The sequence below is a fragment of the Panthera uncia genome, chromosome C2 (genome assembly GCF_023721935.1).
Source record: "Panthera uncia isolate 11264 chromosome C2, Puncia_PCG_1.0, whole genome shotgun sequence".
NCBI lineage: Eukaryota > Metazoa > Chordata > Mammalia > Carnivora > Felidae > Panthera > Panthera uncia.
The window spans coordinates 85847389-85919477 of NC_064810.1; the positions used below are offsets into that span (position 1 = coordinate 85847389).

At 38.6% G+C, this 72089-nt stretch overlaps 1 protein-coding gene across 1 annotated transcript; it reads left to right on the forward strand.

Moving 5' to 3' along the window:
- The first annotated feature begins 9003 nt into the window (after positions 1-9003).
- Positions 9004-37584, forward strand: ZMAT3 (zinc finger matrin-type 3). The gene is made up of 6 exons (XM_049629580.1): positions 9004-9217; positions 12710-13036; positions 27711-27830; positions 30415-30581; positions 30701-30801; positions 34388-37584. Exons 2-6 carry the CDS (start codon positions 12767-12769, stop codon positions 34594-34596), a joined length of 867 nt encoding a protein of 288 aa, XP_049485537.1. The 5' UTR covers positions 9004-9217; positions 12710-12766; the 3' UTR covers positions 34597-37584.
- The last annotated feature ends 34505 nt before the right edge of the window (positions 37585-72089 follow it).

Sequence of the window (72089 nt, forward strand, 5' to 3'; positions counted from 1 at the left end):
AGTTGCTTTTTTTAAAGCTACGTTTTCTTCATAGAACTATGGCTCTTTGGTATTATTTTATCCATGAGTTTACTAGGCATTTATTATTTATCTTCTTAATTAGCATATAAACACCAAGAACTGAGTGATCTTGTTTGCCTTTTTCTCTGCTGTGTCCCCGACACCTAGAACAGTGTCTGAAACATAGCTGACTTTGATTGATATTTGCTAAATAAATACATGAATGAGGTGATATAATCCTCTAAAGTAATAGCAACCTTCTTGGAAGCTAGTCAACAGGGTCTTTTTTTTTTTTTTATTTTTAAATTTTATTTAAATCCAAGTCAGTTAACATTTAGGGGAGTAATGATTTCAGAAATAGAATTTAGTGATTCATCACTTGCATATAGCACCCAGTGCCCATCACAACAAGTGCCCTCCTTCTTGCCCATCACCCTTTTAGCCCAACCCCCCATCCAACACTCCTCCAGCAACCCAAGTTTGTTCTCTGTATTTAAGAGTCTCTTATGGGTTTGTCTCCCTCTCTCTTTTTATCTTATTTTTCCTTCCCTTCCATGTTCATCTATAGCAGGGTCTTTTCTATTCATACTATGGATATGTTTTCATTACCTGTGGTGATTGTTTTCCAGACCCCTGCTTGTTAAGCAAAGGGAGGGTGACGTCCTCCTTGAAAATAAGAACTAATTTGATAGTGAAGACCAGGGACAGGTTATAGCAAACCATAAATAGTTCCATCAACTTTGAGTGCCCTTTCCTTTCAAATGCAACTTGTGAGGCACACTGACTGATGTTAAAGAACACTAGCACTGGAACGGTTCATTGGGACCTCGTCAGGTGTGCCTACCATTCTTTAATAGCTTGAAACATACTAATGGAAGATGGTGCTATTTGATAGATTAAAAAAAAAAAAAAACTAACGGTTAGGGGCACCTGGGTGGCTCAGTTGGTTGAACCTCTGACTCTTGATTTTGGCTTCAAGGTCATGATCCTGGGGTCATGGGATTTAGCTCCGCTTTGAGCTCCACTCTGAGTGTGGAGCCTGCTTAGGATTCATTCTCTCTCTCTCTCTCTCTCTCTCTCTCTCCCTCCCTCTGTCTTCCTGCCCCTCTCCTCTGCTCTTGCTCTTTCTCTTAAAAAAAAAAGGTAACAGTTAAACTGAAAGGAATTCTACATTTTTATCACATATATGTATAGGCTTATAAAATTTTATATTTGGATATGCGTTCAGACATCTAATCCAAAGCATTTATTACGCATATAAGGAAGATGATACTCAAAGCTATTAAGTGATTTACCCACAGTCACTTAGAAAAAGGGTGTCACAACTGAGACAATTACCTAGGTTTCTTCCAGTTCTTTCCTTTGGCGCTAATGTCTTTCACTGTAGTCATCACCAATTGACAGTTGAAGTAGCTAGTACTTCCAGCAATATCCCCTCTTTCTGGCCAGAGATGTTGGATTCAGGGTGGACATTTGACCCACTCCAGTCCAAGTAAACTCTGTTTCAAGAGTTTGTTTGTTTGTTTATTTATTTACAAGTTTTATTTAAATCCAAGTTCGTTAACATATAGCGTAATAAGGATTCAGGAGTAGAATTTAGTCATCCCAACTAGTGCCTTCCTTAATGCTGTTTTCAAGGGTTTTAAAATTTGGAACAAAAACAAAAAGGCCTGAGATTCAGTCTTCTCTCATGGTGGAAGTCTTAAGCTGTAATGTTTTGGAGCTATTAGCATCCAGGCCTTCTACCTGTGAGAAACAAAACTGCAGTGAAACAGCCTGAATCCCATTAGCCTTAGGGGAGAAACAGATCCTAGAGAGAGATTCCTGGCAGCATCTGAGTCCTTGTTTCTAGGAGCCCAGCTGCCTTTCCCATAGTTGTACTACTACGAAATCTGAGATCCTTCCATTCCTTCTCAGTTTTAGTTGTTTTCTGTCATTGCCACCAAGAAGTACATGTATTAAACAGCTATAATTTTTATAGCAATATTCTAAGTTCCCAAGAAGAGGCAAATTAAGGAGAGGCCTCTGCTATGTGTCAGATATTAGACATACGTTATTATTATTTTTTTATCCTAACAATCCTGTGAAGCTGGTCTGATTTTCTCCACATTTCATATGAGGGAACTGAGGTTCAGAAAGAATCTATGTTAGGTTAGAAGGCTAGTGAGTAACTGCATTAGAATTTGAATTCAGATGATCAAATTCCAAAGCCTGTGCTCCTTCCAATGAGTCAGATCATCTTAAATTCTGTGCTTTCAGTTTTGCTAATCAAAGTGTGGTATTGAGACTACTAGTATTGAGACTACTAGACTACAGTGAGAGACTGTGTTGGCATCACCAGTGAGCTTGTTAGAAATGCCGAATCTCAGTCCTTACCTCAGATATACTGAGACATTATCTGCATTTTAGCAAGATCTTCAGGTGACTTATGTACATATGAGTTTGAGAAGCTCTGAATGGAAACCAAGACTTTGGGGGCCAAGAGACCTAAGCGAAACAACTTTAAACTATAATCCAAAATTTCAGAATCATTTCTCTCATCTACAAAATGGATAAATTAATACCTACCTCAATGGAGTTATTGTAAGGATCATAAAGCCACCAGTACAGTGTCTGATATGGTAGAATCTTATTTCACATTAGTGTCCTTCCTTTCCAACATTAAATAATTGTATGATTCTTGCCATTATTGGATGTCACTGATAAGCACATACACAAAATGGTACAGAAAAGAATATGTGGATGCATAATGGTTTCTCCCAGAGTAGTGACTGCAAGGGTGAAGGGTCAAGAAAAAGTATGGTTTGGCTTTCTTTTTCATAATGGATACACAAAATTGAGTTCACATTAGTAGTATCAATGACAGAGAAACAGAGGGAAACTAACTGGTCTGAATAAGAAACACATATTTTTTGAATAAGAATTAACTCTAGTATTTTTTAGAATTGGCAGAGAAGTTATGATTGTGAAGGGAGCAAGGTATACGGCCAGGGAAGAAATATGGAGTTTTTAGGAAAATAGCCAATTATTTCTGCTGCCTGTAGATCTTAAGACCAAAACTGGATAATCTGAAATCTCACAGGATAGAGAAAAGAAATATGATTGCCATTATATTAAAAGTACTCATTTTTGTCTCTTGTATGTTGATAGATTTGCTCACAAGGCAGAGTATATGATTCTAGCGATAATATAAGAAGATAATAAAGTTACTTAAATCCTTGAGCATAATACAAGGCTTTGGTAATTTTTCTATATGTCAGCAATAATTACTTAAAAGAAAGTAGATTTCATTCAGTAAAACAAAATGTATATTTTACTTATTTGAATAATTATAATAATATGTCGAATATTGTACCTATGATGAAAAAAATCACAAAATCTTAGTGAAGGACATATAAGTCTTGAATCATTACAGAATGGTTAGGAAGATAATGCTATAAAATTTTAACTTCTCCCCCAAATTAATAATTAATTAATTAATTAATGCAATTTGGATTAAAATCCCAATGAGGTTTTTCTTGGGCAATTTGACAATGTGATTATAACATTAACCAGGAAGTACAAACAGCAAAGAATAGGCAAGAAAACAAGAACAAAAAAGAGTAGTGAGATATATATTTTTATTTTTATTGAAGTAATATATATATACAGTTTAAATTTTTTTTAATGGGGATGCTTATATTAGTTATCTTTGCTTAACACATTAACCAATTTTAGCAGCTTAAAATAGCATTCATTATCTTACATAATGTGATTATTTATTTATTTGAAATAATTTTTTTTAACACTTATTCATTTTTTGAGAGATGGAGACAGACACAGATATGAGCAGGGGAGGGACAGAGAGAGAGGGAGACACAGAATCTGAAGCAGGCTCCAGGCTCTGAGCTGTCAGCACAGAGCCGACACGGGAGCTCAGGCCCACAAACCACAAGATCATGACCTGAGCCGAAGTCAGACGCTCAACTGATTGAGCCACCCAGGCGCCCCTGTGATTGTTTATTTTATGTGTCAACTTGACTGGATCATGAGATCTCTACGTATCTGGTAGACATTATTTCAGGGTGTTTCTGAGGGTGTTTCTGGAAGAGATTAGCATTGGAATCAGTAGACTGAGTAAAGTGAATTGCCTTCCCCAATGTGGGTGGGCATTACGCACTGTATTGAGGACTGAATAGAAGAGAAAGATGGAGGAAGAAGAATTTACTCTCTCTCTTCCTGACCGCTTGAGCTGGAGTGTCAGTCTTCTCTTGACCTTTGATGCTCCTAGTTCTATAGAGATGTCTTCCTCCCAGAGGGAGATGTTAATCTGCAGGTTAAAGACTTTTAACTGACCCCCCTCCCCACACCCCCCCAAGTCTCTTTCCCTGTCCCTGTTTTGCTGCGTAATTTAAACTTGAAGAAATCAGGTAATTTGTTCTATGTCTAGATTTTATTGAATGCATCCCCATAGTGCAGTTTAACATGTTTCTCTGCCCTGTTATGTCTTGCTAGCTGGCAGTTGAATCTACAAGTTCGATCAGGAGCTGGAGGATGGTGATTTAAGATACCTTTTCAGTGTCCGACTTCAGAGCTCACTCTTCCCTTCTCCTCATGTAGTATCACCAGGCTGCTGGCTTACTTTCTGAGATCTCCTGGCTCTTTTCCCTCTTCAAGTCTGGATCTCCTCTCTCCTATTTCTGTCACCTGCAGCGTTTGGATTCTATTCCCAGCACTTTCTCCTCAGTTGGGGAAATGGAGTTAGGGTTAGTTAGCTCTGAGAGTTTATGGGCCCTGATGTGCTCCAGTCCCTTCTGAACTCATCACGTACCCATTGCATGCACCTGCTTCTGGACTATGCATGGCTCTTCTCCATTTCAGCTGCTGTCCTCAAATTGGCCCACTGAGCTTTCCGGTGCATCCCTGTCAGCTTGATTGGTATTCTCAGTCTGTCTCATGTCCCTGCTGTTTTTCTCTGCTTTCTCTTGCTAATACCACACAGCTCTGTAGCTATTGGTGGTTTGTCTCTGTTGTTACTTATATTTTGAGGTGGTGGGGATACTTTGTGGTAGTAGTTGTCCAAAGACTTTTGGGCTTGCTACTTACTTTGTCTACTTTTTTAATCGGGGGAATTTAGGGAGGTTAAAAACTCATGCCAGTGATGTTGCCATTTTCCCACTATTTCTTCACACTTTATTTTTAAGTAAAAAATGTTAAAATGTTATTAAAATTCCTGAGAGATTATGTTGCTTGATTTGAGTTTTGTTGTACTGCTTTGATTATAAAGGATGGATTGTGTTGAAAAGCAGAGGTTAGTGTCAGAGACAAATAATTTTGGAGGCTTTCTCTGATAATTTAAAGAAGGAAGTAGGTCTGGAAGACATAATGTGTTATGGCCTGGGCATGAGAGTAAAGGATGTGGTCTCAAAAGATGATGGAAATTTATATTCCAAAGGGGGTCTGAACTGACAAATTGCATCAGTCCATGGAGAGGAATGAGTGTTTCTCCTTTTTTTGATTTTGAGTATAACATGAAGACTTCTGGCTTAGATTCCCCATAGGCTCACACCATGACACCAAAAGTGTGTTAGAGCCGTCTTCTTGGTAAATAAACTAATGAAAAGTGTAGATTTTATCATATGGGATCTAACAGAATGAAAAATCATTATCCTTATTTTAATATGGAAGTTTCCTCTTGATAAATTGAGAGTTTCCCACATAATAGTTATACCAAAGAGACAACATTCCTATGAAGTATAATTGTCAAGCACTATAATCCCCATTACAGAGGAAGGAAACAGAAATACCTCATTCATTAGTTTATTCATTCATCCATTTATCCAATTGAGCATGGTGATACAAACATACTAGTTATGTTAAATCAAGTAATAAAACTCAAGAGTGCAAAAAAATTTAAAAGAAAATTGTCTCAACGTTGAGATCTCGCTCTTCCTAAGGCCAGAAAACTTCACTTGGTCAATTCCACCTGCACTTCTGTTACTCACAAATCTCTTCTGTCCCCACATAATTTCTGGCTAAAATGTAATCACTTTAGAATGATCTGATTCCCCTTGTTCTTCTCAGGGTAGCAACTAAACTCTTTGGGATGGAGTGCATAGGGAGGGGGTAAGAAGAGATATCTGATTTCAGATGTGAACATCCTTGCCTTTGACCTCAGAAGCTGATGTCCACGTTTCCATTGCTTTTGGATCACTGATCTATGCACTCAGCTGTGTCCTTAATTTTGACCCCTAGGCCGTTCAACCCTTTGTAGTCCTCCCAGCCTCTTTGAAGGGTCTTTATTGCCATAGATACTAAAGAACAGGTTTGAGGGCTTTCCTCTGGCTCTTCATACACAAATGCTTCATGCCAACATGCTGCTGTCTGTTGGCTTATTAAAGAAAACCCCCAGGACCTTGGTTGTTTTCCTGATCGCTATGCTAGTAATAGAACTCAGATATTTTCTGTCTTCAGATCTTAGGAACATATCTCGGGGTTCTGTTATTTTTAACTCCATAGTTTCTTTTAGGCTAATCTTGACTGTGAAGACGAGGCACAAGTCCCTTCTTGGGAGATACACACTAATACCTCTAGGATGAGAAAATTGGTTCCTCTTTGCGGCAGACTGCATTACTGTTTATAATTAAACCACCACCCATCACTGCCCTGTAAGATTGTATTCCATGCCTATTGACATGTGATTTGCCTCTGGAAGCTGTCAACTTCTCCAGTGACTTGGGGTTTGGATCTATGAAAGGTTTTGGCCAATAGGATTTGAGTGGACATGTCATGATACATTGGAGAAGCAGCTTTAAGAGGTCTCATGTGTTTCCACCAGCCCTCTGGCTCTTCCCATATGCTGTGAGAATTGCCAAGTCCCAAATAGGGGCTGCTTCTTCAGCCTGGGACCTGGAACAAGAAGACCCAGGGAGCTGATCCACAGCATGTTATTAATACAAACAAGAAACCTTGTGGCAATTCGCCATCGGGATTTGGGCGTTATTTGCTTTTACAGCAAAACTAATACATTATGGTCTAATGTCTGTCTTTCTTTCAGCTCTTTAGAAGCTGAAACTCATGAAGTACAGCTACTGCAAAACCAAACCTTTGACTTATGAGACTATTGTCACACCATGAGCTTGAAATCTATTAAACAAACATCTGAGAGTTGCTTCTTCTTTCTTCCTGAGGCAGGGAAGGAAGTGCTCTGGCTGTTTGGGAAGAGTCTGAGACCAGAGGTAGAGGACATGGAAATGTAGGTGTATGTGTACAGAGCTGGGGGATGACACGCCTCAGTTAATATTTCATATTTTTGTCCTGACATACAAAACTGCACAAAAGAATGAAATATACCACTTGAAAACTCCAAGATAGCTATCCTTTCTATGCTTAAGGGATTTATAGGGCAGATTAGTCATTTCTTTAAGCAACTGTAACACGAGGCAATAAATATTAAGCGTGTCAGCGAGGTGTGCAGAGAAAGTGCTATGGAGCTCATTGAAGAAGAGGCCTTTAAGGATAGGTGGGATTTAGAAATGCAGGGATAGGCGAGAAAAAGCACTTTGCACTCAAGATGCAGATAGAGCTAAATTACAGAGGAGGGTGAGTGCCATGGATGGGGCCCATCCATGAGTAAACAAGTAAATGTGAGTGACTTTATTTTGTTCATTATTTAGGAGACTGGTGCGAGGGTCAGGTCAGAAAGGTTAGCAGAGGTCCAGTTGCAGTCCTAGCTAAAGAGTGTAGACTGTGACATGGCTAAAGAGCATGCAGAAAAAGGACTGGAAAGTGGATTTCAGCAGCATTTATTATTTTAAAAACAATGTGTCCATGTAAAATTTTGACACATAAAGTATGTATACATAAACAGTTGGAGAATCAATTCAGAAAAATTCTGTTATCTATTTAACCCTGATAGATTACTCTCCCCAAATGGCTTGGGTATACTAGCTGTGTGTGTATGATTGCTAAACAGTCACTGTATTTATGAAGTCATTTCTGGAAAACAGTCAATCTGGTTTGTTGTTAGTGGTACTGGATGGTATGTTTCAGTCAAAGAAACAGCCTTAATTGCCTGCAGTAGTTGCTTGCTATGAGGGCACATCTTGCTATACTTAGATCTCCTTGACATTTTAATTAATGATTAAAAAATAAGCACATGAATGTGTGAATGTACCTAATGGCACTGAAGTGTACACTTAAATGGTGAAAATAATAAATTTATGTATATTTTGCCACCCTCGCCCCCCCCCCCATCTTCTTATGGAATAGTTTACAAATTAATAGAAGTTTGGAGCTGGAAATTCCTCAGCTCATCTAAGTCAACTCTACAGGTGTTGAAGTTGCCCACGTGATGATGTGACATTCTAGCATTAGATAACCTCTTCCTGGTCTTTCCTACTCTGCAGATAGGGATCCAGGGGTCAGGAGAAAGCCTTCTCTTTCTCTTGCCCACTGTAGCATAGGAGAGAGGGTGTGTGTGTGTGTCTGTGTGCCCTGGCGCGCACACGCGCTCTTGTCTGATTGGAGACCTCTGAACCGTCAGCCACGCTCTTCTTCCATCCTGGGGAGAGGTGTAGTTTAAAGGTTCTGTCACAGCACTTTAAAGGATCCTGGACAATTTGGCAGGAGCTTAGGAGGCAACCATCGGACTGAAGGCGCGGCTGGAGTGAAAAGGTTTGGATCTCAACGACAGGAGATGAAAGTTGGCAAAAGCTCTGCCCAAGCTTTTGCTCTGGATCAACTTTCCAGCGTGTTTGTGATGAACAGCACTTAGGACCTGTCCGCTGGGTGGTGCACCCTCCTTCCGCCCTGTGCTTGTTTCCCATTCCCGCCCCAGGGGCCCTGCTATCGCAGTGCCCGCAATTGTCCCGCGCGCACCCGGCCTGTCAGGGATGCTGGAGACACGCGTGCAGCCGCTGCCGCGGCCGCCGCCGCGGCCGGGCTGCCCCGCCTGGCACATGCGCAGTGGAGACGCCGGGCCGGCGCCTTCAGTCTCCTCCTCCGCCGCCTCCCGGTTCCGCAGTCACTTCCTGCAGCTGTTTCCCAGTGGGTACGGCTGGACTGACTTTTGACAGTCAGCCTTCAGCTGCGGAGGGGGCTTGGCGGGGGCCAGCCGGGAAAGTTGCGTCGAGAGAGGCGGAGTTGAGCCGGGCCGAGCCGGGTGCGCGGGGCAGACGGTGGCGGGCGCCCGGCGTGGACGCGGCGCCCAGACTCCCCGCGCGTCCCGAGGGTTCCGGTAAGTGCCGGCGATCGCGAGCCGCGGGGCATTTAGGACGAGCCCCGGAGCGACGGCGGCTAGCGGTTCTTTCGGGTGCGGGCTTTCCACCTGCCCTCCACGTGACAGGCTTGCGCTGCTATTTGTGTTTGTTTTTGAGCATTTCACGTGCACCTTTTGGATGGTCTAGGCGTGCTGCTGCCTTGGCCCTCACGCTTGCCCCCGCCCGGTGGGAGACCGGGGATTCCATCTTTCGTGATGGCATCCTTATGGGATCGAGGTGCGTGAGTGTGTGCGCGCTCGTGTTTATGCAAGCACATATTAGGAATGTAAGGTATACGTGGGCGATACTGAAGTGTATGTAGCTTAGATTCAAACGTGTAAATGGTTCCCTTGGGTTCGGAACCGTCTTAGCTGAGACTGGAAAACATTCGCCAATTCACCAAGGCCTCTTCTCCCCCAGATCCCTGCATTCTTCTGAATCTTCCTTATATGATAGACCTTGCCTCAGCTGATTATTTTTCTATTTTTCTCTCTTTCATTACTTCTCGCTGCGTTCTGATGACCTCTGAGTAATGCTCACCATTTCCCCCTCATTTCCTGAATTCCCAATTACTGTAGACTTCCCTAGTTTGCTGTGGTACCAATAACCTGTTCCTTTACACTGTATTCTTTCCTCTGTAGGTTTCTCCAACTGAGAAAGTGATTGTCTTTAATACAGTATGTGAAAAGTAGGCCCCAGTCTGGTCATGAAAACTATGCCATGATCATTCCTTTTCTTCAAACAGGGTACACCATGAAAGCTTGACTTTCTTTATTGTTCCCTCAACCCCTTCCAAACCAGGACGTTAACCACCATTAAGTCCTTCGTTTATGCCACTTAAAGCATCAGATTGAATGGTTTTTAAGGTCTGAGGAATATATTATTTACATTAGCCATCAAGTTAGTTTCTTTTACTCTAATGCAGTAGTTGAACGGATCCGAGTCGCATACGCTTTGGGTTTCTCTATATTCTATCACTAAAGACTTTCACTAAAGACTAGGTTTTATTTCTTTCAGATTTAATTTTTATGTTAGGTTCCCCGCCCCCCGCCCCCAGCATGGTAATACTTGATGTAGTTGTCATGCACATATCCTTTTTGGGAGTTGACATTATCATTTTGCTTGTTAAATATCACAAGAAATAATTTTGGAATATCTGGCCATTCTTTAAAAATTATAAAGATAAAATGTGATAATGGGTAGTTCGTACTTGGCAAGAATTTTTTCCGTAATGCACAGGATTTTATCACCTCTGGAAGGGCCCTCTTGGACCTTTGTGCTTTGAGACTGGACTTTATTTTGATGGAAACCTGTAGGCAACACTGGGGGGATGCGTGCTGGAATTTCCTCAAGTGGGAGTGAGCTTTCATAAAACAAGTCCAGACATGTCTAGGCAATCAGTAGTGTTTGATTTTGTTTGTATTGTCGATTTCCTTTATCCAGATGTTTCAACACTCTCCTCCATTTTCTGAACTGGCAGCTTGTTTGTGGCAGTTTGGTAGCAGTATGTCTCTGTACAGGTGGCATGTGTAGTCTTTTAATATTACGAATTATTATAATTAGATAGCTAACTTTTTGAAAAAGTGGCTTTGTCTCCTTAGTTTCCCTTTTTCAAATATCCATGCCTGTCTTGTTTCATTTAATCGAGAAGAATAATATGATTATAGAGAATCTGACTTTTTAAAGGTTCTAAATCTGTATTGCTTTTCTTTATGTTCTTAGAGATATGGACAGTATACTTCTGCTTAAGAATAAAATAATATTGTTCTTTTAAATATTATGATGAATGAGAAGTATTGTTGAATATCATGACTAATAATTTTTGTATTTTGCTCTTAACTCCGTTATTTTGCCATTGCCCTGATATCCTCTGCTGCCCCCAGACCCTGAATTTAGTATAAAAGTTACTACTTGATTGCAGTTTCCACAGGTATACTTATAATTGTGCTAAAAGAGATGTTTAACTTTTTAAAATTTTGGTTAATTTTAGTAAATCTATTATCGTCAGAAAATGTACACATTTCTATTGCAGCTGGAAAATTTCAGCAGTTTAAAATAGCCATATTTTATTGACCAAGAAAAGAGGTTTTAGTAGTGTTGAGAGAGTGGAAGGAATTGTGTGTTTTGGAGTAAGGATTTTAATTTGGGTTAATTAGAATCATGGGAACTCAGAGCGTGTACTGTGGTTCATTTTGAGATACTCAGGGTTAGAAGATGCCAGCTGGGTGGGAGGCTGGAGAAACCATGTATAAAATTGAAGAGGTATTGGAACGTATTGGATCTTTTCCAGAATTGAGATTATCAGTTACTTAATAAAAAGGAGAAAGGAAATTGCTGAAAGACCGATGAGGAACTAGAATTAAATTGGGCTAATGGTAGTGTGATCCATTACCTCATAGGACATTTAGTTGATACATTATTTTATGCAGGTAATTTATGGCTAGAAGAAGAGAAAATATTCTGATTTTTTAGGCAACTCATGAATGTAAGGCCATACAAAGTGGGGTCCTATGCTTAAGGGCCTACAGGGAGCAGGCAAGTAGCATAGATACAGACAGCAGGCCAAGTGGGGAAGAAGGTGGCCCCAAGAAGGCAAGCCTGGCTACTGGCCTCTCAGCCTCTCAGCACTGACTAGCTACTTGTCCATATAGGACCAGGTGCCAAGTGTTGCCAGATCATCCTTTTGTCAAGAGAAGCCAGGAATTTCTTGATTTTTAAATGTTGATGACTAATTCAATTTAAAAAGTGAAAGCAAAACAAAACACTGTATATTCCAAACAGAGGACATCTGAAGTTGCATGTGGCCCACACGCTGTCTACAGCCTCTGCTGGGAGGAATCATTGGCTTACCTATTTAACTATTACTGGTTGATGGGAAGGAACTCTTTTATTTATTTTTGTTACACTGTAACTGAGTTATTCCTAAACTTCCTTGATATTTTAGCTAGCTCTCAGAGTGTTTTCAGGGTTCCAAGACATGACAGTCTTTATTTTGCTCTTTTTGACATCATCTGGATGGAAAGACTAGTTTGGATGGAAAGGAGACATTTGCTAAGGTTCTTAGCCTGTAGTGTTTTTGTCTATGCATAATTATCATCAAGAGTATTTAAGTGTAAGTGTGCCTGAGGGAAGGGGTCTGGACTAGGTGACCTTTGATGTCCATTTCAGCCATGTGACTTTTAGATTTAATTAGCCATGGATGCAATGCTATTAATGTTCATGGGCCAGAGGGACCGCAGTTGGAGCTGTGCCAAGCAAAATAAAGCGAAATCTATAAAGCTGTTCTCAGTGGAAGAGCATAGTGTCAGTGTGGATTAACAGACAGGGGAGGTCTGCTAGAGGAGGCAAAAAGAAATCCCAAAGGTGGCTTGGAGAAGTAGAGGAAGGGGTCAGGTGGTGTGGTCATTTACATGTCATATTGCTGAGGTCACATTTTTAAGTGAGCATTTTTTTTTCCCCTCTTGATTCAGATTTGAAGACCTGACTTCTCATCGCCCATTGGATTATGCCCAAGGCTTTCCTACCCAATGATCCTCTTGCAACACGCCGGGCTTCCTCTGCCTAAGCGGCCCTCATCCTCTCCTCCTATGTCAGTGGCCGCCAGGTCTACAGGAACCTTGCAGCTTCCGCCACAGAAGCCTTTTGGGCAGGAGGCTTCCTTGCCTCTGGCAGGGGAAGAGGAGTTACCTAAGGGAGGAGAGCAAGACTCTGCCCTGGAGGAGCTATGTAAGCCCCTGTACTGCAAACTCTGCAATGTCACCTTGAACTCAGCGCAGCAAGCCCAGGCTCATTATCAGGTAAGGAAAGAAAAGAAAACCAGGAATTTAGTGAGAGAATGTTTTAGGGCTTTGCTCATTTCAGAGTCATGTCTCCAGATATGACCAATTGTGCCTGGAATAATCAAGATGGCTTAGTGAAGAACTAGATATTAGTTTGTCTGATTAAAAAGCATAAGGTTCCTACATTAAAAGAGAGCATCACGTTTCACAGAATGGACTCTCAACGTAACTGTGTGGCATTTGATAGCTTACTACTTGTTGTAGGCAAATGTGCATCATCTGTGCTTGTGGACCAGGGTGCAATCCTCAGGTGAATAGGTATTTGAAACATAATGTACCAAACTCAGTTCAAATGGTTTATAAGAATTAGCCTTATAAATATTATCTTGTAGCTAATACAGTTTATCTCAGTGCAAGGTAATCTCTATGAATCTTACACTTTGTCTCTTTGACCTCTGACTCTTCTTATATAACCTGTCACTCCTAAGGAAAACATGTATTTTTCTGTCGTTAGAATAAAATGACGTTGGAATATTGAGCCTTACCCTTCATAGGAAGCATACTGTGGTTTCTTTTAGCCCGTTAGTGTGAACTGATAATCATTTCTAAGGTTTAAAGCTTTCACCTCCATGTAGAATGGCTAGCAGAAAGGAAAATTTTAAAGGGTGTTATTACCTAAGAACAAATAGAAAGCTAACTTTTGGCTCGAAAGAGAGGGTACGGTATTTCTTTTTATTGTAGATTGCTATCCGTATACAATTATGTAATTTCCTTTTTTGGAAAAAGGCGACCTGAGAAGCAACTGGGGCCAAACACCACTGAATGAAAGGATGTCTTCTGGGTCAGCATTGATTTGGCTGTTTATTCTTTGCACGAGTAGCTGCGATAATAAGACGTAAGGTAGAAAGATGACTTATACAAGTATTTCTTCCATCGTGCCACTATAACCATCTCTAACTTACGGGTTTTATTCACTGTAAGTGTAAATCTTTTTTGTTTTGTTTTGATCCTAAAGACTGATGACTGTGTCACTTTGTGATTGTACATCAGAAATATTGTGATGGTATATTGTTTTCCTGGGGATTTGGGGGAAGAGACAATGTGTGGCTTCCCCGGAGTTCCCTTTGTTTGGGTTTGTTTGGCCCTCAGGTGCAGAGGATTGAGTTAATTATATCTCAGATCTTGGCACATGTCCTCATTGGTGCATGAAGGCATCTTCTGGTCTTATTTTTACATTTTCTCCCCTTCCCCAGCCCCACTCTCATTCTCTCTGTGTACCACTCTCCACCACAGTGTTTGATACAGGGTCTTCCTTTGCCTCTTTTACTGTTTGAGGGGAGTCAGGATAATGCTTGTCAAACCCAAGACTCAGTGCTAGTTTTCCTCTTCATTTATTCCTGCAGAATGGCCAGTTTTATAGGCTAAGACTCACTTTGAAAAATCAAGCTTAAGTTCTCAAGGTTTGATTTTTAAGTCATTAACTTGAGAGAAAACCTACCTGTGTGTGCCCTTTAAAGAAGAGTTGTTTACTTTTATGAGGTAAAACTCTTGGGCAATGTGTAATTTTAATCTGTGTGTATGGATTATATCTGTATCTCCTGCCTTTTTTCCCCTCCTAATATCACTTTATGGCTCTATAGACAGTAATGGATGCTTCTGGTTATGAATAGAGAGAATTCAATTTGAAGAGGGTCATTGGATTATAAGGCTTAACCTAGATAAGAAACAATCTGCATTTATTGTTGTTTTTTCTTTGATTCTACATTTGTGTGTGTGTGTGTGTGTGTGTGTGTGTGTGCGCGCGCGTGCACGTGTGTGCTCTGAACTTTTTAGTTGATAAGATTAGTAATTGTACTTAATTTCAGCTCTGTTCATGATATGGTAAATATGTAAATTAGAAAACATGAGAACAGGGAAGTGAAATTTAGATAAATGTCTCTATAATCAGAATTTTTAAGGGGAAAAGTTGGAGAAGGATAGCCTGTCAAAGTGGATAATTTAAGCAGCCAAGAACTAGGGTAAAAATAGAGTAAAGAGAAGCAAGTGGGTATAAAGAAAGTAGAACCTAATGGAAAATTAAAAGTTTGGGTTTTTTCTAAGTTTGTTTCTAAGAGCTTAGAAGCAAAGATTTGAAAGAAGTCAGTGTCATTGTTAAAGAGGGAGGTTTTTTGTTTTTGTTTTCCCTTTACAGAGAAACAAGGGAAAGCAGTTAATGTATGAGCGTGTGAAAGTATGGTACAATTTTATTAGCATAGTATAGAAGGAAAGTTAATTTTATTTATTTATTTATTTAAAGTTTATTTATTTATTTTGAGAGAGAGAGAGGGAGAGAGAGAGAATCCCAAACAGGCTCTGTGCTGTCAGCGTAGAGCCTGATGCAGGGCTCAATCTCATGAACTGTGAGAGTGTGACCTGAGCTGAAATCAAGAGCCAGATGCTGAATGGACTGAGCCACCCAGGCACCTGGAAGAAAGTTAATTTTAGAAGTAAAATCTGAATGTCAACAAGATAGATGTGGTTGAGATGAGCGAGTGTGGATCAAAGAGTAGGTCAGAATAATAAACAGTCAGAGCATGGACATAACTTAGAGGTGGGTGAAACCACTACAGAAGGGAAACAGAAATGTCAGCCTGTAAGATGCATCAAAGGCTAATAGACAGTCCACCAATAGACAATGATTAAAAACGGCTGCTGAAGGGGCGCCTGAGTGGCTCAGTCGGTTGAACTTCCGACTTCGGTTCAGGTCATGATCTCACGGTTCAGTTCAGTTGCTGAGTTTGAGCCCTGCATCGCCATCTCGGCTGTCAGCACAGAGTCTGCTTCAGATCCTCTGACCCCTTCTCCCTCTGCCCCTCCCCTGCTCTCTCTCTCTCTCTCTCTCTCTCTCAAACATAAACATTAAAAAAAATTAAAAAGAAAAGGGCTACTGAAGACCAGGGTAAGACCAGTGAGTAAGGCTTACCAAGAACCAGGAATAGGCAGAACAGTAATGATTGTAAGTAGGCTAATAAAACGAAGTGGTTGATGAGGTGATGGAAAGTTTTACTTCTGAAAACCTGCTTTATAATTTTTAATACCGAGTGATACCAAGACCACAAATTCACTATTTCTCTTATGCGTGAGATAAAAGGGGTCAGTGGTAGCCTGTTTATAAGCTAGAAACAGGTTTGTGTGAAATGATAAATCACGGTGATTACATTACTCAAAACGTTTTAGTCAGTTGGTGCCATTGTTGAAATCGCAAAGTTTCAAATTGCCCAGGGTATTATAAACAACCTTCAGTGTGGTGTGGGCAGTGTTATGCTAGAGTCTAACTGTATCATGTTCCAGAAATCCAGGACACACAATGGAAGCTGCTCATTATTTCCCTTTAAACTCACCACCTTCTTTCCCTGACATCCTGATGTTCCTGTGTTGGGGCTGCCTTCGCAATGACCCCTGGGTATCTGTGGTCACCACAGATTTAGTTTTATTCCCAGGTCTTTTTAACCCAGTCCATCTGCTTCAAAATACCTTGAGTTGTTTTACTTTTAATGAGATTACCTATTTTCACAGTCTCACAATTATGGCTTCAGTTATATCTTAATTTAAAATAAAACCTTTGGAGGAAAAACATCTCTTCATTTTATTAAAATCTGTCTGCAGGCTTCAGGTCACTTAGGGCAAGCCTGGCATGGAGTAACACAACACTGTTTTAGCAGCAGACATGCCCAGAGGAAGAACTACTTTGGATAGAAGGTCGTTAGCAGAAATAAAACAAGCAACCAAAAATGGATAAATTTTGCCAGGGCATCCACGATTGAAAATAAAGTCAACCAATTTATTTGCTAATTTGTGTGTCGATTTGAAAAATAACTGCTCACTCAAGGTGCATTTCCAAAGTTTGTCATAAACATAGATCTATTTCTATTTGTAATATTTAGCAGCCAAATAACAATGTACTGTATTAATTAGATTAATTTGAAAGGGAGACAGAATGCAGGTTAAAAAAAGTAGTTCTACAGTTGTGATGCTGATTGTAGTGATGTTAATTGATAATGCAGAGAATGCAATTGATGTTATCCCAAAGTTTGGAGTACTGATTTTGGTATTTATATTTTAACATTGGCTACCCGGTTTCATGATCAGCAACTCTAATCGCAGCTAATTTTTATGTTTTTCAAAATTCTCCCATCTGGTTGTTTTCCAAACGAACTTGCAGTGGACTGAGTTTAGTCAAAATGCACTTACTAGAAGACAGGAGGTCTCCATGATCCTGCCAGTGGCTGTGTCTCACCAGCTTTCTGCCTCTCCATCCTAGTCCCCTTGACCTCATTCCTTCTTATTTCAGAAGAGTACATATCCCTTCTTCTGTACGAGGCTGATTCCTTGCCCTAACTGTGGATTTCATCACCTGTCATCACTTCTTTACTTCGATCAAATTAAAAACCTGCTCAGGTTTTTCTATATAAATAAAAATAGCAACAGCAACCTTTCCTGTGCTTTTAATCCCTTTCTTTGGCAACTTTTCTCTTCTCTCCTAAGAGTTCTGACAGGTATAATTGTCCTCTCCTGGTCTTAATTTTCTATTCATTCACTGCATTCTGATTTCCGTTCCAAAATTCTACTGAAATGGTCCTTTCCAAGGTCACCTGTGGTCTTACAGGTCAAATCTAGTTCTTTCTCGACCTTTTGTAGCATTTGCCACTAGGAACAGCTTCCTCAAAACATTTAAAGAAATTTTAACTCAAAATAATGCATATAGAACAAAGGGCATATAATGAAAAGTGGTAATCACCTGTTCTCTCTTCCTCTTCTATCCCTTCCTTTTCTTGTCCATTCTGCCTTCCAACTCTCATCTTGTGTTGGCAATAGTTTTACTTTGACACTGTTAAGGTTGATCACATTTTTGTTTATTTGATAATCAAATTAAAATTTCTGTTGCTCTATTTATAAGGTTGATTCCAATTGTTGAAAGTTGACATTCAGCTTTTGCATTACTATGAGTAGGGAACTATTGTCCACAGTAGAACTGTTTTCTTCTCTGTTTCCAATGTCACGATCCCATGCTACTCAAAAGCGAAGTTCAAATGGATGACCCTTTCTTGAATGCCACCAGTTGCTCAAAATCATGCCCTTTTTAGTTCGTTTCATATGTGGATTTTAACTGCGAAATAACCTTTTGTTTTTCCTCGAGTTTCTGATACTTTAAAAACATAGGGAGAAGAATCTTATGAATTTATAACAATTGCTAGCTTCTTAATCTTTGTTTTTATTGCTTACAATCCGTTTTATTTATCCTTATTAGACCCACTGATTTCCTGTTCTAGTTTGGACTAGTTGTTTCACATTTGGATCCTGACTTCATTGTGCAGCTTATTGTATATCCTAGAGTTTTTCATTGCTTTTCTTCTTGTGCCTTCTTTTTCTTACATAATATATCTTTATCATATCCCCATTTTCCCCTCCAGTGCGTCGCACTTTCCACTGTGTGGAATCCCCCCTTTATCCCAGATCCCTCCATCCTCCCATGCCCTCTGGGTTTGCTGCATCGATGTCAATTTTGGATTTCTCTTCTTCCCTCTCTGGCTTGGACAACGCTTTTCTAAATATACATGTTTTCTTCCTTTCTTTCTATTTTCCAATCTTGTTTTATTGAAGTACCTCTTCACATTACTTGAAGGAAGAAAGAATAAATATAAATGTACGTTACAATACATCTCTCTCTTTAAAATAAAGTGAGGGAGTAATAAATAAATTTTTCTGAGCCCTTGTATGTCTAAAAATGTGTGTATTATGTTTTCTTATGTGACAGTTTATTTTCATGTTGAAATTTTTTTTCCTAAGAATGTTAAAGGCTATATACCTCATTGTGTCTGCGTGTGTGTGTGTGTGTGTGTGTGTGTGTGTGTGTGTGTGTTTTGTAATCTAGAATCGCTGAAGAGAAATCTTACTCTGATTCTTACTCTTTTGTGGGTGACCTACTTTAATTTTGGAACTTTTCTCCTTGGAAGCTTTTAGGCTCTCCTTTTGATCCCCAATATCTGAAATTTCACAGTGATGGATGTGTTTAGTTGTGCCTCTTTTCCCATTGGCCTTGGTCAGTGCTAGTAGTTCCTTTCAATTTGCATATTCCTGTTTCTCTTGAGCTCTGGGGGATTTTCTTTGATGCTGTTTCCTTGATAAAATTCTTCTCTATACTTTCTCTCTTTTCCTGGTAATTCTGGTAGCCCTTGCCTAGACTAGCTGGATCAATTCTTTATATTGCTTATCTCTTCTCTCTTTCATCATTCCTTTATTTCTAAGAGGTATTCTAACTCTATATTGAATTTTTTTACTTTGGCATTTATGTCTTTAATTTTTAAGGGTCTCTTGTTTTCTTACTGTTTCCTTTGCTAGTATCTGTTCTGTAGGCTATTAGTTAAGAACATGAAATCATGGACTTTGGGGTCAGACTAGTCTTCAAATTGTAGTCTCACTAGTTACTAGATGTATGACATTGGAAATATATCCTAACTCCTCTCTGCCTCATGATGAAGAAGATGATGATGTCACTAGTAATAGTATGTGTAAGACATTTAGAACAGTTTCTGGTACCTGAGATGGTCCTTAATACTGTTGACTTTTCCTAGGGTGCAGTGAGGCGTGGTGGCTCAGGATTGATCCCAGCTCTGCCACTTACTTGTGGCTTTGGGCAAGTTTTATCCTATTTTATTAACTTTTCAGTTTGAATAACCTTTAACTTACAAGCTGGTTCCAGAAACACTACCAAAAATTTCTGCATGTACCTCATCCGGATTCCCCAAATGTGAATGTTTTTATAATTATAGTACAATGATCAAAATCAGAAAATTAACACTGATAACAATAATATTATCTAATCTACAGACTACATTTCACCAGTTGTCTAATGGGGTCCTTTTCCTGGTTCCAGGATCCAATCCAGGATGAAATTTTGCATGGGGTTGTTATGTCTCCTTTAATCTAGACAGTTGAGTTTTTTCTTTGTTTTTTACAATCTTGCAATTTTTGAAGAGTAGTTTTGTAGAATATCCCAATTTGGGTTTGATTGATGTTTTCTCATTATTAAGCTCAGATTCTGTGTGTGTGTGTGTGTGTGTGTGTGTTTTTGACACAAATACCACAGAAGTGATGTTGCATCATTCCCCGTGCATCATACTGGGAAGGAGATGACATGAAAATTTTGCATCATTGGTGCTGTTGACTTCGGTCACTGGTTAAGGTGGTGCCTGCCAGGGTTCTTCTTTATAAAGTTACTATTTTTCTTCTTGTGTTTAATAAGTATCGTGTGGGGAGGTACTTTGAGACTCTGTATTTTATTTCTTATGGTATTTTCACTGAGTAATTTTAACTTCCATTGATGATTCTTCCCTGCAGTGATTATTACTGTGGTGTTTGCCAAATGGTGATTTTTCTGTTTTAATGATTCTTTCTACCTTTATTAGTTGGAATTTTACCTTAAGGAAGAACTTTCTGCTTTCATTCAATCACCATAGATTATGGATTCTTATTTTATTCTACGGATATAATGTATTACTATCAGTATTTATTCCGATGTTTATGTTGTCCCAGATTTGAAAAGTGTGAGAATCTTCAAGCTGGTGCCTGTGTCCTTTTAACACATCCCTGTAATTTTTGTCATGCTTCCTTAATTCCTGAATACAAAAGATTCTAGGATTTTCTTGTATTTTCCCTATGCTAGCCACTTCTTCAAGGAGCCAGGTATACTTTTATTGGAAAATGGTGTTTAGAAACCAAAATCTGAGTGCAAGGCATACTCTTTGCTACTGGGATGTTAGTGTTTCTAGATCATCTCAGTGGCAGAGCTAGTTATATATATTTATGTGTACACACATTTATATATACTTATGTGCATGTATGTTGAAAACTGAGTTCAGATTGAAACTTCCAATTTCAGTACAATAGGACAGTGTTCATTCCAGCCTTTCATCTTTTCTTAATGTTTAATTTCTTTCTAGGATAGTGAAAAACTTAGGCACTCATTAACCACAACACTCTCTCTCTCTCTCTCTCTCTCTCAGTATACATAGTCTGCAGATTGATAAGCTACATCCCCATGAAAAACCTACTAACCAGAGGATAATATTTGTGTATTGTTCTTTTTGTCTTTAGCATGATATATAGTAAAAATATTGCTTTAAAAAGTTACTTAGGTTACAGAGATGCTGCCTGGTATAAGGTTCTTGTTTTGTAAAGTTACTATTTTTCTTTTTGTGTTTAATAAATATCGTGGGGGTGATACTTTAAGACCATGTGAATAGTTCCCCCCCCATTCAGTATTGTTGTGTTATTCATTTTTTTATACAAAAGGTTTGTTTGTTTCTGTTTGTATTTTGAGTCTTCCCCAATTCTTGTTGACTTTGATTCTTTTTCTAAGTTTATGAAATGTTAATACAGTTCTAAAAGTAAGAACTATACAAAAACGTATACTTAGGAATGTATATCACATCCTACTATACCTTGTAGTCCATTCTCATATCCCTATTATTTATACACTTTAAGTGATCATACTATCCCGTTCAGTTATTTAATGTATTGTCTGGTTTGTCAGTTAAGGGTTTTTATTTTAACGTTTATTTATTTTTGAGAGAGAGACAGGGAGAGGGGCAGAGAGAGAGAGGGAGATACAGAACCTGAAGCAGGCTCCAGGCTCTGAGCTGTCAGCACAGAGCCCGACACGGGGCTCAAACCCACAAACCGCGAGATCATGACCTGAGCCAAAGTCAGACACTTAACCAACTGAGCCACACAGGCCCCCCTCTGGTTTGTCAGTTTTCAATGGTATTCCAGCTAAATTACCTATTGCAGAATCAATGGGCTTGTTCTACTTTTCCTCTTCCTTTTTCTGTTTTTTGTTGCATGATTTCCATTGTGTCGTGTAATATTTGAACATCAATCTTTCATCCTGATCTCCACCTTTTATTTAGTTTTTGATCTAGAATTATATCTATGAAAATACTTACCATCAGCCCTTTTGCTGAAGTTTTCCCAGTCATTTTTTGGTTGGACGAAGGTCCAAAAGATTCCTCAAGCAGGACTTAACACGTACTGAGTTCCTAAGGTTGTGTATGTTGAAAATGTTTTTCTGTAGTCCTGACCCTTGACACAGGGACAGTGGGCTATACATAAAATCCTTGGTTGACACTTTCATTAAGTGTCATTAAAAAAAAATGCTTCTCAGCTACTGCCTTGTTTTACATATTGTGGATGCCATTCTAATTCTTATGCATTTGTAAGTTATTTGCTCTTTTTGCCTGGAAAGCTTGAGGCTTTTTCTTTTCTTTTTCTTTGAAATCTCATACCTTTTGAAAAATATACTTCAGATCTGATTGTTCTAGGTTGATTTTCCCAGAAACCTGGCGTGCCTTTTCAATATGTAGATTCAGGTCTTGATTTACTTTTGGACAATTTTCTTGGGTTGTAATTTCAAATATTAGTTCTATTTGAATATGGTTTCAAATATTCTATTTGGCTGTTTAGTTTTTTTTGTCTTTCAGGGGCTCCAGTTTTGCATAAAGTATTCCTTCTTGTCCTCCATTTCCATTGCTTCCTCTCTGAGCCTTTAAGATTTTTGTCTTTATATTGTTTTATTTTCTTGACTGCTTTTCTGTCTTTCTTCAGTGTCTCTTAGTACATTTTCATTTGTGTCTGTTTTCCTTTGGCACGCATTTACTTCTCATTTTTGATAAAATTCTCTTTTTTCTTTCCTAAGTTTAATTACCCTTCTTTTCATTTCTTACTCTTTTGTCCATTTTTCCTTGTACCTCTTGGATTCTGATTGAAGGTGATAACGTGATGTTTCAGATTTCCAAATAAATGACTATATTAGTTCAAATTGGAGTATTGTCTTAATGGTTTTCTTCTGTTTCATATGTTTTTTTGGGGGGTGGAGTTCATTGGCTGAGATGTGTTAATTTTTTTGGTAATAACTTTGTATAGAATTGATTAGTTTTCAAAAATAAAATAAAATAAAGAACTGACTAGTGTTTTCATCTGTTCATTATGAGGATTTGGGGTGCTTTATGAGAGTCTTAATTCAGTGACAGTCTCTTCTGTGACCGTAGCAAAGTTCAGTTCTTCAGGTTTTGTTGTTGTTGTTGTTGTTGTTGTTGTTGTTTTTTTTTTTTTTTTTTTGTGATTTGTATGTCCTGTAATTTTTGTTGTTGTTGTTTTGTAGGATGCTAGCTTTTCCTGTTTTGTTGTTTCCCGCCCTTTGCCTCCCATGTGCCAAAAGGTGCCTCTCCCTTCCTTTTTGTCTTTTTCTCCTCCAGAAGCCACTTTGCTGCCTCAGATCATGTGTACGTTTAAGCCCCGTTCAGTAGTGAGTGCTCTGCTCCACCAGATCATGTTTTAGTGTTTACAAACTTAGGGTGGGTTTATTTTTCCTGGTGGTGGTTTGAAAGCAATTTTAGGTCTGCTGCTAGCTTCCTCTTCTATCTTTCCTGCAGAAAGACTCTCTTGCTTACTGTGAATGCATGTGGCAGAAGTGTGAGTGAGTGCTCCCTGGGATTTGATGTTTTCTCCATTTTTACGTATAGTTATGTTGAAGTCTGGGCATTCTGTGCCTTCTCATTATGTGGAGGGCATGGCTTTTGTGTAGTTTTATTTGTTTTCCTTACTGTTCTGTATTGTTTGTAGAGGGTAGATGGGGACACACAAGCCCAGGTACCTGCTGCCTAGCTATCTGGAAACTCTTGGGCAAGTTTTTAACTCTCCTGAGTTCCGTTTCCTCATGTGTAGAATGGGGATGGTAATATACCTACTTGATGGAGATTTCATGAAGATTACACGAGATAATATATATGAAGTATTTAGAGCACCGCTTATCACATGAATGCTAAAAAACATTAGTTGCCATGATTGTCATTTTGTGATGGACGTAACGTCGGCTTGAAACTTGTGAATAGTGTCTAATGTTGGCTCTTCCTGTAGTACCATGTGTCTCATCTTCTTCTGCCTTTTCACGGACATGCTTTGGCTCCTGTACCATCTGTTCTTCAGGTTTTACTGACTTCCTTCTGTTGTCATGCAAATGAGCCTAAGTAAAACCCAAATTTAAAACCAGCCTTCCCTTGACTCACTTCCCTTTCTCACTCTCCACCCTATATGTCTGCTCCCTGCCCTGTCATAGAACCCTTCTAAACATTTGCCTATACTAGTTATTTCTGTTTTCACATCTCCCGTTGTCTCGCCAAGCCCCTCCATGTCACCTCTTAACCCCTCTATTGAAATGGTTCTAGCAAAGTTACTCAACCTCTGATTTTAAATCCAAGCATTACTTCTCTGTCCTGACGTTGCTCAACCCCACAATAGCATTTGACCTGGTGAACAACTCTTTTTTTTCTTGTCGTTGTTAGTATTGTTTTAAATTTTTATGAGATACTTCAGACATAAAAAAGCACAAAAATAACATAATGAACCTGCATATTTGCCATCAAGCTGAGTGAAAATTATCCATTCAGTTGAAGCCTTCATGCATCCCTTCCCAAACTGTATCCTCTCCTGTGCTCCTAAGTGTAGCTACGGTACTGAATTGATATTTATTGTTCCATTACTTTTTTGTACTTTTGCTACATACTGTTTCCTTATGTAAACTGTAGTGGCTCTTCATATTTTTAACTCCCATATTAAAAAATTATTGTTATATATCTCCTTTTGCAACTTGATCTTTTCATTCAGCGTTTTGTTAGAATCATTCACGTTGCCATGCATGGCCCTGGAATGTTTATTTTTCACTACTGTATAGTGTTTCATTGTAGGAACAGACTATGATTTATGCATTATCCTGTAGATGGACACTTCAGTTATTTTTACTTTTCAGTGTTACTAACAGTCCTTCTAGGAACACGCTTTAAGAAAAATTTTTTTAATGTTTATTTTTGAGAGAGAGAGACAGAGTGTGAGCAGGGGAGGTGCAGAGAGAGAGGGAGACGCAGAATCTGAAGCAGGCTCCAGGCTCTGAGCTGTCAGCACAGAGCCTGAAGTGGGGCTCAAACTCACAAATGGTGAGATCATGACCTGAGCTGAAGTTGGACGCCCAACTGACTGAGCCACCCAGGCGCCCCCTAGGAACACTTATAGATATCTCCTTATACGTATGTTTCTGTTTGGTCATAATGTATCTAATTAGACTCTTCTTTTGAAACACTTTATTCTAGCTTCCATAATACCATACTTGTCTGGTTTTCATTTTATTTGATGGACCAGACATTTTCAATCTCATTTTCTTGATCCTCATTCTTACTACACTGTTACATTATATTGTCCCAGGGCTTTGTCCTTAGCTCTGTTTCATCTATCCAGCTGCAGCTTTGATCTACTCTGACTTATCCCCCGTGCTAATTCCAGGTTGATTTTTATCAAATTCAATCTAGTCATGTAACTACTTTGCTTAGAGTCCTTCAGGGGCTCCCTGCTGCCTCTGAAGTCCAAGATCTGTTTCGCCATTAAGCCCACTATGTATCTCAAGTCCTTCTCTTCTCCAGAAGACTGTCTCTCTTGTGATTCCTCAATAGGGCAGGCTGGGCTTTTGCTTACAGTATTTGCTTACAGTATTTCTTCTGTTCACGATTTTCTTTCCCCTCACTCCTTACCTGCCTGGTAAACTTTTGCTCATTTTAAAAGATGACTTGATTGTCCCCTTTTCAGGGAAGCCTTCTCTGACACATTCAGCCAGAGTTAACAAATTCCTTTTCTGCATTCTCTTGGCAGTGTATTTGTTATCTCCATTATAATACTTGGTTCATTTAGCCAACAAATCTTTACTGATTGCCTGCTATATGCTACAAACTGTTCTAGATCTATTTATTTACTTACTATTTTATTTTCAAGTAATCTCTACATCTGACGTGAGGCTCAAACTCACGAACCCGAGCTGCACACTCTACTGGCTGAACCAGACAGGTGCCTAGAAGCTGTTCTAGACATTGGAGATAGAAGAGTAAACAAGACAAGTCCTTATTTTTAAGGAGTCTACATTCCAGAAAGTACAAAAGAGATAAAAAACAAACCAAACAATGTCATTTCAGATCATGCTAAGTGGAACTAGGATAGACCAGACAGTGTGGTAACGTGTTAGAGAGTATGTGTGTGCAGAGTAGGGGAGGATGGCATTCAGTGAGATGCCATTTGAGTTAAGACCTGAAAGATAAGAAGGAGCTAGCCATGCAGAGAACTGAAAGAAGAACATTCCAGGCAAAAGGAACAGCAAGTACAAAAGCCCTGGAGCTAGAATGAGTTTCATTTCTCATAGTTCTGGAGGCCGAAAGTCTGAGATCAGGGTATTAGCATGGTTGGATTCTGGCAAGGTCCTCTTCCACGTTACAGACAGCCAACGTCTCCCTGGATCCTCACATGGCAGAATGAGGAGGGTGAGGGAGCTCTTGGCCTTCTTTTTATAAGGACAGTGATTAATCACCTCCCAAAGGCTCCACCTCCAGATTAGATGTCCACATACAAATTTTGGTGGGACACAATCCTTCAGTCCAAAATAAGGATGGAGATAGATAATTTGGGAGCTACTAACTTGTTGATTATTTTAAAGCTATGAGGGTAAAATAATGTAGATGGAGAAGAGGGCCAACGGTGGAGCTTTGGATGTTGCAGAGTTTAGAGTATGAGAAGTCAGGAGGTAAGTGGGAGTCACAGAAGACAATAGAAGGGAGTAGCAATGGTGTCATGCTGCTTAGAGTTAGAATGTGGTGAAGCCACAGATGTGAGTTTGACTACGAGGTCACGTGACTTTGGCAAAAGCACCTTTAGGGCATTCCAGTGGTCAGAAGGTAGAATTTATCGCCTTACTTTAATTACCTGCTTATATATCTGTCTCCTCCTCTTGAGTGTGTGCTAGGTCTTTTCATTTCTAGGGCTTAGCCTGTAGTAGATGGTGAATGAATGTTTGCCTACAGGCTTGAAGTTTCTATCAGTTCAGGGAATATAATCGTGTGAATAACAAGTTAAAACACACCGAGAGAGGCAAATGCATTTTAGTAGAGGTACACAGTGCCTCCTGAAGCCATCCTGATATAGTCAAAAGGGCCTTGCTCTCAATTCAGAGGGCCTGTCCCAAGCTCTGGCTCCACTTCTCACCCCAGCTGAAGGTGCCAGGGACAAGTCCTCCACCGTCTCCAGATTGAGTTCCTCAGCTATCATGTGTGGGAAATACTAACAAATTCCTCTTACAGGAAATTTTGTGAGCAGCAAATGAGCTGATGCACAGGAGAGCCCTTTGCAAGTAAAAAGATACTCTGCAAGTGCTATTTTTGTAAAAATAACTGGATTATCCATTTCATTACTGACTTATAAAGTAGATTAGATCAGAGTGTAATAAAACTCATATTTAGGCAGTGGCATGTGAATGGCAACAAGTTGGGGGAGGACATAGATCACTGGGAAATGCGATACTTTTCCAGAAATAATAGGAAATTCATATTTTTTTGGCTTTGTTCCCTCATCTTTCCCAGATAAATCATTCTATTGGAACCAAAGAGTAGACTCTTTTACTTTAAGATCTAGTAGTCTCTTTACCCCACTGTTGCATATATCTGAAAAAATAAAATGTAGGTAACATCGCTTGGGTTTTTCTCCGCTTATTTCTATGTTTTTAGTGAGTACATTAACTCAATTTGACAGATTTTCTTCATGGTGATTACTCATTTTATTTTACTTCTAGGGTAAAAATCACGGTAAGAAACTCCGAAATTACTATGCAGCAAACAGTTGTCCTCCTGCTGCCAGAATGAGCAGCGTGGTGGAACCTGTGGCCACGCCAGCGGTTCCAGTTCCTCCACAGGTGAGATGCGTGTGTCAGGGTGGAAGCTGTCCTGTGCACAAGTGGTCATGGATGAAATTTGTCATCCATGAGCCCATCAAGGTACAGTTGGGCAAATACTCCCAAAAGGTTCTCCTTGGTACTTTTAACTCCTTGAACTGTAGTGCTGGATGTAAAGCTTGCCAACATCCATGACCCTCGAGATTTCTCGTTGGCTTTGGTTGCGATGCATGAAATGATGAAACAAATATTGGTACATGTACTTTTCTCTAAGCATTTCTCAAAATTCTGGGTTAAATAACTCTGAATGTCTAGGCTAAGCTCTGAATGAAAAGAGAGGTTCTTAAACACTTACATCTTTATTACAGTTAATCCCCCTGACTTCCTATTTGCCTTCCAGCAAGGTCAGTTTTCTCAGATTACCGCTTTCTTACCTCTATGGCAAGAGCCTGTATAAACTTTATCTGGACTTTGGTGTAATGACACATACTGGTGAGCCAAGTTCTTTCACTCTTTGGTAGGTAAAGCAGGTGTTTGAGGCAAGAAATCCTGTACTCGGTAACAGTCTCTGAAATATGGATTGTATTCCTTCATCTGTCTTTGTCTGTAGAACAATACATGGTCATAGATAATAATAACTCTAATTGAGCTCTTACTATGCCAGGCACTCTGCTAAGCACTTTCCATGCGTCACTTCATTCAGCGCTGGGACTAAGATGATGTCAGGGATGTACTTGACTTAGGCACAAAAATTAAGAGGGAGCCAAAACATTAAGTTATCAAGATAAATATTTTAATGTCATATTGTAAAAATCCAAAATTAATTTGAAAAAATCAGTAGTAAACAAAATGTCAACAACTTAAAGACGGGGTAGGTATTACTGATTTTCCTTCTGCCTTGGCTGCCATATGGCTTGGCATGGCGCTATTCCTGATCCTGTCTGTATTTAAAATTTTGATACTTTGTTTACATTGATTTCTTTTGGCATCAGGTTTGATTTGTAAGAATGTTCCGTTAAAATATTATTTATCTTGATGGCTGAGTTTTTTTTTTTTTTTTTAATTTTTTTTTTTTCAACGTTTTTTATTTGTTTTTGGGACAGAGAGAGACAGAGCATGAACGGGGGAGGGGCAGAGAGAGAGGGAGACACAGAATCGGAAACAGGCTCCAGGCTCCGAGCCATCAGCCCAGAGCCTGACGCGGGGCTCGAACTCATGGACTGCCAGATCGTGACCTGGCTGAAGTCGGACGCTTAACCGACTGCGCCACCCAGGCGCCCCGATGGCTGAGTTTTTTGATACACCCTTAAATTTCATGCCCATGGCAAATGCTTGTCTTGCCTCATTCTAGTCCTGGACCCTGATTGCATTTAGTGCTTCCAAGAACGTAGAGGTATTGGCCTTATTAGTGGGCGTGTAATCCGTGGGCCAGCAACATTTGTCTCAGCTGGACATTTATTAGAAGCTCAGGTAAGCTAAGTAACTTGTCCATGGCATTACATGTTTTGTGAATTGGCGGAACAAGAATTTCTTTTGACCTTGGACCTCTACTAACCATGACAGCATAATTTTACTTGTCTGAACATCAGTTTTCCAGTATTTAAAGTGTGGACAGCCATTCCAGGTATCTTTCCATCCTCACGAGTTTGTGGGGTAAATGAGAGAAGGTAAAAACAGAGTCAAAGGACAGGAAAATACCCAGACAGATTTTCAGGCTGAGCAGTTTACAGGGCCCTTATTCCTCAAGGCTGCTGTGGAACGAGATGGTCACTCCTGGCTGGGGACTGTTTTCAGCTGGTGTCTGCCTCCTGAGCAAATAGCCATCACCTTCTTTCACAGCCTAGCCCTTTGTGATTTTTGGAGACAGCTATCCTGTCCCCAGAAAATCTTTCTGACCGGATGAAACAATACTGTTTCCCTCAGTTGGTCCTAATACGATATGCTTTCCAGGCTCCTTATTATGTATTTTATTCTCCTCTAGCCAAAATCTAGTTTGTCTTTTTTTGTTAACAGTATTTATTGAGTAGATACTATCTTCCAGGCACTGTGTTAGGTTTCTCATAACTCGTTTCTCAGCTGAATACAGTTGTCTGAATCTGTTGGTTATTTTTCCCCAGCTACATCTGTAGCTAATTTTTAGACTCTTTGGGAGAGGGGCTCATTTGTAAATATATGTCTGTATATCCCTTCTGCATTAGGTAGCAAGCCCTAAAAGCAGTAGGCATTCATTAAAGGCTTGCTGATGGATTCTGGATGGACTTTACCTTTCTGATAATGTGATATTAGGCCTTACCTGTACTGCCCTGAATCTTTTATGCTTCTTTTAAAAAATTTCTCCATGGAGACAGCAACAAGCCATTAACCAGTTCGGTACATAGGTGATTGTAATACAAAACCACATTGTCTCTCAACATTTTTTTTTCTCTCTGTTGTTGTTGCTTTTTTTTCTGGAATGAATTATGTCCTTTCCTTATAAAGCCGAATGCTGTGGTCATACCGTAACCTTTGGTTATCTTTCAACACTTAGAGGGAACTTTGAAGGAAAGAAGGGAATAAACTTCACATTTTTTTTTTTTAACTTTATCTCTTGTGTCTTTAATGTCAGATGGGCTCCTTTAAGCCAGGAGGCAGAGTGATCCTGGCCACAGAGAACGATTACTGTAAGCTCTGTGATGCCTCCTTTAGTTCTCCGGCTGTGGCTCAGGCTCACTATCAAGGGAAGAATCATGCCAAGAGGCTGCGGCTGGCGGAAGCTCAGAGTAACTCATTCTCGTAGGTATTGCCACTTTCTCTGAGGCCAAAGTGTTGTGTAAGACTGACTGTCTAGAGAAAAAGAGTTGAAAGGGATCCTTGTTTAGAAGTCTCACTCTTTTAAAATTTCTTTTCTCCAGGGAATCCTCAGAGGCGGGTCAGCGGCGGACCCGGAAAGAAGGGAATGAGTATAAGATGATGCCTAATAGGAGGAATATGTATACGGTACAGAATAATTCAGGTATCCTGTGGATTTCCACATACCTTGGCTACATTCTACAGATGGTCTTCTTTATTTTTATTTCCTTTAATGGGAATAAGTAGTCCTGGGAATTTGGGGCTAGCTAATTGTTTTGTTCAATTTGTCTAGTGGCTTTTCAAGTTGGCATTTATTTCCAAGCATTTATTTATTTATTTATTTATTCATTCATTCATTCATTTATTTATGCTGAGGTATATTATTTATTTTTATTTTAAGGTCTCTGATCATAGTCCTTTATACTGCTCCTGGTGTTTGCCTGCTGAGAAATGTAAAATGCATTATAAAAATGGGCTGTTTGGTTTAAAGTTGTACAATGTTAAATCTTCATTTTGGGGGGAAAATAAAAAAAGATTATAGCAGTGGCTTTTAAGTAGGGTGGTGAATCAGATTTATTGGGGGAATTTTTACAAAATACACATGCCTGAACCATGACTTAGAGATTTTCAGTCAGTAAATTGGGAGTGGGACCCAGACATATGTGTGGTATGAAAATGCTTCTTCAGTGATTCTCATATACACCTTCAGGTTAGAACTGCCACTTTAGAGGAATGTTGTCTGCATTTTCTGATTATCTCCAGTAGGAGAGAGTTGAACTGAATAGTCCTTCATTCTCTCCCCATCACAGCCTCCAGTGCACACACATATCAGCAGAGGTAATTCACGTGAACAGTAAATCAAACAAAAAAACAAAAAAAAGTTAGTTGGAAAGGCAAGAGAAGCATAGAAAAAAGGGACATGTAGAAAGCACAATGTAATAGGATTAATAGAAGTTCAGATATATGTCAGTAATTATAGTAAGTGTAAATTTACTGAAGTCCCAGTTTAAAGACAAGTGTTATAAGATTAGATAAAAAATTCAGCTGAAAGGAAGCTGAGATAGCTGTATTGATTTTAGATAAAGTAGGGTGCCTGGGTGGCTCCATCAGTTAAGCATCCGACTTCGGCTCAGGTCATGATCTCACAGCTTGTGAGTTTCAGCCCTGCGTCAGGCTCTATGCTGACAGCTCGGAGCCTGGAGCCTGCTTCGGATTTTGTATCTTCTTCTGTCTCTGCCCCTGCTTGCTTGCACTCTGTGTTTTTCTCTCTCTCTCTCTCTCATAAGTAAACATTTAAAAAATTAAAAATTAGATGAAATAAACTTTAGGACAGATGGCAGTTTAGACTACATTCTCTGGCCAGAATACAATTAAATGAGAAGTCAATATCAAAAAATACATTTAAAAAAAATGTTATGAAATTTCCATTTGGAAATTTTAAAATACTTCTAAATGACTCATGGATCAAAGAAGTAATCGTACTGGAAATTAAAAATTCTTAAAACCAAACAGTAATAAAAATAGATTAAACTGTAGGATTCAGTGAAAATAATATCTTGAGGAAAGTCTTAAGTATTTCTTACAGTAGAAAAGAAAAGCAGAAAATTAATAAGCAGTTGTCCAACTTAAGTCAGTTACATAACTGAGTTTTGACCCAAAGAAAACAAAAACACTATTTTTTAAAAATGTTTATTTATTTTTGAGAGAGAGAGGGAGAGAGAGAGACAGAGCGCGAATGGGGGAAGGGCAGAGAGAGAGGGAGACAGAATTGTAGGCAGGCTCCTGGCTCTGAGCTGTTAGCACAGAGCATGATGTGGGGCTTGAACTCACCAGCTGCGAGATCATCACCTGAGCTGAAGTTGGATACTTAACCAACTGAGCCACCCAGGCACCCCCAAAAACACTATTTTGAAAAGATATATGTACCCCTGTTTATTGCAGCATTATTTGCAATAGCCAAAATATGGAGGCAACCCAAGTATCCATTAGTATATGAATGGATAAAGATGTGGTGTGTACATGCATGTGCGCGCGCACACACACACACACACACACACACTATGGAATATTAATCATAAAAAAGGATGAGATCTTGCTCTTTGAAAAAACATGGATGGACCTAGAGGGTATTATGCTAAGTAAATATAGAGAACAAATAGTAGGGGAGGGGAGGGCGGCTTGGGCAAAATGGTGAAGGGGAGTGGGAGACACAGCCTTCCAGTTATGGAATGAATAAGTCAGAGGATAATAGGTATAACATAGGAAATATAGTCAATGGTATTATAATAGTGTTGTATGGTAACAGATGGCAGCTACACTGGTGGTGAGCATCGCATAATGTATAGAATCGTCGAATTGCTATGTTGTACACTTGAAACTAAGGTAACATGATGTGTCAGGTATACTTCAATAAAAACAAACAACCCTCCCAAGGAGCGCGTGGGTGGCACAGTTGGTTAAGCATCCAACTTTGGCTCAGGTCATGATCTCACGGTTTGTGAGTTTGAGCCCCACCGTGGGCTCTGTGCTGACAGCTCCGGAGCCTGGAGCCTGCTTCAGATTCTGTGTCTCCCTCTCTCTCTGCCCCTCCCCCCATTTGCACTCTGTCTCTCTCTCTCAAAAAACAAACAAACAAAAAACAAACAAAAAAACAACCTCCCCAACTTAAAATACATTAGTTATAATTTGGTTTACCTATAAATACGTCACATTGCATATTTTGAATTCTAAAGAATTTATTTACATAATTATAGATTAACTTTTTTCTTTTTGAGAGAGAGAGGGAGAGAGTATGGGTGTAAGCTGAGTTGAGGGGCAGAGAGAGAGAATCCCAAACAGGCTTCATGCTCAGTGGAGAGCCTGATGCAGGGCTCAATCCCACGACCCTGGGGTCATGACCTGAGTTGATACCAAGAGTCAGATGCTCAGCTGACTGAGCCACCCAGGAGCCCCTAGATTACCTTTTTTTGAATGCACAGGCTAGTAAATTCAATTTAACATAGTTAAAAAAAAAAAGAAGTCAGTTATGTAAAAAGAAGAAAATAAAATTATTAGTAATCCCACCAACGTTTTTGTATATGTCATTCCCATCTCTCTGTATACTTCTTTAAAATAGAAATGCGATTATATTTTGTGATATTCTTGTTTCACTTAGTAGCTTATTATAATTACGTTTGCATGTAATCAAAAGAGTTTTTGTTACTTATGGTGACTGCATGGATTTCCATTGCATCCATTACCGTAATTGTTCAAATCATGTGTTTGATCTCTCCTTTCCCCACATCCTCTGATAAAAACTTATATGAACACTGGTCATAAATAATGTCCTTGTTGACAAATCTCCGTGCAAAAATTCTCAGTATTTTCTTGGGATAATTCTTAGAAGTCGAAGTTTTGGATTAAAGAGTTAGCATAATCACAAAAGTTTCCATGCAATGTTTGGAAGTTAAACAGTTTTTAAAATTTTATTTACTTTTTAGAGACATTGCCATTTTGAGCTTGGGTTTGGCCCTATGGTAACCTTTCTGATGATAGTCGGAGGAATCATTTTAGCTTTTTAGATTGCACCTGTATAAAAATGTAATTTAAGAAAATCTGGGAATTTTGCATTCTTTTAAAGCTGGGAGTTCAGTGAATTTTATAATTTGAACTTAGAGTGACAAATTACAGTGATAATCAGCCAGACTGCCATCGTTTATTGAGTAAATATTTTGAAGTGACTACACTACTTTCATCTCTTGCTTTAGCAGGTCCTTACTTCAATCCCCGCTCTCGGCAGAGAATCCCCCGTGATCTGGCCATGTGTGTGACTCCAAGTGGCCGGTTTTACTGCTCCATGTGTAATGTCGGGGCCGGCGAAGAGATGGAGTTCCGGCAGCATTTAGAGAGCAAGCAACATAAAAGCAAGGTGTCTGAGCAGCGGTACAGGAACGAGATGGAGAACCTGGGATATGTATAGTGCTTGTTACATTCAGAGAGAGCAGCTTTGCCTGCCTGGTGTTTTGCCTTCTGTCGACATGCCCTGCTTTTGTGGTCCTTTTGATATAAGTACATTCCTCTGCTTAATGTTAATATATGTAACCTGCAGTGGTACCGTGAGATGTCAAAACTGGGGAAGGTAAAGAATGTGCTTCTTAGGTCACGATGCGTTTTCAGGTCAGTTGTGTTGAGCTACTTAGAGCATGTGACCTACCTACCCCATGAGAAATAACTTTTTATCTTGACCGAGTTCTGGTCAACTAGTAGCCTGATCACTTAGAGCTTTAACTATTTGAAAATTTCACCTTCTTTTGCAATTTTAGTTTTATGTACTGTTAAGAATATTCTTGAGTTCTTACTTCAGATAATGGTGACAACAGGTAAGCAGAGATTTTGGTTTCCCAAGGCTTCTTTGGAACCACCTCAATGCAATGCCTTGTCAGTAGGATATACTATTATTGTAAACTGCATTAGGGTCTTTCCCAGGACATGTTTTCCCATTATCATGTCTTCCCATTATTGAAATGCAGATTTTCATGGATTCATACACTTCCAATGTGCTTGTAGACTTCCAAATGGTGAAATTTCATTTCCAGTCATGGATTTCATTCATTTAAATGCCACCTTCTTCCTTTCCCCTCCCCTGCCCCTCCCCGTCCTGGTTGAATTAGCTTGTAAAATAAGCTCATTCTCATGCCCCAGCCATATTATGGGCTTTCCAAGCCCCCCATTCCAATATCCAGTGAGTGTAAGATAGATATGCTATTTTTTACAAAGATATTTTTCGGATGGTTTTAGAGTTATTCACTGATAATATGTACTTGTATGATGGTCTTGATCCTAAATTCAGTTCTCTTGACATTTGTTTTGGCAGACTTTTTTGATAAACTGATCCTTACATTGTACATTCTTTCCTGTCTTGCCAGTTTGTTGGCCGTCCTGAGAAAATACTACTACCTTACTGTTTCATAAATAGAGAGGACTTTAAAAAAAGTTAATCAAATTTTAGTAGCATCATTTCCAATAGTAAAATACGTGAACTTTGGTTTCTTTATAATTTAGCTTTCTAAAAGATAATAGAAATACATTATGGAGTACTTTGGTATCTGCTAATTACAACAGTATTATTATTTTCTTGTTTTCAAAATAAGAAGCTCTAGTGTATGGCTAGATTAACTAATGGAGTACCCTATGAACTTTCATTACTTGTATTTTATCTACTTACTATAGTTACATAGATAAGACTGGTGCTCATCCATAGTTCTTTTGAAAGGCCACATTCACCAGGAAGTTTATATTGAGTAGTATCTTTGCACTATGGTCAATTCACATTTGATTGCTTACATTACTAATTAAAAATGAAACTCCTTTTTCCCTTGGGAATTCTATAAGCAAAGAGATGAGGAGAAGGAAATTATCATTGTCATTCTTTTCCTTTAATACTTATGAACAGTTTTTGAGCAATCTAGATATGTATTTAAAATTCAGTTTTGGGATTAACCTCTAGTTCAGTATCAAGTTGCCCTTTGGTTGAAGTGGTTTTTTGAAAAATAGTAGAATTGTTTAGTAATTTTTTTTCTCCCCAAAATAGAAGAATGAAATAACGTTATTGAGATTCTATCTAGACTTGTGACTCATAGTATAATCCTTTTATATAATTGATTTGTTTAGGGCAATTTAGAGCTTATTTCGTTGGTCAGTAGGTTACTCATTTTGCTGCTAAGTATAATTTTTTGGTAGATTTTAATATAACAGTGCTGGCCACTTGGTTCTATAATTATTTAAAAATCTCATTTTCCCCTCTTTCTCTTTATGTCTCTCTGTGTGTGTGTGTGTGTATGTATATGTACACACACACACATATATGTGTGTATATATTTATATACATACACACACATATGTTTATGTGATACCATAGAGAAAATTTCATTGGATCCTTATTTCAGATAACAGTAAAGGATTGTGAATAAGAATTTACAGTTTGTAAAAGTGGCATTTATCTATTTTCCATTTTTCCTTTACAAATAAAATTAAAGGAAGGATTTCGCCCACTCTCCCCACTTAACAATCTCATTACATATGTACAAAAAGCAGTGGACTTAAAGGCCTTGATGTTTTTCCTGGCCTTGCACATTCAGGTTTCCAGTCTCCCAGTGCCCTTAATGGATGTTATGAATGCATAAACGCATTTTCTTTAAAGAAAAGTTAGATTTATAGTGTTATTTCTTACTTGCTCTATTTCTTTGCACTAAAAAAGAGCTATGTGTTTGTTTTATATGACACTTTAGATACCATATTGCCTACAATAACTCAGTTTGCTCCTTAATTTCCAAACTGTAGGAAGTTGATAACTTCCATGATCATTTATGGAGGTTACATACACATCCAAAAAACGAAAAACAAAAAAACCCACAAATCTCTGGGACAGTGGGTTGTTTTGGGCTTGTTACCTTGCAATATTCTCCTATATTCTATAGGTGAAACAAAGGGTGACAGAGGTTGTCAGAAAGGAAATACCTAAATAAACACATCTCTGCATGGTACAATTTCTCATATTCATACATTCCCTGTAGACAGTGTTTTTTCCCCTGTCGAAGAAGGCTGTTGTTCCTGCTGCAGTGATAAGTGATCTCCATTGGTTTCATGTTGTGAAGTCCACTCCCGCTCTGTAATGTGCTTTAGAATTTGCACCCTGTGCTCCCCAGGAGTCATGTTACTATCTTTTTATATTCTGTATACAACGATGGACAGAGGCCTAAACAGTGGAAAACCTTGAGTCAAACAAATAGATTTCAGTAATCATCTGCAAGAACTCATAGCATCAAAGTCTCTTTTCTCTGTGAATATCTTTGTGTAAGTTGTCATTCAAAGTCAATGTTAGAAGATAACAATTAGAAACTCTTAAGATATTGAGGGCAAGAAGTTGTAAAGGAAAAATTCCATGTTCCAATTAAAAGGTTGGATTGCATATGCCTTTGAAGTGTTTTTTTCAAAAAGTTAAGCTACAAAATTGAGTGTGCCATGTAATCCTTTTGACTCACATTGAACAGAAAAATACTTTGCTGGTCTTGTCTTTGTATATTATGTACTGCAACTTGTAAATATGTGCATGTTTTTTAATTACATTTGTCTGCTTGTCTCTTATTGCACTGGATTCTGCAAGATGAATAATATTTTATACCATTCATTTAGAAAAAGTAACTTCTCCAACTCCCTCATTATTTCCCCTTGTAATTAGTTGGTAAACTCAGAAAACCATTTAGGATTTTTGAAACCCTGAGATTGAATGAAGAATCATGGCTGTCTGAGATCATCCTTATGTTCCTCTGACTTAAACATGCTAAAGGGAAGCATGAAATCTTCCACCTTGTTTTATAAAGCTGTTCTATAGAACTGATAATGCTTGCTTATAGCTACCTATCTACACTTTCAATGAAGATAAATGGAGAAATATATATTTCATGTTTATATATAAACATATGTATATATATTTGGTTAAATCTTTCTCTGTAGATAGATTCTAAAGATTAGTGGTGGGATTTAGGATTTCTTCACTCCTGAATTGGCTGGGACCATGAGCAATGACAGCTTGAGGACTGTCCAGTGACCTGTGTAAAAAAGAGCCTTACTTGTGTCAGGGGAGACATGTAACCGTTAGGTGGAGTATCCTCTACAGAGAGGTCTAGGGATGGTATATTTGGAACCTGTTTTGTTTCCTTAATATCAGGATGTAGGCTGGAAGTGCTCTTTGAAGAACTTGGTGAGGCATATACTAAGAACAATAAAGCTTCCTTAGAAATAGAAATATTTTGTCAATATAGGCAAAAGTTTAATGCAGGCTTTTGAAGAAATGCTTGAAAAATATTCCACTTTGCCAACTTTTTTTTTTTAACAGCCAAATCATTGTTCAGGAGTTTCATACATAATAGTGTTTTGTTGTTGCTTTTGTTTTTTTGTTTTTTTTTTGTTTTTTTTTTGTTTTTTTTTTTTGGGTTGTGGACCTCTACCATCGTAAGTTATTACTATCGGTCTAGCTGAATGGACAAATAGCTGTGTAAATAGCTTCTCATATGACGTTCCTACTGATAGCTCTTTGACCTTTTCTTCCCATTATGAATGGGAAGATCATTTGTAAACTCCCTTTCTGGGTAGCTACCAAAAAAACAATACTGGTTTGTGGTCCCATGTGACCCTGTCTCCGTTAAGCCCAGAATATGAGTGCCTTTAGCAAGTTTTAGCATTTTACAGAGAGAAGAGATGATAGAATTATTGCCATTAATCACAATTCATAAAACAGAAGCTTGGAATAGCAAAGGTCTGTGTGAATTGTGTTCTATGTCTTTTTTTTTTTTTTTTTTTTTGCTTAGTGCAATTTCAATTTGATATTGAGTAAAATTGTTAACATTATTGATCAGGAACCATACCCCTGAAAATAAATCCAGTTATCCCAGGCTGGCAATAGTCAGATTATTTTTCACCTTAATCTGTGTTACGTTTATATTTAGTGAATAGTAGTGTGGTGGGTTGAAAAGTGCTTGACATTGATGTTTGGAAGAACTTTTTTCCAGTGGTCTTTTCCCAACATGTCTATCCAGGAGAGAATTATTTACTTGCAAATGAGATGTGTGAAGAGACTATCTTACCCTTGCCACAATACTTATGTTAATTCATCTCTATGTTAAAGAAAGGATCTTCACAAATCAGGGGTGAGGACTTTTAAAACAAAAATTCCCTACTTCAATTAATTTAAAATTCTAAATTGCCTGGGTACTTTGAGTCTTTAAAACACACTGCTAAATTAATTTTATTGTAGAAATATTAACATTTTCCTCAACATTTTATTATGAAAAATTTTAAATGTACATTGCAGTTGAAAAAATTTTACCATATATGCACCAGTAAATTCTACCATCATCATTTTACTAGGTTTGTATTACCACATGTCCATCCATCCCTGTATCCATCCATCCATGGAGTTTTTTAAAATCCATATTTCAGTGTAAATTTCAGACAGTACATTTCCCTTACACACTTCAGCATAGGTGTCATTAACTAGAGTTTATTATTTGTTTAAATTAATATCTTTTAAAAAGCAGTGTATTAAGTTGATAACCTGAACCAAATAACATGCATTTTTTTTTTTCTCTCGTGAACTTTAGCTTTCTCGGTTTCTGTTTTATATGTGCGTAGCATAAAGGAAGACAGTTCCTTTCCAACCTGACATTTTTGGGGGTTGGTCATTTTAAATGCTTAGTTGTCACACGTTTTAAAATTCGATGATAAGAACTTTTTTCTTTATCCCTCTTCGATGATGTATTTTTGCTGAACTATGCAGCTTCTTAAAAAAACTGTAAATTACCAATTGGGGTTTATTAAATCAGCGTATACCTCATTTTAATCTATTGCTGCTTTTCTCCACGATACTACATCTCTGTCATTACTTTTACCTGCTCCACCAGAATGTAGAGAGGAGGAAAGTCAAACCTATACATGATTAGTGGTTTTAAACAACTTGAGAAGAACAGATTTTGTAGTTTAGAAAGTTGAAACCATTAACTTATTTAAGGACTTTGAATTCCCTGAGAATTGTAATTGTCCATGCTTCCTCTAGCCATAATTAGCAGGATCAAAAACGATTGTACTGTACAATGAGTTGTTGAAATTGTAAGCCTTAGTAAGCATCTTTAGCTTTACTCTAGTACTGTCTAGAAAAAAAGTTTTTTGACATATGCCTTTATTTTTATGCCAAATTTTTTTGTGGATTAAATCTGAAGAATTTAAGTGACTTGCTCCAGGTCATGAAGATTGAACAAATAAGTCAGAATTGAAACTTGACTATTCCTGATTCATATTCTTGTGCTTGTATGATACAAATCATGACTTCCAAAATAACTGAACATTCCTTTGGGGACCTTAAAATGAAAGTATGTACTTTTAGTAGTTAGACTTTCGTTTTTAGGCATTTTACGGTTCTTTGAACTTAAAGATTTTTTTCATGGTCATGTTCCTCATTAAGCCAATGTAATTACTAAAAATCTCACTTCACTGTTGAATACTGACTAATAATGCAGGTTTTATGAGATTTCTTTTTGCATTTGAATAACCTTCATGACTCACTCCTTTTTCTATGTAAGTGCTTAAGTGACCCCCTCACTAGTGAAAATAAATGTTCTATATCATTGATTCAATGTATATTGTCGACATGATATATTTTTTTAAGGAAAAGTAACCCCATGTGTCAGGATGAGTGATATCCTAGGGCAAAGCACACATGAAGTTTATTTCTACTCTGCAAATCTGGCATTTACTGGAACAAAACTCTTTTAGAGCGGCTGGTCGTTGTTTTGCCTTCTTTTGGTACTTGAGCACCTTTCTGTGGTTTTGTAAATCAGTGTGTCATTTTGTAAGAATTTCTTGTTAATTCTGTGTACATTGGCGTTCACCTTGTGGTATCCTCGGCTGACCATAATAATTTAGTTTGGGTATGGTGTGTCTGCTTTGAAATGCCTTACTAGAGCATGTCCGATTCTGCTCTCAAGCATTCCATGCATCTGCTAGGGCAATACGTTGCCTGTCTTGGATGTATGCTCTAGATCCAGAAGCAAAACTGATTTTGCTTTCACTGTTAAGGTTGCATTTTAGTGTAGTTATTGTTTTAAATTAGAGAATAAAATCATAAAAAACCAAGGGAGACTTTAGAACACTTCATTTAATGGCATGGCAAACTTTTAAAATTGGCTTTTGCTGTTTCACTAGAACAGTATCTAGTAAAGGATATGGCTAAAAAGCGCCAGCCAGAACCGTATGAAATTGGGGTTGTTTCCTAAAATTTTTTCTAAATGTCATTCAGGGGTTTAACATCTGTGTATGCTGTTGGGGCTAAGTGCCAGTCACTGATTTGGAAATCTTTGCATTCTGGGGCCATAAAATGGCAAAAGTATGGGATTAAAACCAATCAACTGTGGTTTTACACAACTGTGAATTGTGAAATTGAAATTGCTCTTTTGGTTTTTTTTTTTTTTTTTTAGCATATCGAATATAGAAATCCAAAAGTTATTTAAAATTTACACTGCTTATGTTGATGGCTCATTTTGGCTGTGTATCCTCACTTCTGTACTGATTTATGATAAAAGCTTGACATTATTATAACAGGCATTTTGTGTTCAATTTAATAAAACAGTTTCTGAGTCTTGTCTGCAAATTGTTTGGTTATGAGTTGGAGATCACAGGGAAAAGGTACATTGTCAGCACTGAGGCGTTATTTTCAATGCTGATGGTCAATGACTAGGTTTCCCATTCATCAGTCTGCATATGATCTGCCAGACTTCTTGAACTGATACAGAGTATGTCAGCTCTTGGGCTTGCGGTAGAATTGACCTAGCTGCTCACACAACTTCTTCTGTACATCACTGGAGTTAGCCTGAGCCTGGAGCAAGTTCTTAATTTTATTGATGTATTTTAAAATTTATCTTTCCTTCAAATTCTAAGGGACTTTGGGCTTAGCAGGACCATAATCACTGCTTCTGAAAATAAACAATGTAAAAAGGGATCTACCCATTAATCTTTTGAGTGTTTCACATATAAAATACTCTTATAATTAGCTTATATATGCAAATATTGAGCTATGGTCATTTAAGTACTCTGGGTTACTATATGCAATGTGCTTTTGAATTTAAATACTCATTTTAAAAAGTAGATTATAGGGCTGGAAGGTGCTGTTATGGTTTGTTTAATCAGGATGCAAGACACATACACTTACTGTCGTGGGAAAAATTCTTGTGTCTGCACAAAAAAATGTTTCTGAATGAAGTGAATAGATCACATTGAATCTGTCTGTGTGTTGTAAAAATACTCAAGGCAGCACATTTTATTAAATCATTTCTAAGAGATTTTTAACTTAAAAGAAGGCTATGATAATGGGCATCAAAAAAGAGAGTCTTTAACCACTAGAGCTTTTCAGCTTTTCTTTCTTCAGGCATTTCTGAAGCTTATTTGCTGAAAATCTATTCAAGATCAATTGCTGGGTGTTATCCTTTACAATTGCCTGTATGTAAAAGACTGGTAATGAAATTTCACAGTCTGTTATAAATTAATATAAGATTGTAAAGAGATCAGAAATAGGTATTTTTGTGATGAATTTTAAGATTTTTATCATCTGAGTTGAAACTTAATCCACCAACTTTTATTCCTACTTGTGGGATATTCACAAACTGTTGAAAAGTAGAAACCTACAAAAAGATGAAGACAGGCAACAATTTTGAACTGTAAATATTTAATAGGGATGTGACTATGAATCTTTGCCAAAAAAAATCACTTAAAAGTACATACCATGGTGTGTAGATACATGTGGGTATGTGTGTGTAAGAGAGAAAGATGTGGAGATACATGGATAGAGAGAGAAAAGCGTATTAGGAGGAAGCGTACGGAAGTATGTTGTATGTATGTATAATGAAGTACGTTCAAAGGAACAGATGGATATTTGCCACTGGAAGAAATATGCTTCATCATAGGAGTCTATAACGTCTGCTTGGTACTTTGGTTGTCTTTAAGTATGTAATTAGAGCTTCAAATATACTTTGGCTCGCAGCCATCCCTCCAGACAGGAACAAGATGTCTTTCATAGTAGCTTTAATTTTTAATCTTTGCTAATGCCAGAGGCTCTTCTCTATCCCTGTTTTTTTAGAAATAGCTTACTGGGTTATGGACTTTGACCAAAGGTATCTAGTGCCACCCTGTGGACTCTCTAAATCTTAGCAGTTTGAATGTGGTTGGTACACTACTTTGGGAGCAGGATCTTTGGCTAAAAACCATCTAGTGGAGGAGAAATGTTGTCAATCCATAAATAATGTAAGGGCAGACATCATGTTAGGAAATAACAAGGGCTGTATTCTTTTTATAACTTTAGGTGCTAAAGTATGCAGAATGGGAAAAATGGTGGATTGGGAATCAGAATGCACATATGTGTGTATGTATGATTTTTGTGATTTTAAAAAATGTCTATTTTGCTTTAAAAGAATCCATTATCCATGCATATTTGGATAGGTAAACAACAAATACGGAAGCTAAATAGAAATAATGATCAATGAGAGCCTCAAATTGGAAGGAAAGGACTAGAAAAATGTCTTATCAAAGGAGATTGTTAAAATTATAAAAAATTATATATGGGGCAAATGTTACAATATATGTGGAAATGATGCTGACAATATAAAAACTAAACTAAAAAATGCAAAATACAAAAACTTTTCCCAAGCATAATTTATTTTGGGGAAAATATGATGTTTTCTGCTTCAATAAGCTGGCAGTACAGAAGTAGACATTTTTAAAGTCTCGTTAAATACTTCAAACATTTAGAAAAAGTGCATTCTAGGATAATCGGTGCCAATTCTGTCACCTGTGTCCCCCCGGGCATGTCACTTGACTCTTCAGTTACTCAGAATTGGGGTATTAAGGGTGATTTCCAGTTATTTATTTTCAGTCCTCTTAGTAGCATGGAGGACTTAGAGAATTGATCTTCTTTAAAAATCGGTTGAGGTTTTTGAATAGATAAGGCCAGTATTCACCCATGAACTCATGCTGCCATGTTTTCCTCTCACGAGGCAACGGCAGTTACCAGTTTCTTAGGTATTTTCCAGAGATCTCCTATGCAATATGAATGGTGGCCTTCCATACACATTTTCATTTTTCTGGTGACCAGTGTGCCTTGGCAATCATTCTTTATCAGCACATGTGGATCTTACTCTTTTTGACTACATGGTATTCCCTCATATGATTTCCAAAATGTCTTTTACTGGTTCTTCTTTGACCCTCGATTTTTTAAATTAAAAACTTTAAAAAAAGTTGTGGTAAAATGTACATAATATAAAATTTATCATTTTTAACCATTTTCAAGTCTGCCTTTCAGTGACATTGAGTACATTCACACTGTCTTACATTGTCACCACCAACTGTTTCCAGAACTTTTTTCATCTTCTCACACCAAAGCTCCATAACCCGTTAAACAATAACACCCATTTCTCCCTCTCTCCAGCCCCATGGCAACCACCATTTTACTCTCTTTCTCTATGACTTTGACTACTCTAGGTAGCTCATACAAGTTGAATCATACACTCTTTGTCCTTTTGTGACTGGTTTATTTTATTTAGCATATTTTCAAGGTTCATATGGTGGTGTTTGTTAACATTTTCTTCCTTTTTAGGCTGAGTGATATTCCAGTATATGTACTTGCCACATTTTGTTTATTCACCTGTTGATGGCTTTTTGGGCTGCTTCACCTTTAGGCTATGGTGAATAATGTTGCTCTGAACCAAGGTATACATTAATTAAAAACTTTTAAAAATTAGAAATTATTTCACAGATGCAAAGTAGAGAAGACAATGAAATAGACATACAGGCACTCATCATCAAGCTCCCCAGCACCATCAAATCCTAACATTTTGCTATATTCTGTTATTTTTAGGAGAATAAAACATAGCTTCAGTTGAAGCCTACTGTGCACCTCTCCCCAGTTCTGATCTTTGTCCCTCCCAGATAAACCACAATCTTGAATCGGGTATTTATTATTTTCATGTATATTATGTTAATACCGTATCTATCCATAAAGAATACAGTGTTGTTGTTTATGCTTTCAAAATTAATGTAAATGGCATCATAATGTGCAAATACCTTTGTATTTTCCGTTTTTTCTCAACATTCTGAGATTTATCTATGATGATAACATGTAGCCATAGTTTATCCATTTTAAGTGCTCTATAGTGTTCCATTGTCCATATATACTGTAATTAATTCATCCTGTTGATGGACCTTTAGGTGGCTTTCAGTATTACTTTATTACAAACAATACTGCATTGAATGCTTTTTTTTTTTTTTCTAAGCTTATTTATTTTGAGAGAGAGAGAGAGAACACAAGCAGAGGAGGGGCAGAGTGTGAGGGAGACAGAGAATCCCAAGCAGGCCCTGCGCTGTCAGCAAGGAGTCCAATGCAGGGCTCGAACCCACGAACCATGAACCGCAAGATCATGACCTGCCTGAACCGAAATCAAGAGTAGGATGCTTAACTGACTGAGCCACCCAGGCACCCCTACAGTGAATGCTTTTTACATATCTTTACAGGCCTATGTGTGAAAGACTCAGGAACCACATCCTTGCTACATCACCTAAGAGCTCATTAGAAATGCACCATCCCAGGGGCACCTGGGTGGCTGAGTGGGCTAAATGTCTCACTTTAGCTCAGGTCAGGATCTCGTACTGTGCGTTTTCTTAATGTTTATTTATTTTTGAAAGAGCCGACAGAGAGAGACAGGGTGCAAGCAGGGGAGGGCAGAAAGAGAGGGAGACACAGAATCTGTAGCAGGTTCCAGGCTCTGAGCTGTCAGCACAGAGCCTACCATGGGGCTCAAACCCACGAACTGGAGATCCTGACCTGAGCCGAAGTCAGACCATTAAGCCACTGAGCCACCCAGGTGTGCCTAATAATGGAATTTCTAATCCAGCAAATATCAAAACACTTGAGCAAATGCTTTGTCCTAATTTAAGTGCAATTAGCTTTTCGTCCACAGAGTTTAATTTACTTAACAAATATTTGTAAGGCACTAACTGTATATCAGATAATCTCCTAAAAAGCACTCCATTAATATTATTTCTCTTAATATTGTTGGAAAATTTACTTTCCACTTAAGAAAACCTTGAGATTTTGACTGGGATAGTGCAGTTTATCAAAAAGCCAGAACATGTGAGTAAGGAGGAAGAATGCACCACAGGGCGGTGAACCCCTCTGCTTTGTGCCCAGACAGACCCTGCAGCACTCCTTGCTCAATATCCAGCCCGGGGTGCTTCCAGAAGGAAGCAGCCCTCCACCGACCGTGGTCAGGGTGTGCACACGGCAACAGATTCCTCAAGGAAGAGAACTCAGGACTTTGTCCATTGAGTGATGTGAGCTTTTCTGTCCAACAGTACATCGTTGTGGTCAAAACTGGGAACATTTCTGGGGAGTCTTGGGGCTAATTATTCATCTATCCAGTCCCTCTGCATTTTTGTGAATAAGTTGCAGGACAGAGCACTTTAATCGCAACTGGATTGGCTACTTCAAAGTGTATTTACGTGACCTGAAAGAACCTTCTCAGAGATAGGAAATTCTTTATTTCCATTACTTAAATTCATGTTCAATCACATAAGTAGACCTACACACATTTTCACTATCTACTATTCAATACTTTTGAAAAGGGGAAATACTCCTTCAACTCCTCATTTCCCCAATCCTACTTTTTCCTTCCTAGAGGTAACTGGTATTATTAGCGCAATGCTTATCCTTCCAAACCTTTTTCTATGTATTTCTAAATATGTTGTCTTATAATTTATGGAGAAGAATTTCTATGCCCTCTACTTGAATATTTATTTAACCTCATACAGAAATGCCAGCCAATATGGACAGAAATCTAAATTTTTATGTTAAGTCCCTTGACCTTGGTCTCTTGGAAATTCTAATTTTTCTAAAACACGTTGGGGCCAAACAAAACATATCTGCAATACAAATTCAGTGCTAGGCTGCTGGTTTGTGGCCTCTGCTTTAAGAAGGCTTTGATTTAATTCTATAATAGAATTGAAATTTTTGGCACTGAGGAACCAGTGAAAGTTTTTAGGCAAAATTGTGTGATGGCAAGATTTTATTTGGATATATGCCCCTTCCTCACATGCTTGCCTTTTGTTCTTTGGCCCATTAGTCCATGAGTTCCAAAGCAGCAACCGCCTGCAATAGGGCAGTTAGGAGGGAAAATACAGGTCTCTCCTGAAATCCAGCACGGGCCATAGTTTTCCTAACTGGTAGTGACTTTGTAAAGTCCTTGAGCCCAGAGATGAAATCTTGTTTTGCTTGCCAGCTACCAAGTGATAAAACGGTGATCACATGCAAAGAAATATGAAGCTGCTCATTCCCTTTCTTCCGTCCACTAAGAGAGACTTGGCAGGAGGGTATGTTGATGAAATGCACAGTGGCATTAGGCAACAGCCATTCTGGCAGCACTCATCTGCAGAACACGATGAATGTAATGTTTCTAAGGCCCCTGCTGGAAACACAGACCCGTTGGCGGGATGTTATCCTGTCAGCAATCAGAGAATTCCTTCGGAACAAAATTCATCAATGCTCCTGCAGAGGCGGAAGAAGGGAACAGAGGAAGAACAGCCTCACCATGAAAATCCCCCAGGCTGCTGATGGGGTGAGCCTCTGGCACCGGAGGAAAGGGAGTTGGGAAGCAAGCGTAGAGGCACATCTCTCCCCGCCCCAGGAAAGACTTTGGCTTTACAGTTTTGTCCATCTAAAACAGGATGTATCCTTTAAAATATAATTCTGACCCAGTAATGAACTCCAACTTTGGTTATTTGTTTTAATTCTCTAGAGTTTGATTTTAAGCTGTTTCCTGGGGGAATAAATGCACAGCTCGTATAACACATGGGTTAAATAAGACACACAACATCTCTTCTGCGGGCTGAGAGCCAGGCAGAAGTCACTCATCTCTGTGATACAGGTGTGAAAGGGTTAATGCCCTGTGGGCAGCTTTTGAGTAAGGATCAAGAAATGCCCTATGGGCAGCTTTTGAGTAAGGATCAAGAGCCAGTTGATAAGTGCATCCCACTTTTATGGCTCAGGTGAGTAATCCCGAAGTGTGTTCTACATAGTAATTCTATATAGTTCCTCCAGAGTCCCGGTGGACGAGAGTCTCTGTTTTCCTCAGCAATATTGGCTTTCTCGCCTTGTTCCACTCTTTGTGATTCCTCACACTCAGTCCTTGGGAACGCCTCCTGAAATACTCCTTGTACTTAGGCCCCTGTCACAGCCTCTGTGAGAGGTGAGACCAAGTGAGAGCTGAGGTGAAAGCTGAGGCCAAGACCTCCTCCATTCCTGATTTTCCTAACCAGCTTACTTGACTCATTCATTTCCCCTTCCTGGTTCTGTAGGCTTTTGAGGTTGTGACTCTGCCTTAGCGACACCTTGAGGAACTCATCCACTTGTTCGACACCAAGAGCACCCTGAACAACTCCTTAAGCACCCCATGCATGTCAAGGCTCTTAGCTAGAGCTGTTTCCTTTGCTTGAGACCCCACCCTAGCTGCCCTCCCACCCCCCACTAATCTCTTGGTACCCTCCTTTTCATGAAGCAAATTCTTACTTGGTTCTCAAGGCCAGCTTCAGTTTAGCTTCTCTGTGGACCCTTCCGTAACTCCTCTGCACACAAACAGCTTTAAAGGCTAAGGAGAGGGAGCTAGAGATTTGCACACAGGGGAAGAAGACACGGGGACAGCTCTTGTTGGAGATGAGGAGAATGGCATCAGGGGTACAGGGGCAGTGGCTTACCTCCAAAGAAGAAGGATTCTTCATTCTCTGAGATTGGAATAATGATAGCAAACACTGATATATACGTACTCTGTGCCAGCCTCTGTTCTGAATGCTTTCAAAATATTTGGTAAATGGTAGCCTTTCTTCCTCACAAGAACTTTCGGAGATATGAGTTATTATTGCTCCCTTTTTTCAGATTAGAAAATGGAGGCACAGTTGAGTAACTGCCCCAAATCACACAACTGGTGGATAGTCAGGTAGTTTGGTTTCAGAATTCATGCTTGGCCACTATATCTTATTACTTCTTAAGGGAAGCTAATGTAGAAAATAGACACATAGGGAAAAGAAAGCTGAGACAGTTTATGTCTGTTGGCCTAAAATTTCTCAGTGAAACAGGAGACAAGGGCAGCTAATATGACTGTAGAAGGCAGGGATCCTATTTGAATTTCACTAGGGAGAAAAAAAAAAGCAGGAAGAGTAAATTGGTCTTGGTCGTATTTTGCAAAAGCTCCTGAACTGTCAGTAATACTGTGCCTGCCTCTTGCCTCTTAGCACATTGCCAAGTATTTGGCAACCAAACTGGTTTTCCCAAATGGCATCATTCCTCTTTTGTTGGTTTCCCCTGTGACACTTCCGGAAACCACAGTACTCGAGGCTCTGGTATGTTTTGGAAATGATAGTTATAGGAATGCACCTCAGACTGTCCAGAAGCCTCAGTCCGGGAGGAGCATATGTCTGGAAAAAGGACCTTTGCTTTTCCCAACATTGCTGTAAAATACCTAGGAAGGATTTGGGGTGTTGTGCAGGCAGGCATAGGCTGGGTGGTTTCCAGAACAGATAGGCATCAGATCTCCATGAGAATGGAAAAGGAGTCTCATCCTTAGCAAATTCTTATCCCCAAGAGGGTGGTTGGTCCACAGCAGGGCGTCTCCCTGTGAGATGTGGTAGAGGCCTGGGAAGTTTTGCTTCTGTTTGTGTTATTGCCTGCTTTATATGACCATCTTCGAAGTTTGCATGTCCTCTGCCATTAAAGAAACCTAATATCCTTGGTGTCTGTGGGAATCTTTCCATCATCTCATAACCACCCTTTGGGGACACACACTGATTTACCACAACACAGGCAGGAATATAGCTGTGTGCGGCCATGGTAGAATAGTGTGCCTGATTCAGGGATGTAATACTTAAACTTACTACATTTAATCAATATAATCTGGAGCCTAAGCCAAAGTAAATAAACCAATATGTGGATGCATATGTGGGTAAAGTAATGGAAAAGAAAATGTGGGAAAGGGAAATTGCATTTCCCATTTCCCTACTGTGGCTAGCTTTTCCATATTTAGTTTTGTAACAAAAAACAAAACTTGTCTGTCATAGTATTCTATTATCCTTGCCTTATTGAGAAAGCTAAAAGCCCTTCAGCTGCGGCAATTACCTTTCACTCATGTGATGGTAACAAAAGATAGGACAAAAGTGAAGAATAAAAGGCAACATTCTGTGTCATCTTCGATTTCTTTCATCAATGTTCTATAGCTTTCAGAGTACAAGTGTTCCACCTCTTTGGTTAAGTTTATTCCTAGGTATTTTATTATTTTTGGTGCAATTATAAAATGGGATAGTTTTCTTAATTTCTCTTTCTGCTGCTTCATCATTAGTGTGTAGAAATGCAACCAATTTCCGCGCGTTGATTTTGTATCCTGTGAACTTAATGAATTTGTTTATCAGTTCTAGTAGTTTTTTGGGGGAGTTTTCAGGTTTTCTGTATAAAGTATCATGTCATCTGCAAATAGGGAAAGTTTTACTTCTTCATTACCAATTTTGATGCCTTTGATTTCTTTTTGTTGTCTCTTTGCCATGGCTAGGAGTTTGAGTACTATGTTGCATAAAAGTTATGAGAGTGGACATCCTTCCCTTATTCCTGATCTTCGGGGAAAAGCTCTCAGTTTTTCCCCATTGAGTATGATGTTCACTGTGGGTTTTTTCATGTAAGGTGTTTATTATGTTGAGGCATGTTCCCTCTAAACCTACTTTGTTGAGAGTTTGCATCATGAATGGATGTGGTAGTGTGTCAAATGCTTTTCCTGCATCTATTGAAATGATCATATGGTTTTTATGTTAAGGAGTGTACTTGTCATGATGAGCACCAGGTGATGTATGGAATTGTTGAATCACTATATTGTATGCCTGAAACTAATATTACGTTGTATGTTAATGAACTGGAATTAAAATAAAAACTTTAAAAAATTGGGGCACCTGGGTGGCTCAGTCAGTTAAGCGTCCCATTTTGGCTCAGGTCATGTTCTCATGGCACAGGACTTTCAGCCCCATGTCGGGCTCTGTGCTGACAGCTCAGAGCCTGGAGCCTGCTTGGAATTCTGTGTCTCCCCTCTCTCTGCCCCTCCCCCACTCGCACTTTGTGTCTCCCTCTCTCAAAAATAAATAAACATTAAAAAACATTAAAAAAACTTAAAAAAATGGACAAACCTCTAGCAAAATTGACAAAAAAGAGAAGACACAAATTACCAATGTCAAGAATACGATGGGTATATCACGACAGACTCTACAGCCAACAAAAGGATAGTAAGGGAATACAATGCATGACCCTACACACATAACAAACATTGACAACTTAGACAAACAGAACCGTATCTTCAAAAAACACAAACCTGTACAGCTCACCCAAAGTATGGATATAGTGTCAGTCTACTCATTTTAATAATCCCAGTAATGGGTTAATTGAAGCATTAGTGCAATTCCTTCTTTTCTTTAAAAAAACTTTTTTTTTACTGTTCATTTATTTTTTACAGAGAGAGAAACAGAGCATGAGCGGGGGAGGGGCAGGGAGAGAGGGAGACACAGAATCTGAAGCAGGCTCCAGGCTCTGAGTTGTCAGCACAGAGCCTCCGCTGGGCTCAAACTCACAGACTGCAGAATCATGACCTGAGCCGAAGTCTGACGCTCAACCGACTGAGCCACCCAGGCGCCCCTATGCAATACCTTCTTTTCATTTTCTTTTCAAACAAAATGTAAACATTCCCTCTAAACCCCCTCTGGCCTCCCTCCATCAGGTTCATCTTAAGTTGTTCAAAATCAGAATCCTGGACTCAAGTCCTGGTTTACTTAATCCGTATCACTGAGGGTGGGGCTAAAGAACCAGCACCCTGGGTTCTACTGTGCCTCAAAGTTTGATGACTACAGCCTCCATCCCAAGAAGCCTCTAAGGCCAAAGAGCTGTCTGGTTGTTTTTAGAATGTTGCCTTTCTAATTTTTTTTTTAACCTCCTTTTTTTTCTTTTTAAAAACATTTATTCTCGAGTTAGTTAACACATAGTGTAGTCTTGGCTTTAGGAGTAGAACCCATGATTCATCACCTACATATGATACCCAGTGCTCATCCCAACAAATGCCCTCCTTCATGCCCATCACCCATTTTCCTCACCCCCATCAACCCTCAGTTTGTGTTCTGTATTAAAGAGTCTCTTGTGTTGCCTTTTTTTAAATTAAGTTTTTAATTTCAGTTCCACTACAGTTAACACAGTGTTATATTAGTTTCAGGTGTACGATGTAGCAATTCCATACATCACCTGGTGCTCATCAAGGTGCCCTCCTTAATCTCCTTCACCTAGTTCACCCAACCTCTCTCCCCTCCCCTTGGTAACCATCAGTTTGTTCTCTATAGTTAAGAGACTGTTTCTTGGTTTCTCTCTCCCTCTTTCCTTTTGCTCATCTATTTTGTTTCTTAATTCCACATAGGAGTGAAATCATCTGGTATTTGTCTTTCTCTGACTGACTTATTTTGCTTAGCATTATACTCTGTATACTCTCTAGTTCCACCCATGTTGTTGCAAATAGCAAGATTTCATGGCTGAATAATATTCCATTGTAAATATATACCACATCTTTATCCATTCATCTATCCATGGACATTTGTACTGCTTCCATAATTTGGCTATTGTAAATAATGCTGCTATAAACATAGGGGTGCATATATCTTTTCAAGTTAGTGTTTTTGTATTCTTTGGGTAAATACCAAGTAGTGCAATTGGTGGGTCGAAGGGTAGTTCTATTTTTAACCTTCCGAAGAACATGCGTACTGTTTTCCACAGTGGTTGTACCAGTTTGTGTTCCCATCAACAGTGCAAGAGGACTCCTTTTTCTCCACATCCTTGCCAACAGAGGTTTGTCAATTTTATTGATCTTTTCAGAGAACTAATTCTGTCTTTTACTGATTTTTCTTTATTGTTTTTCTGTTTTCAGTTTTACTGATTTCCTCTCATGAAGATGAGAGGATTATTTCCTTCCTTAGGCTTTCTTTCTTTCTTTCTTTCTTTCTTTCTTTCTTTCTTTCTTGTTTATTTACTTAGATAGAGCAAGCAGGGGAAGGGCACAGAGAGAGGGAGGCAGAGAGAGAATCCCAAGCAAGCTCTGCACTGTCAGCACAGAACCCAATGTGGGGCTTGAACTCACAAACTGAGATCATGACCTGAGCCAAAACCGAGACTCAGACACTTAACTGACTGAGCCACCCAGGCATCCCTTTCTTTGGGTTTATTTTGCTCTTCTTTTTCTAGATTGTTAACGTGGGAGCTTAGATTATCAATCTGAAATTTTCCCTTGTTTCCAATATCTACAGTTAGTACCATAAACCTCACTCTCAGTACAGACTTACTGGTGTCTCACACATTGTGATATGTTGTATTTTCACTTTTGTTCAGTTTAATATATATATTTTTATTTCACTTGAAACTTCCTCTTTGACTCATGGATTATTCTAGTGAAGAGTGTGTAAACTTCCCAAGGGTTTGGAAATTTTCCTGTTATTTTTCTGTTGTTGATTTCTAGTTTGATCATACTCTGTCTGACTTCAATTTTTAAAAATTTATTGAGTTTTATTTTATGGCCTAGAATATGGTCTATCTTGGTATATGTTCTGTGGTAATGTGAAAAGAATGTGTATACTGTGGTTGAGTGGAATATTTTATAAATGTTGATTTAGATCATGTTGATTGATGTGTTTTTGAGTTCCAAGTCCTTGCTGATTTTCTCTCTTCTTGTCCTAGTAATTTGTTGAGAGAAGAGTGTTGAGGTCACCATCTGTAATTGCGGATTTGGCTATTTCTCCTTTCAGTCCGATAAGTTTTTGTGTGTAAAAATGTGTGTAAAATCACACATTTTACAGCTTTATTGTTTGGTATATCTATTTAAGGACAGCTATATCTTCTTGATGGATTGTTTTTATATATAATGCCTCTCTTTATCTTTATATAATGCCTCTCTTTGTCTCTATTGATTTTCTTTGCTCCAAAGTTTTCTTTATCTGATATGCATATAACCACTACTGCTTTTTTTTTGATGAATGTTTTCATGGTATACTTTCTTCCATTCTTTTACTTTCAACATGCTTATATTGCTATATTTAAAGTGAGTTTCTTGTTGACAACATTGAGTTAGGTCATGACTTTTTTATCCACTTTGTCAATCTTTGTCTTTTAATTGTTGTGTTTAGACCAGCCCCATTAAATGTAATTACTTATATGGTAGGGCTTAAATCTTCTATTTTATTTTCTGTTTATTTTTTCTTCCTTTTTCCCCTCTGTTTTCCTTTTCCCATCTGCCTGTGGGTTTTTGAACGTTGTTTAGATTTCATTTTGATTTATGTATAGTGTTTTTGGTTTTATCTCTTTTATATAACCTTTTTGGTGGTTGCTTTAGTTATTACATTATACACACTTAAGTTACCACAGTTTACTGGGGTTGTCTTTTTACTAGCTCAAGTGAAGTATAGAAACCCTACCCACTGTTATGTTCTTTTACCCTCCACCATTTATAATTATCTTAGTGATTTCCTCCATATACATTTAGAACCACATCATATACTGTTAGGATTTTTGCGTCCACCCTCAAACCTAATTTAGAAAATGGAAGAGCAGAAGGAGTGTATAGTATTTATCCATATTTTTGGTTCTTGTGTTTTTCTTTTCTACTGATGTTCCAACATTCTGAATTTTATCATTTCTTCTTTGTTTCAAGAACTTCCCTTACCTATTCATTTAGGGTAGGTCTATTGGTGACACATTCTCTTAGTTTTCTTTCACCTGGGAATGACCTGATTTTCTCTTCCTTCCTACAGGTTATTTTTGCTGGGTATAGGATTTTGGGTTGACAGTTCTTTCTTTCAGCATTTGTAAAATGTTATGTCATTTCCTCTGGTCTCCAAGGTTTCTGATGAGAAATACACTGTCGTTCAAATTGTTAGCTTCTATACATAATGTGCATTTTCTCTCTTACTTCTTTCAAAAGTTTGTTTTTTTTTCAGAAATTTGACTATGATGTGTCCTGGTGTGGATTTCTTTGGATTTTCCTCTTTAGGATTTTATCAGCTTCTTGGATCACTAGATTTATGTCTTTTGCTAACTTTGGGAAATTTTCAGCCATTAACACCTTAAGTCCTTTTTCAGCCCCATCTTCTTTCTCCTCTCTTTTTACAATTCTGATGATATAAATGTTTGAGCTGTTTTTATAGTCCCACATGTCCTTGAGTCTATGTTCATTTCTTAAAAAATATATTTATTTGTGGTTGTTCAGATTTGGTCATTTCTATTGTTCTATTTTCTATTTTATTGATTCTTTCCTCTGTCACTTTCATTCTTCAGGGCAGTGGTGAAGATCCTGCCTCATCTGTAGGCCTCCTCTGACACCACACCAGTGGGCATCCATGGGGTCTCTCCTGACACTGTTGGAGGGCAGGCTTATAGGGATGAAATTCAAGGCTCTTTACTTGACCTTCTTGGACACAACTCTGGCAGCGGTATTGGGGTGTCTTGTGAGGGTGGAAGTCTAGGTTTCCTACTTAGCCTTTGTTGGAATGGGTAGGGCGGGGACAACAGTGTTTTTCTGTGGTGTTTGGATGGAATAGAGTAGTTACTGTCTAAAAGTTTTCTATCTTGCTTGGCTCTTCCTTTCCTAGTCTTTTTGGCAAGACAGCAAAAAATCTGCACTTGTTGGTGTTTAATGGGCACCTGGCTTCCTTAGCTGCAAATCTGAGATATATGAGGCAAACCAAAAATCCAGGGTACTAATGACCATATGACTCCTTGGGTCTTGAGATCCCTAGACATTCTGTTGTCTTTCTTCCACCTTTCCGATTATTCTTATGTTTGTTTTACATAAAACATTCAGAGCTTTTAGTTGTACTGAGCAAGAGGAATGAAAAAAGTACATCTACTCTGTCCTCCCAGAAGCAGAGGTTCAGAACTTCTTATATACATATCTCCACACAAAAAAGTGAGCTATGAACCATAGCTGCTATTTCTATCATTTTACTTTCACATTTTATTATGGGGATTCTCTTTAGGATATAAGTTCCTGAAAAATGCCACTTTTAATTGTTGTATAATATAGCATTGCTTTGATAGGTCTCAATTATTCAACTAATCTTATTTTAAAAAATATTTAGGCTATTTTCAGTTTTTCACTAGTTTAGATACTACTAAGTAAACATATGTTTTTCATAATAATTGCCTGATTTTCTGATTATTTTTCTTAGTATATATTTCTGGAAGGGGAGTTTCTAGAAGAGAGGGTATGAAATATTAAAAGATCCTTCATACACTTTTGTTTCCAGGACAGTTGTACTGATTTTGGCTTCTTAGAGCAGCATTCTCCTAAGACAGAGTGCTTGACTTACCGTACTCTGAAGCTGAACATTGTTAGTTAAAAACGTTAAAGGGGAAAAAGAGAATTTTTAAATTGTAAATAGGATTTCTTTGATTAATAGTGAGGTTGAACTTCACTATAATGCTAATTCAATAATTTTACCAAAAACATGAAAGTGTAAGAATAAATCACCATATTCAGGAAATTTAAAGCTTGATGATATCATAATTTGATCTTATGGTATTATAATATATCATGGTAATGTATCATGATATAATATAATATTAATCTATATACATAATAAAATTACGTAGAACTACACACACACACACAGAAACACATACAAATGAGTGGATATAAAACAGGTTAAATCAGACACTTGTAATGAGTATTGGGTATTGTATGAAGTGTTGAATCATTATACAGTATACCTGAAACTAATATTACACTGTATGTTAATCAATTGGAATTTGAATAAAAACTTTAAAAAAAATCAAGGTATTTTTAAAAGAAAAAAAAACAGGTGAAATTTGAGTAAGATCTGTGGGTTGTACCAATGTTAACTCCTTAATTTTGATATTATACTATAGTTGAATAAATTGTTACCACTGGAGGAAACTGCCTGATGGGTACATGGTACCTCTCTGAACTATTTTATTAATGTTGGTAATCAGTATCCTCTGTTTTATTTCTATAAATGTTATTCTTTTGGAGTGTCTGAACCAGCCTGGTTCTTGAACTAGTTTTTTCCAAAGTTTCTCAGTTTAGATCAGAGACAAGAGAACTCTCTATTCTAGTAGACACGCCTGAATCTGATATGGACATTTGTCTTTTCTCATGGGGGAGGCCACACTCCTGTTGGGTATATCAGATATCTGGCCAGGACAGAGCTTCATACCTTGTTCCTGACTCATACTTGAACCTGGGGTTTCTACTTCCCACCTCACTATTCTGCTGGGTAGGAGGACACTGAATCTCTTGCCATTTGACCCCAGCTGGAAATAGAGTCCGTTCTGTTCTTTGTTTTTCCCAGAAGAGGATCTTGTAATTTTCCACAGAACCTGTGACTTTGGAGGGTTATGAAGAATATTGACAGGGTGGTCTCTGATAAAAAGTAAGAATGGGCATATAAAATGATTAGCTTTTAAAATAGTAAATAACTTTCTAAAGACTATAATAATAGTAAAGAAGAATTTCAACTAGTGTGTAAGAATATTCCTAGGCTATCAGGAGTTTTCCCTGTCAGGCAGGACCAGGGTCAGGGCTTGTAATGTTGCTTTTGAATTATGTCTGCTCCCATAGCAATATACATCCAAATACAACTTTTATTGTTCTGATTTGGGCCATACATAAAGCATACTCACTTAGATATCAAACTTAATGTGCCTTGCAGTTATATTCCCAAAGGACAGAATTGACAAAATATTCTATTCAAAAGAAGTGAAGCTTTGGAAGTAGACACGCAAGAGGAGATCAGAGAAGGTCTCATTAGACCCTCAGTTAGTAGGAAGGGGTTTGGAGTACCACATCCAGTTTGTGGTATCGTACTTTGACGTGGCAAGAATGTACCAGTGCACTTTCTCAAGTGTGGTCTTCGGCTACCTGCATCAGGAAGGGGGACCTAAACATTCTGATTCAGGGCCCATTCCAGATATCCCCACTGCATCAGAACATGGTGGCGGCTTGGGAGACTAGCAGTCTTCGTCTTTAACAAGCATTCCAGGTATTCATAGGCATACTGAAATTTGATGCCAAAACACAGCCTCTAGGGTTTTTGAGAAATCTAGAAACCATGCTGTCTGAGTTTCAAAGGGAACTATAACTAGTTTGGAGAAAAGCAGGCTTGGAGAGGGGCTGATGACTATCTGGTTTTCAAGGCCTGTCTTGGAGACTTAGTCTCATTATTGCAGAAGTCCTAGGATCAGCATATGCGAGTTATATAGTGGCAGATTGCAGCCCAATATAAAAAGAAAAAAAATTTTGTCTTTTAAATTAGCATTTAAAAATGTAAAGCTGCCTTGATACTAACCTTCTGAACACTGGAAATTTTCAGTCAAAGGGTACAGAACCATGTTGAGTAGAATCAGGGTCTACATCTCTAAAACATTTTCCAAGAATCTATGATCCCATGTCACTTCGTTGGTTCTTCTGCCTTCAGCATTTATGTCCCTCCAAATCTATAGAATTTACATCTTCCTTTGTTAAGCCTTGGAAAACCAGTGTGTTAACTACTTTCTGTTTTGAGGTACTTTTTAAACATTTAAAAAAATGTTTGTTTATTTATTTTGAGAGAGAGAGTGAGTGAGTGAGCAAGTGCTAGCATGGGCGAGGACAGGCAAGGAGAGAGAGAGAGAGAGAGAGAGAGGAATCCCAAGTAGGCTCCAGGCTATTGGCATGGAGCCCACTTGGGGCTTGATCTCCTGAACATTGAGATGATGACAGAAATCAAGAGTCCGACACTTAACTGGCTGCGCCAACCAGGCTCCCCTGTTTTGAGGTACTTTTTTGTATGATACTTACATCCCTTGATAAGTTGTGCTTCCTTCTAGACCCCATAGGTCTATGTGAAGAAAAGTTTCTAGGCACCCTACTGTTATTGATACCCTCCATTGCCTTTCTGTTTCTTAAATGGCAGCCCTGTGTGGTTGGAAAGTATCACTGACAATGAGGCCTCATCTTTCTTGTCCATTTTGTAATCACACACCTTTCACCCCTTTACTTCACTTTTGAAAAAATATCTGGAATTATTTCTGTCTACTCTTTCACTTTTCTGAGGTGATTTTGGATTTGTTGTTTTGAGTACATGTCTGAACTGAGGGGCCTGGGATTAACCTTGGACCACTTGGGTGGCTCCTGTGAATTCAGTGAATCTCTTATCCATTCCATCTATGGCATGAAGCTTACCAGCAAGTTCAGGGTCAGGATGGTGTATCTGCTCTCATACACTGTGTATGTGTGATGTGCTATGTGATGAGATCTGAGTGATAACAATAGACCCCGTGATCCTCCTCTTGTGTCTCTCCTTCTAGGTGAGGAGGTGTCACCTCCTTCTAGGTGTCTCTAGAAGATGGGGAGAAGGGTGTGATGGAGAGAAATGTTATACTTCTCAGGTTAGTACTACTAATATTTCTCAGAAGGGCAAATTATAGAAGATGGAGCCCATTATTTAGTCAGCATTTTCAAAAATAAATTGATACTTCCAAGTAAAAAGATTGTGCACGTTCCCTGATAGAGGAATCTTTTCCCTGGCAGGTGACATGCTGTGGCTTTGTGTAGAAATGCCTAAATGTTTTTATCTGTTATTACTATGAACAATTCTGACACCAAATGTGTGGGTTTTCCATGCCAAGCAATTCTCCTATTGTCTGTCAACACCAACTGGATGTCCTACACTTCAATTCAATTCTGATACTACCTGCCCAGAGTTAAGAGACCCCCTAGTCCCATAAGACTCCCTCCAACTTAACATGCCAATTGTAAGTAGTGGGTTCCCAGGGAACTCATGCTTTTATCTGACTTGACTACAAATCAGGAGTTCCTATGACCCCCTCCCCTGGTGTGGTAATGTGTTATAATGGCTCATAGGACTCAGGAAAACAAACACTTTGCTTACTATTACCAGTTTATTATAAAGGATATTATGAAGGATACAAATGTACAGGCTGATGAAGAGGTACATAAGGCAAGATCCAGAAGTGTCCTTAGTGCAGCAGCTTCTGTCCCAGTGGAGTTTGGGGTGTGCTTCTTTCCTGGCACATGAATACATACATTTGCCATCCTGGAAGCTCTTGGAACCCTACTATCTAGGTTTTTTATGAAGGTTTCATTACATAGGCACGAGTGATCAAATCATTGGCCATTGATGATTAACTCAATTTCCAGCCCTTCTCCCTCCTTGGAGGTCAGGAGTGGGGCTGAAAGTGCCGACCTTCTAGTCACATGATTGGTGCCTCTGGCAACCAGCTCCCATCCAAAGTTATCCAACACCCACTCAGCACTTTAGCACAAACTCAGGTAGGGTTGGAAGGGGCTTATTTTGAATAACAAAACACAGTCCTCTCACCCCCTCTCACTCAGAAAATTACTAGGACTGGGCACAAAGACAAAATTCATATTGGTTATTATATTACAGTTCCATTTATTCTTGTTTTGTTTAAATTTTCCCTTTCTTAAAAGTATGCAACTAATAACAATGACCACTTAGTATGGGAGAAGGTGATTAATGTGGTTAAACTTATTTGAAGCTCTTGGAGAAGACTTCTTTGGATGAGAAAATCTTATTAGTGTGAAAACTGTTAATTACCCTGTTAATTACCCTTTTTCTGATGGTTATTTTTTTCTAAATAATTATAAGTAAATTCTGAGATTTTCATCCCCCATTCCTCTATTAAAAAAATTAAATATCATGTCTCCTGCATAAAAGGAGTCCTTGTTGAGGCTAGGGATCACTTGCTGTAAGTCACCTTGTCTTTACCTCTATCATTATAGAGCCCTTCACAGTCCAGCAAGTGTGGGGGTCTCCTTGGGCCTTACGGTGACCCAGTGGAAAAGGCTGAGGCTCAGGTGGCTGGGGCTTTGAAGTTTGCTACTCTGAGCTGCTGTTCAGTGAGCTGAAAACCCTGGTCCAGACTTAGTGCTTTCATAGCCTTCACCCTCCTGTGGAGGGGACACTTTGTGCTGTCCATCACTGCCTTCCTCACCCTCAACTTCTTATCAGTGGTAGGTGAGTCTATGTCACAGAGCCGGGCTTCTCAATTGAACAGCAGCATCTTAAGATTCTGTGTGATTATTTTCAAAAGGGTCTCAATGATGGGTTTTGAGTCTTCTTTTTTTTCCCTATACCCTGTTGTCTTTATTTCCTGGAGGGTGAAGAATGAAGAGGGTGAAAATGAGAAGCAGTAAAAATCCCACTGATTTGATCATTTTCTAGTGGTAATCAGCGAGTGTGAGGCATATGGTAGATGGTCCATACAGAGCTGATGAATAAATGGACGCATAACAACACCTGACATTCACACTCGAAGGCAGTGTGTATAAAGGTGGCAGTGTCAGCTCTGGACCCAGACTAACTGGGTCTGAATCTCAGAGATTCCACTTAGCAGCTGGGAGACCTCGGGCAAATAAGTGACTTAATCTTTCCACCTCACTCTTCTTATCTGTAAAATAGGGATAAAATTATCTTCACTTCATAAAGTTGTAAGGATTAAATGAGTTGATAAATAGTAAGTGCAAAGAATAGTATCAAAGTGCATTTCCATATGTATCTCATTTTATTCTGACAGCTCCTTGATTATGGAACTGAAACAGGGATTTCTGAATCTCACAGTGGACAGATCTTAAGTTCTCGGGACTGGTAAGAAGTAGAGAGGTGTCTAAAATTCAGTTCTGGTTCCAGAGTTCAACCTTCTAGATCAGAGTTGTTTGTTTAGTTTTGAAGATGATGAAAGACACACAAAAAAGCAATTAGCTTTGATTTCAGTAGAGTGTATGGGTCTTATGGAAGGACAAATCCCTTTCTGTAGTCAAACGAGATGAAAAGAGGTTGTGAGAAGTAACAAGGATGAGAACTGGGACTGCAGAAATAATGAGCCCTTATCAAAACACCTCAGTGACTCCAGGGAAGAGGCAAAGAAGCAGTTTAGAATAACGGAGGAAAAGAATCAATCAATCCAATTTAAAACGAAATAATACCTTCTTTATTCATTAGCGTTAGCACTGAGCTTTTGCTGAAAAATGCTTTGCTCTAAAATGGCCTAATTTTTCCTTTTCATTTGCATTTCCTTCCTGCCCAGATGCAACTGGCAGCAGCCCAGTGGCAGTTCCACTAAAACAACTGAACTCCAGCACCTCAATTTCGATCTCGGAACCGTCCTTTTACATTTGTTTCTTTGCATACGTAATTTGTCAAACTTTGCAAGCCGCACACCAAAATTCTGCCAACAAAGAACAGGAAGTTTGCGCCATCCTTCTGGGTTTACTGCTATCTTCTTGGTTTTGCAGTGACTGGAATCGGGCCCTGGTGAAAGTATTAACACATTAGCAGTTTGGAATTGCGCTCAAGGCTTCTGGGCAATGAATTGAAAAAAAGAAAAAAAAAAAAAACCTGAGCAACAAGGGGACTTGGGCACATTATTTATACGTCTGGTGAGCTCATTCACTCGCCTAGGGAAATCAGGCGCACAGCCGCCTGCCCAAGGTTAATTTTATTTTCTTCTCAGCCAGGAACAGGGTGTGCTATTACACAGAGAGAGGAATGAGGACTTTTAATTGGCAAAGAGGAACTTCTGCTGTATAAGGAGATACTCCGGTCGCTGGAGGTCAATAGAGGTGCTTTAGGATTTTAAAATCCTGCTGTGTTCACAGTTTAATACGAAATCCTTCGAATAGCTAGGATTCAAAAAACCCTTGCATTAACTGTTTAGAAACAGAAGAGGGCATCTCATCATGCCTTATTTCAGGTTTCTTTTATTTATTTCTTTTCTTTTCTTTTCTTTTTTTTTTTTTTTTAAGAATGGAAAGGAAGCTGGTCTTTGAATGAAAATGAACAGCATTTCCTTTTCAGAATGAATGAATGCAAATATTCTGTTAGTTTTCAAAAGCTTAATTTTGACTAAAAATGATGGATTTGCCTTCTAGTTTCAAGAGATTGGAATTTTAGCTAGAGACTAGCCATATAAGCTTTATTATATCACAAAGTGGCTGTCGAATACAACGCACTTAGATTTTAAGGAAAATACCACATAGATACCCTTCTCCCCCACTGGCTAGGAAGCCCTCGTTAGGTACCCCCCCCCCCCCCTACTTCCCATATTCAGATTCTGTTTTTTCTCAGAATTTCATCTAAGGGTTTGTGAATCTCTTAAAATCTTACACAAAATGTGTGTTTGTGTATTTTTCTAGAGGAGGTGTGTAGTTTTAAATATACCATCTTCCTTCTTTCTCAGGTTAAACTCCTAGGAAGTTCCCATGCTTAATTCTACCTTCTACTAATTGATTCTTTATATACTGTATATATTTAGAGGCTCAGTTGGTGATACTCTGGATGAAGCCTGTTATAATAAACGCTGCTGAACTGAAAAATCTCAGGTTTTGCCTAGCAATTTAAACAACCATTATAGAATACAGCAGCAAGCCTTTTGAAAGTCTTTGGTATTCTTTGTATTAAGTTGTCAGAGCTTAAACAAAGTTTTAAAAAAAAATCTAATCTAGTCACTTCACTTCCTGGCCGAAGAGAGGAGCAGCGTTCTGTGCAGCATTACACAGGCCATGTGTCCGTGCTCAGGAGTAGATCCCAGTCTGTGACCTCTCGGTCTACTTTTTATTTCCCTCAGTCTGCTTGGTCCAAAGCTTGCAGTGGTCCAAAAATACATGGGATCTTTCCATTGTTCTGCTAGTGCGTATGTGTTGTTTTTTGTGTGTTTTATAGTTTTGGGTATATTTTACTTTCTAAGTGAACATTTTAAAAGCAGAAAAAGAGATTTTGTGTCTTTTCCAGTTGTCCTAAATTATCTAACCTGGCAGTGCTGAGTTCAGTTTTATGAAAAGGTGAATGTAATGAGGGTAAAGTGAGTTTGGAAGCAGGGAGAGTTTGTTGGACAGGATAGGGTAGGAAAAATGGCTCCTGATTTGACCTCTGGACTTTTTATAATACATCAGGAACCTGATGTTCATCGTTTTATTAATATCTTCTTCAGTGGCCCCATTTGAAACTTGGAACTGACCATTTGTAGCACCCTCTCTATTTCCATGGAAGCATCTAGAACATCCAAGCTGATAATTTTCTAAGAAGCATTAAACTTACAGGAAAAAAAAATTCATTGTTATATGAGATGTCTCATTCCTGAAGCTTACCCTTTATCCCTGAGTCCCAGGATTAGGGGAAAGATGAGGAATATTTGTAGGTTACATTACTTGATAATTAAAAAAATACTTTTACATTTTGATGTGACTATTTTGACTTGATGGATCAAGTCAGCTAATATAATGTCTTGCTTTGCCCTGGGAGTCTCCAGTAGATATCAAAGATTGCCCTGGAGTTGAAAGTAGAGCCTTTGGGGACCAGAATGGCCTAGGAAGGATTCTTCCTGGGACCACAGATTTCATGTGCAGGTTAGGGCTGCAGTGCAAAGATGTCTCTGTCCTGCTGGGCAATGTTTCAGCATATAGGCTGCTTCCAGGAGAGATAATTAAGACTCACTGTACTTTACTCAATGATACTCATGTCCGTGTATTTCCCCTTACTGCATTTATGGAAGGCATATGTGACGATGTAATAGCTATGTTCTCCTCTTTGTAAAATTACAATCGGTGCTTTGTGCATTCCTTTATATCAGGAATATTATATATGATATATAATATAATATTTTCCTTCTTTTCCTTGCCCCATATCATACCCCCCACCCTTCCATAAATCCCTAACCATCCAAGTAGAGGTTTTGGGGACAATGAGAAAGAAGTTAATTGTAAGTACCTCCTTTTGGAAAGGAAAAGTCAGAGGTAGAAAAGCGAGCTCAAGGACTTCTAGTTAGATGGGGCATCAATATTTGTAGAGCCATGAGGGGAACTTCGTGTTGAAGACATTATTGTTATTATTTTTAAACAAGTTATTTATTTTTAAATTAAGAATACGTAGGCAAAGTGAATAATTTGGAGAGTTGATGTAGACATTTAAACATTTCAGGACCTAAGCTCTATTACCTACTTTATATGGTTAAAAAAAATTAGGGCTTTTTTATCCAGGCAAATTAACTATTTTCATTTAGTTCAACTTATTTGATAATTTATTTGCTATTTAATTTTAATTATGTAGGCATAATTTCATCAAAGTGTTGTTTATATGTATTCTGGGGATAGATAATTTTACAAAGTGTGATTGTCAATTATACTGACACTGGACAAGGTGGGACTGTTTTGTTTTTTTTTAAATATAATTTACTGCCAAATTGGCTTACATACAACACCCAGTGCTCATTCCAACAAGTGCCCTCCTCAATGCCCATCACCCACTTTCCCCTCTAAGGTGGGACTGTTTATAGAGACAGTTGCTTTCCTATAATAATATTAGCAAACATTTTGTCAAAACCAAAACTCTGCATACTGAATAAAACAAAGCAGAATGATGAATTTATTGTAAGGCTTTCCTACCTGCAAGCTACAGGAGCAATGGGTTCTGAGTTGCTCACAGACTAAGGGATTTTCATAGGAGAGATATGGAAGTTTTTTGCATTTTTCAGCTGATTGGTTGCCTAGTGGTCTTCTTGCTTACTTGAATCAGGGTAGCTCAGTCAGGGGAATAGGAAGTCCAGAGATGGCATGAACAGATTTGGTGTTTGAAGATTGGCTGGTATCCTCTGATGATTTCTGAGAAGAGCTGTAAGTTTCTGTAAGGAATAGGTTTCTTTCATGCACCTGTGTTGATCATCTCCTTTTCATCCTTGACATAGTAATTCCATTTTAGTTTGGTTCTACAATGTATATAACATTTACCACTTACCAGGCATCATTATGAGCCCTTAATTTCACCCTCAAATGACCCTACAAGGCAGATGCTATTATTACCCCCATTTTGCCAAAAGGGCAGCTGTATCTCTTAAATAATTTGCCCAAGATCACAAAATCCAAAATGGCAAAGCCAGGATTTGAACTCAAGTATCTGGCTCTAGAATCTGGACATGTAGCTATTAGACTATATAATCAAACTTTGGACAGCTTCTTGATTTCCTTCTGGCATAAGCCACCTGGATTAGCAAGAACCCCACAATCTTGAATTTTTTTTCTTTCAAGAGATTATTTGGTTCTAACCTAGGAACATTGATCACAAACTCAAATGTCTAGATAGGGTCAGACAGGGAGCATTAATAAGGAGGACTGGGCAAAGGATAATCAAATAGCCCTCTTAGTTTCTATTTTTTCTTCCAATTTTTAACTGATATTTTTAGAGAAAATATTTATCCACCACAAAAAGAAAAATAATGCAAATGAAATGATAAATAGTAGCTGGTAATGGTAGTGTTAGGGAGACTGCTGGGACAGGTGGGATTGCAGCATATTGGAGATTGCTTGCCTTCCTTAAAAAGGCAACATTTTTAGGTTTGTATCACCAGATCTTTTCTCAAAAAGAAAAAAAAAGGAAAGGCAGGTACTCATATTTTTATATAAAGTTTGTGCATTTTTAATTGCTTAAAAGTTATAATAAGAGCTAAATAAAACTTACTCTTCATCCAGAGATTACCAGTTTCTAGTTATCTGAAGGAAGAAAAATCTTGTAGTTGTGTTTATGGGTTCGTGCAGGTGGAAGAATAGATGAAAAAACAGAGTTACTTTGTCCCTTAATAGCTCTGAAGTCAATAATAACCAATCACATTTATCACCTTTTAGCTGGACTGTATTATAAATAGGGATGGTTTTCAACGATTTGGCTTCCTAGTCAGAGAAAGAAGAGCTATGGAAACTTCATAATAACAGGCTTATAGATTTATAAAGTAAAAAAAAAAAACCTTCATAAATATTTAAAGTGAATCAATATGGCATGGACAATAATAACAGGTGAATATTTTTCTCTGTGAGTACAGAGTAATCTACAATTGCTATAGCAATTTGCATGTTGATGGATGGATTATTCTATGTGGATTTTGAACTCCTTTTATTCTGTAAAATATAGGCTTAGGCAATTCTACTCTTTTCTTTTACTATTGAGATACTGAAAAATATAGACAATAACTATGCTCGAAGGAAAAGAGAAATTAGATTGTTGTCAATTCCTGCTCCATTTAGTCCCATCCCCTGTGCACAGCACACATTTCTGGAGACTTCTCTTTCCGTCCACTAATGAGAGTACGGTTGCAATATGGCAATGATTCTTTTTAAAGTTAATATCTAGAGACTGAGGCTTTTGCAATGATAGAGTGATGGGCATAGCAAATCCTCTCCCCCAAATGCAGTGATAAAACTGGATAAGACTACCAAAAACAACGATTTTAAAAATCTGAAAATTGACTAGTGGCACATGACAAACTGATAAGTGTTTATTTAATAAGAACTACTGAACTTCAAGTATAAGCAATGAGAGTCTGGGCTGCTCCTGTTCTACCTTCTGCAGTGCTATCATGTGATAGTTTGGCCAGGGTGTGCAAGCCATGAACAAGGAGAGCTTAGCTGCTGGAGGGGGCTGATTTGATTTGGAGAGGGGAGTGGAAAACCTCATGCTCTCAATTATTGTCAGATATAGTCAGCAAACAAACAAGGAAGGCTAATGATGTAGCTAGCTTAGAGTGGTGCTGCTAGTTGGGATAAGCAAGAAACCAACAGTCTGGTGGAAATTTAACAGGGAGACGAAGGAAATGTGACAGTCACAGGGTGTCTTGGTAAGCTCCCACTTATCCCTGGTGGTCTGGAAGAAGGCCTGCATGCCCAAGGCTGTATACATGCTCAGTAATTCTCCACAAACCCCTGGGTGAATCTGAGGCCTTGCCAAGAAGTAAAAGTTGGAACAGGCTTGAAAACAAAGTGCCTTGTGTACAGGGTTGAATAGTGTACCCCCAAAGGTTAAGTCCAAGTCCTAACCCCAGGCACCTGTAAACATGACCTTATTTGGAAATAGAATCTTTGCAGATGTATTTATGTTAAGGTTCTTGAGATAATCCTGGATTTAGAGTAGGCCCATAAATCAATGACTGGTGTCTTTTTAAGGGAAAGGAGAGGGGAATTTAAGACACACAGACACAAAGGAGTAACACTGAGGAGAAGGCCATGAGAAGATAGAAGCAGAGAATGGAATGATGGATCTACAAACCAAGGAGCACAAACCTACCACATGCCAGGAGAGAGGCACGGAACAGATCCCACCCTCAGCCTCCAGAAGGATCCAGCCCGGCCGACATCTTAATTTCAGACGTCTGGTGTCTAGAACTGTGAAAGAATACATTTCTATTGTTATAGGCCACCAAATTTGTGGAAATTTGTAACAGTAGAAATGTAACAGTTGAAATGAACATGCTTGGTGTTGGAAACGCAGAAACGAAAATGTTAACTTCCCACCATGGAAAGGGTGAGAAAGCTGGGCTCAGAGAGTCCTGCCTTGTCTGATTGCTGGCTCCACCAATTACTAGTTCGTGCTCAGGACATTGACCCTCTGTAAACCTCAGTGTCCTTATTTGTAAAGTGGGCTTCCTTGCAGAATCCTTCTCCCAAATTCAGCCAGTAATAAACTCTTGTTCTCCAGGCAAACTCTCCCTTTATCTCTGTACTTAGCTCCGTATGTTGAGCTATTTTTGTACAGACCGGTATCCCCCACTTTTCGAAAGTGCTCGTGACACCACTTCACTTTTACGAAAGACCTACATTCGTGCCTGTTTTGCTAACTGAAAGAAATCCCCAGAGCATTTTCAATTTTACGACAAAAGGTGAAATGGGATGTTCAGCGTTACTTTGCAATGAGCCCTTACAAAGGCAGCACACCCTTAGCAGTGAGAGGGCTCCCCCGCCCCCCGCAGCCAGCCCCAAGAAGCTCCTTCCCCAGGAGCTACACTCAGCATCAAGCTGCCATGGCTTTGACCTGTGTCTGTGAGCATCTGTGCTTTATCTAGATTTATTGTGTGCATCTGTTAGCAAGATGGGCTCTACGGTATCAGAAGAGCCTAAGAGGTTATTTTTTGGGTCTGGAAATACTAAAAAACGTTTCCTTATAAATTAATGGTAATTGCTTCTTTCCTTTACAACCATTTTGGCTTATAAAAGGTTTTATAGCAATGTTCTACTTTCAGATAGTGGGGGATATCTGTATTTGATTTTATCAGACTGAAAATTCTGTAAGGGCAGAGACTATATTTATATTTACCTGATGGTCACAGTATCTATAACATAGTGGATATAATCAATCCATGCTTGTAAGGTTGATATGAGGATTAAGTCTGGCACTTGGTAGCAAGGCTACCTATGATTATTATTTATGTATTTAAGGTTTGTATACCCCCTTTTTATTTTTAGCTACACACATGTACATCCCTCAGGAAAAAAGGCAGAATTTGAACTGTTCTTTGAGCAATGTGTAGGCCTTAGGCTGGCGAAGGTCAGGGAAGATGCTCCAGGAGAAAGAAATAATAAGATACATCATGGTCTCCTCATAGGATGCTAGGAGCCTACCTGCTTGGAGGGAAAGCTGCAACCCTGCCTAAAAAAAATGCCCAAGGTACTCCTAGCTGTACTGTAAAGTCCTTCTTTCTTAAAGGGCAGTGTGCAGACTTTATAGTATAGGGTCCATGTTTCTGCATGTATGCTTTATGCTTATTGAACTTCTTAGTTCATATATTTGCCCTTAATGTGTTTGTGGTCTAGGGTCATATGTGGTAAAACCAAATGGGATCACAGATCTCAGAACCAGACCAGCTGTCTGAATCCGGGATTATCTCCAGTTATAAATAGTGACTGGGCACAGAATCAACTAGCAAAATTAAGGGGTAGAGGGCTTGGGTATTTGGGGAAAAGAAGGAAAGAGTGCCAAGAAACCCAAATGTTACAAATTAACTCTCCAGGAGCAAGAGCAGTGGAAAACCATAGGCAACTGCAATTGATGGCAATAAAATAAGCCTTGAAAGCAAATATGTAAAGAGGAAAACACAGGGTGTTTTGACGGGCTACACCCCCCCCCCCTGAATCAGAACTGTTTTAAAATAGCTTAAAGGATTCCACTTTTTAAGGAAATTATTTGTGGAAAAATGTGTGAATCAAGTTTACAAACCAACTACTAAAATAAAATTAGCATGTAAAAGGTATGTGTGTGTGTGTGTCAATGTCATAACAAGCTTAATGTGCCTTTTAATTTTCTTTTTTTTTTTTTAGAAAGCATCATATGTTGTTAAAATTTCTGGAATCATTTAAATTATCTGTAGAATTAGAAAGCACTCCATTGTTATTTTGGTAAAAAATTATTACACACATAATACATACAAGTGCCTATAAGTGGCAGAAGAATTTAAAGCTGTAGCTAAGCATGAAATTTTCAAAATTACTCATTTCCCACCAGTCAAAGGTAGTAGCATAAATGTGTTCATGCCGATCCTCCTAGATAATGATATGTATCATGCTAAAATGGACTTCCACATTACTATTAGGTTCTTGAGATTAGTTTGAATATTGCGATCGTTCTCAGACATGTTTAGAGGGGTTTAATTCATGTAGAAATGAATGTATTTCTTTAAGTTGCTCAATATATATGCTTGCTGTGGACAACGGTTTATTGATCTGTCTGCCTAGAAAGCTTGCTAGCTCTCCTGGATCTGGACCCCTTCCTGCACTTGGGGAAGTCCTGTGGCAGAGCTTGCCTACTAAGCTAGAAGCTGAAATGCCAGGTGCACGTCCCTCAACCTACCTTGCAGCTAGGGCTTAGGTACGGGCCTCACTTGGACCATTTGAATCCTGAAGCAATGCCTGAGGCTGGTAGAGAATCCAGTCTAAATTGACGGCAGCCTAGGGCGGGGCGGTGGGATTGGGCAGAAATGCACAGGCTCCAGAGTGCTGTGGCTACTGTGGTGGTGACACAACCGACCTGGCCTATCACCTCATTTTCATCGTGGGTAGTCCTGGCTGCCACCTTGTTCCTATCTGTTTTCCTAGCCTGTTTCTCTGTTTTATCTGGTGATTCTACAAACTACCAGAAATCCTTTAAAAAAGTTCTTTCCTTCTTAAACCAGCCAATCTTTTGTTACTTGCAATGAAGAACTTGATTGATAGAATGCTCTTCTCAGTTCCACCCGAAAATGGAAGGCCTGTGTTTAGGAAGATAGAGAATCATTGAAATTTTAGCCATATTCAGGGAGCCTAGAAATTTGGACTAGAAAGAATTTTGGAGATGATCTTGTCATGTGCACATATTGAAGGCAATCGTTGCCTGTAGCAAAGAGAGCTTAGAAGGCCTGTTACCTGCTGGCTGCAGGATATTGAGAAAAACTAGTTAATTCTCTGGGTATATATGTATATGTGTATGTGTATGTAAATAACTCTAAAGGGAGGGAGCTAGACCAGAATTCCCTTCAGATTTGGAATCCTGTGACTTTTAAGGAGATCCAGAAATGTTAGACTTCAGACCATAGCTCCTAACTCTAAATCTCCATCCTAGTAATTACACAATGCTAAATAAGTATAAATAACACTTAAAACATCAAGGGGGTATACAGGGAGTAAATCTACATCCTTCCTTTGAAAATTTGAACTCGTTTGATCTTTCGGTGAATCAGTAGCAGCGCAGATATCCAGACGGAATAATTTAGATGGACCAAGAGGCACTGCCTGTCCTGTTCATTGCTAAAGACACAAATTAGTCTTTCACAATAATAAGTCACTAGTTTCCTGTACTGTAGCTTCTCAACTTATAAAAAAAACGTTCTTAAATGTGGTTAATACTGTGTATGTTAAGAATGTCCTTCTCACTGGCATCTCAAGAACCCCCAAAATCTTACCTCATGTAAAACTCAGAAGATTGAAATTGGACACAGTTGACCTG

Coding starts and splice junctions, on each gene's coding strand:
- ZMAT3 (XM_049629580.1), top strand. CDS start 12,767: ATGATCCTCTTGCAACACGCCGGGCTTCCTCTGCCTAAGCGGCCCTCA. Junction 30,582..30,700: donor GCTCAGAGTAACTCATTCTC/GTAGGTATTGCC, acceptor TCTTTTCTCCAG/GGAATCCTCAGAGGCGGGTC. Junction 30,802..34,387: donor TACGGTACAGAATAATTCAG/GTATCCTGTGGA, acceptor TTGCTTTAGCAG/GTCCTTACTTCAATCCCCGC.